Source organism: Mesoplodon bidens (genome assembly GCF_964165515.1).
Source record: "Mesoplodon bidens genome assembly, chromosome: 6".
NCBI lineage: Eukaryota > Metazoa > Chordata > Mammalia > Artiodactyla > Ziphiidae > Mesoplodon > Mesoplodon bidens.
Genome location: NC_138162.1, coordinates 117,286,591 through 117,358,679, shown reverse-complemented (window position 1 = coordinate 117,358,679; position 72,089 = coordinate 117,286,591). Strand labels below are relative to the sequence as shown.

The window sequence follows — 72,089 nt, the reverse complement described above, 5'->3', positions numbered from 1 at the left end:
GGCCTCTCTTGTTGTGGAGCACAGGCTCTAGGTCCGTGGGCTTCAGTAGTTGGGGCACACGGGCTCTAGAGCACAGGCTCAGTAGACGTGGCACACGGGCTTAGTTGCTGCACGGCATGTGGGATCTTCCCAGACCAGGGCTCGAACCCATGTTCCCTGCATTGGCAGGCAGATTCTTAACCACTGCACCACAAGGGAAGCCCCATAGCAGTGGATTTTAATACCCACCTTACATCAATGGACCGACCATCCAACCAGAAAATCAATAAGGAAACCTTGGCCTTAAATGATACATTAGATCACATGAACTTAATACATATATATAGAACATTCCATCCAAAAGCAACAGAATACACAGTCTTCTCAAGCACATATGTAACATTCTTCAGGGTAGATCATATGCTAGGCCACAAAAGAACTCTTAATAAATTTAAGAAGATTGGAATCATATCAAGCAACTTTTTTTGAAATTTATTTATTTTTATTTTTGGCTGTGTTGGGTCTTCAATGCTGTGTACAGGCTTTCACTAGTTGCTGCGAGCAGGAGTTACTCTTCATTGCGGTGTGCGGGCTTCTCATTGTGGTGCCTTCTTTTTGTCGTAGAGCATGGGCTCTAGGCGTGTGGGCTTCAGTACTTGTGGCACATGGGCTTCAGTAGTTGTGGCTCGCAGGCTCAGTAGTTGTGGTGCATGGGCTTAGTTGCTCCACAGCATGTGCCAGACTAGGGCTCAAACCCGTGTCCTCTGCATTGGCAGGCAGATTCTTAACCACTGTGCCACCAGAGAAGCCCTCAAGCAACTTTTCTGACTACAATAGTATGAAACTACACAGCAAGTAAAATAAAACTAGAAAATTCACAAATATGTGGAAATTAAACAACATGCTGCTGAATTCAAAATATACCATGAGACAAATGGAAATACAACATATCAAAATGTATGCAATTCAGCAAAAGCAGTTCTAAGAGGGAAGCTCATAACAATAACTGCCTACAGTAATAAATAAGAAACACCTCAAATAAACAACCTAATTATACCTGAAGGGACGAGAAAAAGACCAAATGTATTCCAAAGTTAGTAAAAGGAAAGAAATAACAAAGATCAGAGCAGAAACAAAAGAAATAGAGACTAAAAAGAAAAAAAAGGAAAAAAAATTAGTGAAACTAAAGAGCTTGTTTTTTGAAAATGTAAAGAAAGATTTTTAAAACTTTAGCTAGACTCACTAAGGAGAAAAGAGAGGACTCGTAAATAAAACCAAAAACAAAAGAGGAGACCTTACAACTGACACCACAGAAACACGAAGGATCATAAGAGATAACTAGGAGCAATTATACACTAACAAATTGGATAACCTAGAAAAAATGGATAAATTGCTAGAAACATACAACCTATCAAGACTGAATCACGAAGAAACAGAAAACCTGAACAGACCAATTACTAGTAAGGAGATTGTGTCAGTAATCAAAAACCTCCCAGCAAACAAAATTCCAGGACCAGGTGGATTCACTGGTAAATTCTATGAAACGTTTAATGAATAATTACTACCAATCCTTCTCAATCTCTTCCAAAAAAACCAAAACCAAAACCAAACAAACAACAACAATAAAAAACCCAGAAGGAGAGGGAACATTTCCAATCTCATTTTCAAGGCCAGCATTACCCACTATCAAAACCAGACAAGGGCACCATAAGAAAATTATAGGCCAATATCACTGATGAACATAGACGCAAAAATTCTCAACAAAATATTAGCACACAATTTCAACAATACATTAAAAGCGTAGTACACCATGATCTTTTTTTTCAGCAATACAAAGATGGTTCAACATGCATAAATCAATCAATGTGACATACCACATTAACAAACTGAAAAGTAAAAATCATATGATCAACTCAGTAGATGCAGCAAAAGCATTTGAAAAAATTCAACATCCATTTATGATTTAAAAATACAAAGTGGGAGGAGACCTTCCAGATGGGAGAGGAGTAAGACGTGGAGATCACCTTTCTCCCCACAAATACATCAGAAATATATCTACACATGGAACAACTCCTACAGAACACCTATTGAACGCTGGCAGAAGACCTTAGACCTCCCAAAAGGCAAGAAACTCCCCATGTACCTGGGTAGGGCAAAAGAAAAAAGAATAAACAGAGACAAAAGAATAGGGATGGGACCTGCACCAGTGGGAGGGAGCCATGAAGGAGGAAAGGCTTCCACACACTAGGAAGGCCCTTCACTGGCAGAGACTGCGGGCGGCAGGGAGGAAGCTTCAGAGCCACGGAGGAGAGCGCAGCCACAGGGGTGCGGAGGGCAAAGCGGAGAGATTCCCGCACAGAGGATCAGTGTCAACCAGCACTCACCAGCCCGAGAGGCTTGTCTGCTCATCCACTGGGGCGGGGCGGGACTAGTAGCTGAGGCTTGGGCTTTGGAGGTCAGATCCCAGGAAGAGGACTGGGGTTGGCTGCGTGAACACAGCCTGAAGGAGCTAGTGCACCAGAGCTAGCTGGGAGGGAGTCCAGGAAAAAGCCTGGAACTGCCTAAGAGGCAAGAGACCATTGTTTCAGGGTGCGTGAGGAGAGGGGATTCAGAGCACCGCCTAAATCAGCTCCAGAGATGGACGTGAGCTGCGGCTATCAGCGCGGACCCCAGAGACGGGCATGAAATGCTAAGGCTGCTACTGCAGCCACCAAGAAGCCTGTGTGCAAGCACATGTCACTGTCCACACCTCCCGTCCCAGGAGCCTGTGCAGCCCGCCACTGCCAGGGTCCCGTGATCCAGGGACAACTTCCCCGGGAGAATGCACGGCACACCTCAGGCTGGTGCAACATCACACCGGCCTCTGCCGCCACAGACTCGCCCTGCATTACATACCCCTCCCTCCCCCAAGGTCTGAGTGAGCCCCCTAATCAGCTGCTCCTTTAATCCCATCCTGTCTGAGCGAGGAACAGATGCCCTCAGGAGACCTACATGCAGAGGCAGGGCCAAACCCAAAGCTGAACCCCAGGAGCCGTGCGAAAAAGAAGACAAATGGAAATCTCTCCCAGCAGCTCAGGAGCAGCAGATTAAATCTCCACAATCAACTTGATATACCCTGCGTCTGTGGAATACCTGAATAGACAATGAACCATCCCAAATTAAGGAGGTGAACTTTGTGAGCAACTGTAGACTTGGGGTTTACTTTCTGCATCTAATTTGTTTTTGGTTTCATGTTTATCTTAGTTTAGTATTTAGAGTTTATTATCATTGGTAGATTTGTTTATTGACTTGGTTGCTCTCTTCGTTTTTTTAAAATATATATATATTTTTTTCCTTTTTCTCTTTTTATGATTATGTATGTGTATGCTTCTTTGTGTGATTTTGTCTCTATAGCTTTGCTTTTACCATTTGTCCTAGGGTTCTGTCTGTCTGTTTTTTTGTTTGTTTTTTTGTTTTAGTATAGTTTTTAGCACTGGTTATCATTGGTGGATTTGTTTCTTGGTTTCATTGCTCTCTATTTTCTTTCTTTCTTTTTTAAAATTTTTAATAATTTTTTTAATTTTAATAACTTTATTATTTTTTCTTTCTTTCTTTCTTTCTTTTTTTTCTTTTTTCTCCCTTTTCTGAGCCATGTGGCTGACAGGGACTTGGTGCTCTGGCTCAGTGTCAGGCCTGTGCCTCTGAGGTGGGAGAGCTGAGTTCAGGACACAGGTCCACCAGAGACCTCCCAGCTCCATGTAATATCAAATGGTGAAAGCTCTCCCAGAGATCTCCATCTCAACGCTAAGACCCAGCTCCAGTCAATGACCAGCAAGCTACAGTGCTGGACACCCTATGCCAAACAACTGGCAAGACAGGAACACAACCACACCCATTAGCAGAGAGGCTGCCTAAAATCATAATAAGGTCACAGACACCCCAAAACACACGGTGGACGCGGTTCTGCCCACCAGAAAGACAAGATCCAGCCTCATCCTCCAGAACACAGGCACCAGTCCCCTCCACCAGGAAGCCTACACAGCCCACTAAACCAACCTTAGCCACAGGGGGCAGACACCAAAAACAACGGGAACTACGAACCTGGAGCCTGTGAAAAGCAGACCCCAAACACAGTGAGTTAAGCAAAATGAGAAGACAGAGAAACACACAGCAGATAAAGGAGCAAAGTAAAAGCCCACCAGACCAAACAAATGAAGAGGAAATAGGCAGTCTACCTGAAAAAGAATTCAGAGTAATGATAGTAAAGATGATCCAAAATCTTGGAAATAGAATGGAGAAAATACAAGTAATTAACAAGGACCTAGAACAACTAAAGAGCAAACAAACAATGATGAACAACACAATAAATGAAATCAAAAATTCTCTAGAAGGAATCAATAGCAGAATAACTGAGGCAGAAGAACGGATGAGTGAACTGGAAGATAAAACAGTGGAAATAACTACTGCAGAGCAGAAAAAAGAAAAAAGAATGAAAAGAACAGAGGACAGTCTCAGAGACCTCTTGGACAACATTAAACGCACCAACATTCAAATTATAGGGGTCCCAGAAGAAGAAGAGAAAAAGAAAGGGACTGAGAAAATACTTGAAGAGATTATAGTTGAAAACTTCCTTAATATGGGAAAGGAAATAGTCAAGTCCAAGAAGCACAGAGAGTCCAATACAGGATAAATCCAAGGAGAAACACACCAAGACCATATTAATAAAACTATCAAAAATTAAATACAAAGAAAAAGTATTAAAAGCAGCAAGGGAAAAACAACAAATAACATACAAGGGAATCCCCATAAGGTTAAAAGCTGATCTTTCAGCAGAAACTCTGCAAGCAAGAAGGGAGTGGCAGGACATATTTAAAGTGATGAAAGGGAAAAACCTACAACCAAGATTACCTGGCAAGGATCTCCCTTCAGATTCAGTGGAGAAATTAAAACCTTTACAGACAAGCAAAAGCTAAGAGAATTCAGCACCACCAAACCAGCCTTACAACAAATGTTAAAGGAACTTCTCTAGGCAGGAAACACAAGACAAGGAAAAGACCTACAATAACAAACCCAAAACAATGAATAAAATGGTAATAGGAACATACATATCGATAATTACCTTAAATGTAAATGGATTAAAGACTCCAACCAATGACATAGACTGGCTGAATGGATACAAAAACAAGACCCATATATATGCTGTCTACAAGAGACCCACTTCAGACCTACAGACACATACAGACTGAAAGTGAGGGGACGGAAAAAGATATTCCATGCAAATGGAAACCAAAAGAAAGCTGGAGTAGCGATTCTCACATCAGACAAAACAGACTTTAAAATAAAGACTATTACAAGAGACAAAGAAGGACACTACATAATGATCAAGGGATCAATCCAAGAAGAAGATATAACAATTGTAAATATTTATTCACCCAACATAGAAGCACCTCAACACATAAGGCAAATGCTAACAGCCATAAAAGGAGAAACCGACAGTAACACAATCACAGTACGGGACTTTAACACCCCACTTTCACCAATGGACAGATCATCCAAAATGAAAATAAATAAGGAAACAGAAGCTTTAAATGATACGTTAAACATGATGGACTTAATTGATAGTTATAGGACATTCCATCCAAAAACAACAGAATACACTTTCTTCTCAAGTGTTCATAGAACATTCTCCAGGATAGATCATATTTTGGGTCATAAATCAAGCCTTGGTAAATTTTAAGAAAACTGAAATCATATAAAGTATCTTTTCCAACCACAACGCTATGAGACTAGATATCAATTACAGGAAAAAATCTGTAAAAAAAACAAACACATGGAGGCTAAACAGTACACCACTAAATAACCAAGAGATCACCGAAGAATTCAAAGAGGAAATCAGAAAATACCTAGAAACAAATGACAATGAAAACACGACAACATAAAACCTATGGGATGCAGCAAAATCAGTTCTAAGAGGGAAGTTTATAGCAATACAATCCTACCTCAAGAAACAAGAAACATCTCAAATAAACAACCTAACCTTACACCTAAGGCAATTAGAGAAAGAAGAACAAGACCCCCCAAAAGTTAGCAGAAGGAAAGAAATCATAAAGATCAGATCAGAAATAAATGAAAAAGAAATGAAGGAAATGATAGCAAAGATTGATAAAACTAACAGCTGGTTCTTTGAGCAGATAAACAAAACTGATAAACCATTAGCCAGACTCATCAAGAAAAAAAGGGAGAAGACTCAAACCATTAGAATTAGAAGTGAAAAAGGAGAAGTAACAACTGACACTGCAGAAATACAAAGGATCATGAAAGATTACTACAAGCAACTATATGCCAATAAAATGGACAACCTGGAAGAAATGGACAAAATCTTAGAAATGCACAACCTTCTGAGACTGAACCAGGAAGAAACAGAAAATATAAACTGACCAATCACAAGCACTGAAATTGAGACTGTGATTAAAAATCTTCCAACAAACAAAAACCGAGGACCAGATGGCTTCACAGGTGAATTCTATCAAACATTTAGAGAAGAGCTAACACCTACCCTTCTCAAACTCTTCCAAAATATAGCAGAGGGAGGAACACTCCCAAACTCATTCTGTGAGGCCACCATCACCCTGATACCAAAACCAAACAATGATGTCACAGAGAAAGAAAACTAAAGGTCAATATCACTGATGAACATAGATGCAAAAATCCTCAACAAAATACTAGCAAACAGAATCCAAGAGCACATTAAAAGGATCATACACCATGATCAAGTGGGGTTTATCCCTGGAATGCAAGGATTCTTCAATATACGCTAATCATTCAATGTGATAAACATTATTAACAAATTGAAGGAGAAAAAACATGATCATCTCAATAGATGCAGAGAAAGCTTTTGACAAAATTCAACACCGATTTATGATAAAAACCCTTCAGAAAGTAGGCACAGAGAGAACCTCAACATAATAAACGCCATATATGACAAACCAACAGCCAACGTCATTCTCAATGGTGAAAAACTGAAACCATTTCCTCTAAGATCAGGAACAAGACACGGTTGTGCACTCTCACCGGTATTATTCAACATAGTTTTGGAAGTTTTAGCCACAGCAATCAGAGAAGAAAAAGAAATAAAAGGAATACAAATTGGAAAAGAAAAAGTAAAGCTGGCACTGTTTGCAGATGACATGATACTATAAATAGAGAATCCTAAAGCTGCTACCAGAAAACTACAAGAGTTAATCAATGAATCTGGTAAAGTAGGATACAAAATTAATGCAGAGAAATCTCTTGCATTCCTACCCACTAATGATGAAAAATCTGAGATAGAAATTATGGAAACACTCCCATTTACCACTGCAACAAAAAGAATAAAATACCTAGGAAGAAGCCTACCTAAGGAGACAAAAGACCTGTGTGCAGAAAACTATGAGACACTGATGAAAGAAATTAAAGATGATACAAACAGATGGAAAGATATACCATGTTCTTGGATTGGAAGAATCAACATTGTGAAAATGACTATACTACCCAAAGCAATCTACAGATTCAATGCAATCCCTTACAAACTACCAATGGCATTTTTCACAGAACTAGAACAAAAAATTTTGCAATTTGTATGGAAACACAAAAGACCCTGCATAGCCAAAGCAATCCTGAGAAAGAAAAACAGAGCTGGAGGAATCAGGCTCCTGGACTTCAGACTATACTACAATGCTACAGTAATCAAGATAGTATGGTACTGGCAAAAAAACAGAAATATAGATCAACGGAACAGGATAGAAAGCCCAGAGATAAACCCACGCACATATGGTCACCTTATTTTTGATAAAGGTGGCAAGAGTATACAATGGAGAAAAGACAGCCTCTTCAATAAGTGGTGCCAGGAAAACTGGACAGCTACATGTAAAAGAATGAAATTAGAACACTCCCTAACACCATACACAAAAATAAACTCAAAATGGATTAAAGACCTAAATGTAAGGCCAGACACTATAAAGCTCTCAGAGGAACTCATAGGCAGAACACTCTATGACATAAATCACAGCAAGATCCTTTTTGACCCACCTCCTAGAGAAATGGAAATAAAAACACAAATAAACAAATGGGACCTAATGAAACTTCAAAGCTTTTGCATAGCAAAGGAAACCATAAACTAGACAAAAAGACAACCCTCAGAATGGGAGAAAATATCTGCAAATGAAGCAATTGACAAAGGATTAATCTCCAAAATTTACAAGCAGCTCAATATCAAAAAAAAAACCCAATCCAAAAATAGGCAGAAGACCTAAATAAACATTTCTGTGAAGAAGATATACAGATTACCAACAAACACATGAAAGGATGCTCAACATCACTAATCATTAGAGAAATGCAAATGAAAACTACAATGAGGTATCACCTCACATGGGTCAGAATGGTCATCATCAAAAAAATCTACAAACAATAAATGCTGGAGAGGGTGTGGAGAAAAGGGAACCCTCTTGCACTGTTGGTGGGAATGTAAATTGATACAGCCAGTATAGAGAACAGTATGGAGGTCCCTTAAAAAACTAAAAATAGAACTACTATACGACCCAGCGATCCCATTACTGGGCGTATAACCTGAGAAAACCATAATTCAAAGAGTCATGTACGACAATGTTCATTGCAGCTCTATTTACAATAGCCAGGACATGGAACCAACCTAAGTGTCCATCGTCAGATGAATGGATAAAGAATATGTGGCACATATATAGAATGAAATATTACCCAGCCATAAAAAGAAACGAAATTGAGTTATTTGTAGTGAGGTGGATGGACCTAGAGTCTGTCATACAGAGTGAAGTAAGTCAGAAAGAGAAAAACAAATACTGTATGCTAACCCATATATATGGAATTAAAAAAAAATGGTTCTGAAAAACCTAGGAGCAGGGATAAAGACGCAGACCTAGAGAATGGAGTTGAGGACACAGGGAGGGGGAAGAGTAAGCTGGGACGAAGTGAGAGAGTGGCATGGACATATATACACTACCAAATGTAAAACAGATAGCTCGTGGGAAGCAGCCACATAGCACAGGGGGATCAGCTCAGTGCTTTGTGACCACCTAGAGGGGTGGGGTAGGGAGGGTGGGAGGGAGACGCAAGAGGTAGGAGATATGGGGATATGTATATGTATAGCTGATTCACTTTGTTATACGGCAGAAACTAACACACCATTGTAAATCAATTATGTTAAAAAATATACAAAGTGGGTACTCAGGAAATGTACCTCAACAAAATATAGGTTACATAGGATAAGCCCACAGCTAACATCATATTCAGTTGTGAAAAGCTGAAAGCATTTCCTCTAAGATTAGGAATAAGACAAAGATACCCACTCTTACCAATTTTATTCAACATAATACTGGAAGTCCTAGCCAGAGCAGTTGGGCAAGAAAAAGAAATGGAAGGCATCCAAAACGGAAAGGAAGAAGGAAAACTCTTACTATTTGCATATAACATGATTTCATACCTACAAAACCCTATGAATTCCATCACAAAACTATTAGAATAAACAAATTCAATAAAGTTTCAAGATACAAAATCAATACACAAAAATAAGTTGTGACTCTGTAACTGGTGACAAACTATCAGAAAGAGAAATTAAGAAAACAGTCCCATTTATGACTGCTTCAAAAAGAATAAGACCTACAAATAAATTTAACCAAGGAGGTGAAAGATCTGTACACTGAAAATTATGATATTGATGAAAGAAATTGAAAACACAAATGCAGATATCATGTGTTCATGAATTAGAAGAAGTAATATTGTTAAAATTTCCATACTACCCAAAGCAACCTATGTATTCAGTGCAATACCTATCAAAATACCAACTGCATTTTTAGAGAACAAATAATCCTATAATTTGTATAGAACCACAAAGGACCACAAATACCTAAAGCAATCTTGAGAAAGAACAGAGCTGGAGGCATCAAGGTCCATGGTTTCAAACTACATTACAAACGTACAGTAATCAAAACAATATGGTGCTGGCACAAAAGCAGTCACATAGATCAATGGAACAGAATCAACACCCCAGAAAGAAACCCACATATATATGGTCAATTAATTTATCAGAAAGGAGCCAAGAACATACAGTGGAGTAAAGACAATCTCTTAAATAAATGGTATTGGGAAAACTGGAAAGCCAAGTAAAATAGATTGAAACTGGCCTACTGTCTTACACTATATACAAAAACTAACTCCAAATGGATTAAACACTTGAATGTAAGACCTGAAATCATAAACCTCCCAGAAGAAAATATATACAGTAGTCTCCTTGACATAGGTCCTGGCGATGAGCATTTGGATTTGACACCAAAAGCAAAGGTAACAAAAGCAAAAACAAACAAGTGGGAAATGCTTCTGTACAGCAAATGAAACCATCAACAAAACAAAAAGGAAAACTACTGAATGGGAGAAAATATTTGCAAATCTTATATCTAATAAGGGATTAATATCCTAAATATATAAAGAACTCAAACAACTCAATAGCAAAAAAAACAAACAAACAAAAATCCAAAACAGGCAGAGTATCTGAATAGACCTTTTTCCAAAGAAGATATTCAGAGAGCCACCAGGTACATGAAAAGGTACTCAGCATCACTAATCATCATGGAAATGCATATCAGAACTGCAATGATATATCACCCTGCACCTAGAATGGTTATTATTTAAAGACTAGAAATAATAAGTGTTGGCAAAAGTGTGGAGAAAAGGGAACTCTTGTGCCCTGTTGGTATAAATGTAAATTGGTGCAGCCACAATGAAAAACAGTATGGAGATTCCTCCAAAAAATAAACACAGAACTATCATACGATCCAACAGTTCCACTTCTGGGTATTTATTCAAAGAAAATGAAAACACTAACTCAAAAAGATATCCTCACCCCAAAGATATCCCATGCCCTTGGATTGAAAGAATTAATATCGTTAAAATGGCCATACTGCCCAAAGCAATCTATAGACTTAATGTGATCCCTATCAAATTACCCATGACATTTTTCACAGAACTAGAAAACATAATCCAAAAACTTATATGGAACTATAAAAGACCCAGAATTGTCAAAGTAATAGTTAGACAAAAACAAAGGCAAAACCCTCCCATACTTCAGACAATACTGCAAAGCTACAGTAATCAAAACAGCATGGTGTTGGCACAAAAACAAACATATGGATCAATGGAACAGAATAGAGAGCCCAGAAATAAACCCACACATCTACAGTCCATTAATCTTCAACAAAGGAGGCAAGAATATACAACAGGGAAAAGACAGTCTCTTCAGCAACTGGTGTTGGGAAAGCTGCACAATTGCATATAAATCAATGAAGTTAAAACACTCCCTCACACCATGCACAAAAATAAACTCAAAATGACTCAAAGACAAACACAAAACATGACACCATAAAACTCCCAAAAGAGATAATAGGCAAAACATTCTCTGACATAAATCGTACCAAGCTTTTCTTAGGTCAGTCTCCCAAGGCAAGAGAAATAAAACTAAACAAATGGGACCTCATCAAACTTACAAGCTTTTGCACAGCAAAGAAAACCATGAACGAAATGAAAAGACAACCTATGGACTGGGAGAAAATATTTGTAAATGATGCAACTGGGACAGGGATTAATCTCCAAAATATACAAACAGCTCATGCAGGTCAATATAAAAAAAAAAGAAACAACCCACTTGAAAAATGGGCAGAAGACCTTAACAGACATTTCTCCAAAGAAGACATACAGATGGCCAAGAGGCATATGAAAAGATGCTCAATATCACTAATTTTTTTTTTTTTTTTTTTTTTTTTTTTTTTTTGCGGTACGTGGGCCTCTCACTGTTGTGGCCTCTCCCGTTGTGGAGCACAGGCTCCGGACGCGCAGGCTCAGCGGCCATGGCTCACGGGCCCAGCCGCTCCGTGGCATATGGGATCTTCCCGGACCACAGCACGAACCGGTGTCCCCTGCATCGGCAGGCAGACTCAACCACTGCACCACCAGGGAAGCCCCATCACTAATTATTAAAGAAATGCAGATCAAAACTACAATGAGGTACCACCTCACACCGGTCAGAATGCCCATCATCAAAAAGTCTACAAATAATAAATGCTGGAGAGGGTGTGGAGGAAAGGGAACCCTCCTACACTGTTGGTGGGAGGATAAGTTAGTGCAGCCACACAGAAAACAGTATGGAAGTTCCTCAGAAAACTAAAAATAGAATTACCATATGATCCAGCAATCCCACTCCTGGGTATATATCTGGACAAAACTATAATTCAAAAAGATACATGCACCCCTATGTTCATAGCAGCACTATTCACAATAGCCAAGACATGGAACCAACCTAAATGTCCATCAACAGATGCATGGATAAAGAAGATGTGGTACATATATACAATGGAATACTACCAGCCATAAAAAAGAATGAAATAATGCCATTTGCAGCAACATGGATGTAACAAGAGATTATCATACTAACTGAAGTCAGAAAGAGAAACACAAGTACTATAAGATATCACTTATATGTGGAATCTAAAATATGGCACAAATGAACTTATCTATGAAACAGAAACAGACTCACAGACATAGAGAACAGACTTGTGGTTGCCGAGTGGCAGGGGGGTTGGGGGAGGGATGGACTCGGAGTTTGGGGGTAGTAGATGCAAAGTAGTATATATAGGATGGACAACAAGGTCCTACTGTAGAGCACAGGGAACTATATCCAATCTCCTGTGATAACCCAAAATGGAGGAGAATATTAAAAAGAATGTATATATGTGTAGAACGGAATCACTTTGCTGGACAGCAGAAATTAACACAATATTGTAAATCAAGTATACTTCAATAAATAAATATATATCTATATATCTCCTAACCCCATGTTTATTGCAGCATTATTTCAATATTCCATGACATGGAAGCAACCTAAGGGTCCATTGATGAATGCATGGATAAAGTGTGGGGTGTGTGTGTGTATATATATATATATATGTACAAACACACACACACACAAATGGAATATTATTCAGCCATAAAAGGAGGAAATGCTGCATTTGTGACAACATGGATGGACTTTGAGGGCATTATGCTAGTTGAAATATGTCAGACAGAGAGATGCAAATACCATATGATGTCACTTATATGTGAACTCTAAAATAAATAAATAAACATGGGAACCACGCTCAGAGAACAGGCTGGTGCTTGGCAGAGGTGAGGGGCGTGGGGCGGGCAAAATGGGTGATGGGGCAAAAAAAAAAAAACTTGTGGTTACAAAATAAATAAGCCCTGGGATGTAGTGTGCAGCATGGTGACTATAGTTCACGATCCTGTACTGCGTATTTCAAAGTTGCTAAGCGAGTAGATCTTAGAAATTCTCTTCAAAAGAAAAAAAATTGTAACTATGTGAGGTGATGGCTGTGAGCTAGACTGATTATGGTACAAGATATGTACCCATATCAAATCACATTTTACATCTGAAACTAACATAATGTTAGTTTATTAGTTAGAGAGAGAGAGAGATGTCAATTATATCTCAATAAAAAAGATACAAGAAATTAAATGTACACATCAATAAACATTATAAATCTTGCAGTAAAGAAATTGTTTAATCCAGTGTGTACCAAAGTTTTTGCCACAGGCTGTGTTTTTCGAGATATCTCATAAAAGCCTCTTTTAATTCAGTTCCCATAAGACAAGTAGCATCGCGGCCGCACACTTGAGGAAGTGCCGCCACGCAGGACAGTTCTCCTCACAGCCCTTCTGATTCTCAGGCGAGGAGGCATCATTTCTTAGCCTTCTTCATTCCGCTGCAAGTACCGTCCACTGATGCTTCGCCAAGAAAGAGTGTTTCTATCACTGAAGGAAAGTCATTGCAGACGTGACAAGTAAAGAATAACAAAGCTGCGATGCCGTGTGGGCACCAGGTGGATACCTGGCGGGTTGCTGGCATCACTGTTGCGTGAGCGGACACCACAGCAGCCTTGCATGTTGGAAGATTCAAATTAGCACTTTGCCGGAAATGCAAACCACTACACGTCATGGACCTTGCAGGTGCCTTTTGAATAGTCTTTTGAAGGTAAATGCTGTAGAATTTTGGAATCATAGGCTAAAGGTGACAATTCAAGCAGCACAATGAAAGCCTGCGTAGAAACAGAGATTTTGGCAACACAACTTTGTGAAAAATAGGAAACTTGGGAGAGGCAGATTTTTTTTTGTTTTTTGTTTTTTTGGCTGCGCTGGGTCTTCACTGGGGTGTTCGGGTTTCTCTAGTTGTGGCGCGGGGAGTTAGTTTCCCTGCTACATGTGGGATCTTAGTTCCCCGCCCAGGAAACGAACCTGCATCGGAAGGTGAATTCTTAACCACTGGACCTCCTGGGAAGTCCCAGGAGAGGCAGACTGAAACCTCGGAACCACAGGAGGGAAGAAGGTAGGAAGTGGATGCTGGCCAGGTGTCAGGACCCTGCTCCATCTGCTGGGCTCCTGCACCCAGGATGAGAGAGAGAGAGAGAGAGAGAGAGAGAGAGAGAGAGAGAGAGAAGCTATACTTAATCATGTTCTCTGGAAGGGGCCTGATGAAGCATAGTTTGGACACTGGTTAAGTGCAGCAGGGTTTCAAAAGGTCCCTCATTACCTTTTTATCCTAAGAATCAAGGTACGCTTGGAGGCAACAAGAAGCCCTAGCACCAGAGAGAAGCCAGACGTGCTGATGGGGACTGACAGCCAGACGGGTCTCGGGGAACAGAACGCTCCATGCCATTCCATGTTCCCACTTGAAAACCACTCTTTAATTTTTCAGGAACTAGAAAAATAGTTATAGGACCCTCACAGGCTCACTTTCAATCTTAGTCTCTCAACCTTCTTTTTTCCCAAAAGACTGGAAGTTCCTCAACCACAAGAGATAGTTTAATGATGAATTTGGACTCTATGTATGTTTTCATAAATTGTAATTATTCAAAAGAAAAAGACACTGAAGAATTTGATAGGAAAAAAGTGTCAGGTGGAGATGATTCTTTTTGTGTTTACAAAATAAAGAACCAGACACGCTGGTGTTTAATGCCCCCGGGCCTCTTGGGCGCCGTCGGACATATGTGCATCCATGTAGTCTGCTTATGACTCATACATGGAGCCTGTCAAACACGAAACCAGGAAAACCCATTATTAACCCATGCTGTTCAGAGCGTCTGACACATCCCGTTTCACCCACAGCATGTGATATTCTGCTTTATTCATACTCAGTGATCTCTCCTCTATGTTAAAACCGTGTCTAGTTAGGGAGTTTCCCTATTTCACTAGAAATAACTCCTTCTTAGACACGAACCCTGCTTCCACTGAATTCCTCCTTCCACTGAATTCCTCCTTTCAATGGCCTGTTCACCCCTTAGAGCATCAGTTCTCCCAGTGAGACCCCCAGACCGTCAGACACTTGAGCTGCGAATCCCTGCACCCGACATCCACCAAGGAGTCAGACTCTGGGCTTTGACAAGCCGTACAGGTGATTCCGATACGTGAAACCTGGAGAATCCGTGTCTTTGGAGGATCAGGAGTCCTAATTCCCTCCCTGCTGCGCTGGTTCTAAGGGCTGTATGTGTCTTCCGTGTTCTCACAGCGTCTCTATAAAGTTAGTAAAGAAACCATCTTCCTGGAGACAGCGATATTGCACAGGTTCTTTGCAGCATCCTGATGAGAACAGCAGACTGCAAGACAGTCTGTTCTCTGCCAGTGAGGCCGTCTTCCAGGGGCCCCGGCACCGGGTCTTCATTTGCTGGCTCGGTGGAGGCCACCCCCCGAGATGTGTGCAGGCTCCCCGGGGTGTGTGCAGGCTCCCTGGGATGTGTGCAGGCTCCCCGGGGTGTGTGCAGGCCCCCCGGGATGTGTGCAGGCCCCCCGGGGTGCTGGGTCTTGTCCCGAGAACCCTCCCAACGTCACCAGCGGTGTCACCCGTCTCCAAGAACGTGCATTCAGGTCACGAAAACAATGCTCCACCACAAAATGTACATAAGTGGTAGGGAAACATGCACTGAAACAGCACGGGTGGATTTCCAACTGAAGATGGGGCCTGGGACACATGCGGTTTTAGCCCCGCTATGTCCCCAGACAGCAGGGCATAGAGGTAGAGGGAACGGAGAGGAGACACGTGTAAGAGCGCTTTGACAGCTCCACAGCAGCGGAAGTTGCTAACAAAGCTGAATTTGGGCGGAATGGGGAAAACTGAAATACAGCCCAACTTCCATGACAGGCCCCCAGAACGACCCCAGAATTTAGACTCTTCGGTACCTCGGGAAGTTGAGGTTGATGGCAGAGCTTAAAACAGCAGGACTGGCTGAAAATATGTTTTGGAAGCCATCGGATCCTCTGACCCCCTCAGACAGGTTGCACAGGAGACTGAGTGGGGAACAAGGGTCACGAAAGCTGTGAGGACAGCATCCAACATGATAAGGACCCCAAATAAGGCAGCCTGGAGAAACAGAGTACACAGAAAAAGAGCTCCTACTATCAATGAGCTCAGAGAAATAGATGGAAACACTGCACCCAGGAAACAAGCACAGGATGCTATGAAGACCATTCACAAAATGAAAAGGAACTCTTGGAAGTTCAAAATAAGTAGCTAAAATTAAAAACTCAAATGTAGTTTGAAGATAAAATTGGGGAACTCTCCCAGAAAGTAGGCAGGAAAAAAAAAAGAGAGATTGAAAGTGTACACCAATGGATGAAAAAAGACTCACAGCATAGAAAGCACGCCAGAATAAACTGTTGTAACACCAGGGGCACAGAGAAGGGCCTGAGAACTTCCAGAGGGAAATACGCACACCGAAAAAAGAAAAAAAAAGAGGTTTTATTTAAAACTTCCAAATAGCAACACTGGAAGACTTAAGACAGTGGAGCAATTCCTTCAAAATTCTGAGGGAAAATGATTTCTAACCTAGCATTCTGTACGCAGCCAATTTAGTAAAGAGAAGTAATGGAAGACATTTTCAAACAATGAAGGTCTCAAAAATTTTATCCCCCACGTACTTTTTCTCAGGAAGTTGCTAGAAGATGTGCTCTACCAGATGAGGTCATAAATCAAGAAAAGGGAGACATGAGGTCCATGAAACAGGGGACCCAATGGACAGGAAGGGAAGCTACAAGGTGATCTTGAGGGCAGATCCCAGGATGACAGCTCTGCGGCGGATCTAGAGAACAACCAGTCAAGGTTGAAACAGATCAGATTTGGAGAGAGTTATGAAGTTGATGAATTTACACAACGTTTCTGCAGACACCAAGAGGACATTTACACAACAGGGAAGGCTCTGGGATTAGTGAGTGCTGAGGAAGCAGGAAACTAAACAAAGAAACAAACAATATTATCAATTCCAGGGAAAACAAAATGTTTCACAGGAAAGGAGAAGTAGTCATCATATAGTATGGAGCTCAGCTGAGAATCATGTTTATGTGATCATTATGATGCAGTTGCTGATCATGACCTCACTCTAGGGGGGATGGGGAGCGTGCTCACAGGCCACAGTGTGGGGTGCAGGTCGGGAAGGGAGGTAAATCCTCTTCTTGCTCAGTGGGGAGCCGATACAGAATGCCTAATTCTGAAAATACAATAGATACGCTCACTAGAAATAAGGAGGCTACTACTTCATGGATCAGAGACTAAAGTGTTTCCCTCTGAGGGACAGGAAATGACTCCAAATGATGTATAAGCGATACAGATAAAAATGAGATTTAGGGGCTTCCCTGGTGGCGCAGTGGTTGAGAGTCCGCCTGCCGATGCAGGGGACACAGGTTCGTGCCCTGGTCTGGGAAGATCCCACGTGCCGCGGAGTGGCTGGGCCCGTGAGCCATGGCCGCTGAGCCTGTGCGTCCGGAGCCTGTGCTCCACAACGGGAGAGGCCACAACAGTGAGAGGCCCACATACCGCAAAAAAAAAAAAAAATGAGATTTAAATACTGAAGTATACAGGTGCTATTTCTGAAGCTTTGGACAGTAGATACTCTTTCCAGAAGAGCAGGACGTATTTACAGTGTGAGGGTCTCTCTCTGCTGGCTCTCAGGTTGTGTTTCTCACTCACGAGATGGATACACCGTGTTCCCAGGTGTGGAAAACGGAACGCAGAGCGTGGCCACTGTGGACGCCAGCGCTCAGAGGACCCGCGGGGATGTGCCCCAGCCCCACTACAGGTCAAAGGTCAGAAGCAGGCTTGGAACTGACATCGCGTGTGTGTGTGTGGCTGCTTGAGGCAGACCATGAGCCACAGCCAAGGCACAAAAGCTGCGGAACAGCAATGGCCACAGGATTAACCTGGGCTCAGCACAACAGAGCCCCAGGGAAAGGGACGAGTAAACCGGGTCAGACTCTGGGGAACTGTGGGCAAGTTGCTGGCTGGCGTGCCCATCCCCTACTGGCCTAAAGGGACAAATATTTACTTCTCAATGACCCCTTAAGCAAGGGCAGTAGAGTGATGGGAAGAATCCACACAGCAGCACTGATTTCAGAACAAGCTCTCACACTCAGAGATGCAGATCAGGGTTAATATCTCGTGAGTAAACCAGAAATCATGCGGCTCATAACCCATATGTGTCAGATCAACATGAACAGATAAAGCTGAAAACAGGACTTGAAAAGGAAGCCTCAGAAAGTACCTCAATAAAAGTGAAAATACTGGAGTACAAAATACAAAGCTTGCAGCCCTGGGAGGACTCCACATACGACGCCCCACAAGGAGCCCCAGAAGTCCTATAAGGAGTGGAAGTAACATTTACTAAGCACCTACTACGTGCCAGTCGTTATACTGGTACTTGGATGCTATTTAATTTAACCCTTACAACAACTCTAGGAATTGCTACTCTCTTTTACGGACGAGGAAACAGGCTCCAAGGAGGGATGGAGCTCATCCAAGTCACAGTCAGTTAGTTGCAAAGTTGGGCTTGAAACCAGGACTTTCTGCCCCCAAAGGCCATGTCTTCTTTCCAATAAGCTTTACTGTGAACGATGTGAAATCCTCTGCTGGGACCAGGGTTTGAGCATTTATGAAAAGGCACTAAAAATACTGACATGATTAGCTTTCAGTGGACAAAAAGTTAGTATAAGAGGTCACTCAAATTCCAGTAAGATACACACAAACAAGGTTCCCACACACTCGTGGCAAGTGAAAAGGGTATTAATTTCAAGTATATCCACAAACAGTTAGATGAATCTGTTAGCCAGCTGAAGTAACTTAAAGATAAGGCACAGATTTCTGTCACTCTCAGGAAGGAACCAAGGGCCCCTCCAGGATATATTCTGAAACCACATCAGCCCCGTTCACCCCAAAGCTTTCAGAGGAAGAAACGAAAACTAAACATTTCTGTTCAGTCTAAACTAAAAATGATTCTATTTACTGTTGAAGACAACTTAGGGGCTTCTAATTAAAAGGCTACGTAATGACTTTGGTTGTTTTGGCAAATGTTATGGAGATGACACATATGACGTGTCACTTACAGGACTGTTAGTTACACAGACGTCCTGCCCCCTTGGCACAGGGAAGGAATTCTGTCCTCCAGACGGTGTGCCCAGGATGGAGTCTCAGCAAGTTCACAAATCTACCACCACCTCCCTTTCCCTTTGATCCACTCTACTGAGATATAACTCATATATTTAAAGGGTGTAATTGGATTAACTTTGAAGAAATATACATCACGATGAAGATACAAAACCTTCCCACCACCGTAAAAGGTTCCCAGGGCCCCCTGTGGTCCACCCACCGTCTGCTCACAGGCCAGGCAACTACTCAAATGCCGCCCGCTGTTTAGATTGTTTGCACTTTCGTGGTTTTCTGTCACTAGAACTCCTCAGCATGGACTCTTTTGAGTGGCTTCTTCCACTCGCTTATTTCACAATCCACCGTGCACGGCAGAGGCTGGCTCTTTGCACTGCTGAGTAGTATTCCACTGTAGGGCATCCTATCCTTTATCCATGCTCTTATTAATGATCACATGGGTGCTCACTGTTTTGGCTATTATCAATAAAGCTGCTGTGAACAAGCATCTACAAAGCTTTGTGGGGACGTATATTTTAAATTATATTGAGAAAATACCTAGGAGTGGAATGGCTGAGTTGTCTGGTAGGTGTGCGTTTAATTTTTTAAGCTACTACTAAACAGTTTTTCAAAGAGTTTTAACGGTTTACATGCCCACTGGCAGTACAGGGGAGTCCTGGCCACTCCGTATCCTCAGCAACAATCTGCCTCATCAGTCTTTCTCACTTGGGCCATTCCAATGGGCATACAGTGGTGTCTCACTGCGGTTTTAATTTAATTCCCCTGTCACTAAATCTGAGCATCTCTTCATGTACTTACAGTCATTCATATTCTTTTTTGAAGTGTCTAGTCAATTCTTTCAGCCATTTTTTAAATTTGGTTGTCTTATTATTTTGGTTGTAACAACTTGTTATATTTTCTGGATACAAGTCCTTTATCATATATAGTATTGCAAATAGTTTCTCATAGTCTATGACTTGCCTTTTCATTTTCCTCACGGTGTCTTCCAAAGAGCAAAAATTCTTGATTTTGATAAAACCCAATTTACCAGGGGGTTTTTTGTCTATGATTTTTGCCTCCTGTGTCCCACCTAAGTCATTTCTATCTCAAAGTCACAAAGTCTTTTTCCTCTATGTTCTTCTAGAAGTTTTATAATTTTTGTTTTTACATTTACATCTTATGCATTTCAACTTAACTTTGGTGTGAAGTCAGGGTCACAGTTGGTTTCTCTAGATGACTGACTACACACACTTTCCTTTTTTCATTGAATTTCCTTGGCCCCTTTGACAAAAAACTATCACCCCCTCCTGGGTTCCCACTTTGGTTGCATTAATCTGTATGTCTGTCCTTCACCAATACCATATACCACACTGCCTAATAGCATTACATTTAGTCTTGATAGTAGGTTGTAATTTCTCTAATTTTGCTCACCTTATAGGAAATTGCTTTGACTAATCTAGGTTGTTCATATTTCCTTATAAATTTTAGAATCGGCTTATCAATTTCTATGTTTAAAAAAAAGCTGCTCTAGGGCTTCCCTGGTGGTGCAGTTGTTGAGAGTCCGCCTGCCGATGCAGGGGACACGGGTTCATGCCCCGGTCCGGGAAGATCCCACATGCCGCGGAGCGGCTGGGCCTGTGAGCCATGGCCGCTGAGCCTGCCGCAACGGGAGAGGCCACAACAGTGAGAGGCCCGCGTATCACAAAAAAAAAAAAAAAAAGAACTGACTTGGGTTAATAGTAGGGTTAGACGTGTGTGCTCAACTTTACAGGTTACCTACCCATTTTCCAAACTGTCTACCAATTTATACTCCCAACAGCAATGTCACATTTAACAGACCCTGTTGGTCTGCATCCTTCACAGCCTTGCAACCGAAATTGTGGTCCAGAGACCATCAGCATCAACTTAGAAATTTGTTAAAAAGCAGCATCTCAGGGCCCACTCCAAATCTGCTAAATCAGAAGCTGCAGTTTTAAAAGATCTTTAAGGGATTTATGTTAAAGTTTGAGAACCCCTGCTCTGTATCACTTGGAATTATCAAACTTGTTCATTTTCGCCACTTGAATGTCAAATGAAATCTCACTATGGTCTTGATTTGCATTCCCCTAATTAGTTTCAACATATGTTCAACACCTGTTGGCTATATTTCCTTTTCTGTAACATTCCTGTTTTGTATCTTTTGCCCATTTTCCTATTGGGTTATTATTGATTTGTTGTTCATTACATATTTTTTTAATTTAATTTATTTTATCTTTGGCTTCACTGGGTCTTTGTTGCCATGCGTAGGCTTTTCTCCTGTTTCAGTGAACGGGGGCTACTCTTTGTTGTGGTGCTCGGGCTTCTCATTGTGGTGGCTTCTATTGTTGCGGAGCATGGGCTCTAGGCGTGCAGGCTCAGCAGCTGTGGCTCATGAGCTTAGTTACTCTGGGGCATGTGGGATCTTCCCAGACCAGGGCTCGAACCCATGTCCCCTGCATTGGCAGGCGGATTCTTAACCACTGCATCACCAGGGAAGCCCTGAGTACATATTTTTGATACTCAACTGTTTATTACATGCATAAAACCTTCCGTCAGTTTATAATCAGCCTTTTTGATAATTTTAAGGTGTTTTCTGATGAACACAAGGTCTTAATTTTAACGTAATTCGTTTAACCAATCGTTTCTTTCCATGTTTAAGAACGTTTGCCACACACCGGCGTCTGAAAACTATCCACTTGTATACACCTGACCCTTGAACAGCACAGGTCTGAGCTCCGCGGCTCCACTTGTACGCAGATGCTTGTCAGTAGTAAATGCTAAAGTTACCACAGAGCCCGTGGTCGGAGGAGCTGGGGATACAGTTATACGCAGATTAACACCCGCGTTGTTCAGGGGTCAGCTGTATTTTCTACCGAGCATTTTGACACTTAGGCTTTTTTCCTTGCCGAACTGATCTCTGTAACGTGAAGTAAAGCCCCAAATTAATTTCTTCCCCCACAGGCTTCTGCCTTCTGTCCCCACCAATCCGCAAATTCATTCTTGTTCACGTAACCAAAGATCCCCGCGTCACTAGAGCCCCTTTTTACTCGCGACTCACCGAGTCCAGCAGAGCCGACACTCAGGACGCCTTCCTTCCGAAAAACCTTCAACCGGCGGCGGCGGCGGCGGCGGCGGCGGCGGCGGCGGCGGCGGCGGCGGCGGCGGCGGCGGCGGCGGCGGCGGCGGCGGCGGCGGCGGCGGCGGCGGCGTGAGGACCGGCGTCTCTTGTTCCCCACCCACCGCCCAACCAGCGCGTCTCAGGCTCTTTCCCGGGCCCACCTGGCTCCCCCGGGCACCCCTCCCTCCCTCCCTCCCTGAGGACTGCACGCGGCACCCGTCAGGTGCTACACGGCTCTGCAATTGCCAGCGTCAGCTCCTCCCTCCGCAATCTCACCTGGGCGCGCTCTTCACTCCTTAATTGCCGGTTCACGCGGAGACGAATCACCGTGCGCCCTTTGCCCCCACGCCCCCCAGCCCCGGGAGGTCCTCACGCATGCGTACTTGACGTCTCCTCTTAGGTATCGGCAAGACGCCTCAACTCAGCCTGGTTAAAATCGAACTCGGCATCTTTCCTCCCCCCCAGAGTAGCACTGCTCCCTCTGAACGAAGGCTTCACTTTTAGTTCAACTATCCCGCCCCAGAGAAGCCCCTCCTGACCTTCCAGGGCAGCTCAAACCCCCAGCAAGAGCAAGAGGGTTCAATGGCAACCAGGGCTCCCCGCTCTCCCCGTGCTCACCTCAGCTGTAATCCGACGTCTGGTGATGGTTTAAGGTCCGCTTGCCCACGGCCCACACCAATTAGCCTGTGGGCTCCCGGGAATCAGGGTTCGTTTCCACTATACCTCCCACGACTAGCAGTGTCTGGTGTGCAGTAGGAATGAATGAATAAATACTTATTTAATGAAGTAATGAACACTGTGCACCACTGAAAACTTTTCCTAAAAGCACCTCCACATTTTCCTCACCCCGCCCTACCCATAGCAAAATTCTCAGGGACAGGGCTCCTGACTTGTGTTTAAATTTGGGGGGAAAATATTCTCCAGGTGATACCGATAGCACCATTTGGATTATTAGTCCAAGGGCTCCAAATTAAACTGGTGGTAATTCCTCCAAGTCAGTCATGTTGCCTAAGAGAAAACGGTTGATTGGTTTAGCATTTCAAATTCAGTTATAAATTGAAAGTAAGCATCAAAGTCAGAGATAAATGGCCAAAAAAGGAGTCACAGAACATTCCAGGATGTGTACTGAGGGAACAGATGTATTGATATTTCAATGACCCACCCCTCCCTCCACTATAACACAATGTAATTAATGACTGTTGATCTTGAATCAAAACATATAAAAGGATTTATCAGTGTAGTTCTGGGATGTACCAAATGTTCTCAGAGCTGAGCGGGTAAGGTGGAGGAATCAGAAGATGTACAAGACACTTAGTAGGTATTCAACCAATATTTACGGAGTTATTTAACTAAAATGAAAAGAATGAAAACACCGTATGGTTTCTACCCTCAGAAGCTTGCAATGTAATTGAAAGATAAAATTAATATAAAAGAAACTTAAAAATTATTAAATACTTTGTAGTATGTTTGTCAAGTTAAGTCAGTGGTAGGCCCTTTCAACTTACACATACTTCCATCTAAAAAGCTTGGGAAAATGTTTCAGCAATGTAAGGCATAACTCTTCAATGTCCAGAGTAATCTTCTCCCTTTATTCCAGATAACAGAAGCATACACATTAAATCATCTTCTTCACATAAATTATTGCCCCGAAATTTACAACATAACTCTCTCTTAGAAAGCAGTTTAAATCCCTCTTATAAACTGAACATGGGGGCTTCCCTGGTGGTGCAGTGGTTGGGAATCCGCCTGCCAATGCAGGGGACACGGGTTCGAGCCCTGGTCTAGGTAGATCCCACATGCCACGGAGGAACTAAGCCCGTGCGCCACAACTACTGAGCCTGTGCTGTAGAGCCCGCGAGCCACAACTACTGAGCCCTCATGCCACAACTACTGAAGCCCAGGCACCTAGAGCCCGTGCTCTGCAACGAGAAGCCACTGCAATGAGAAGCCCGTGCACCACAACGAGTAGCCCCTGCTCGCCGCAACTAGAGAAAGCCCGTGAATAACAACAAAGACCCAACGCAGCCAAAAATAAATGAAATAAATTTATTAAAAAAAACTGAATATGAAAAAAATATGAAAAGCACAAATTTAAAAACGTCCCATGCAAACATGTTAACACTGGCTTTAGCCATAAACCATTTCCTAACAAGTACCCAACACAGACTGGATTGCAGGCTCCTAAGAGCCATATAAGAGCTGCAGCTGAGTTATCTTGTTAAGAATTCACTGAAGTTCTTGAATCTCTGAATATGAGCAACAGCTGGCAACCCATTTCAGCACCAGGAAGAGAGCACGAAACACGTCCCGCCCAGGCGGTGGGAGCCGATGGAGACGTCACCTGCGGGGTGGGGGCAGCTGGCTGCACCTGTCTAAGGCCTCGCTCCACCTTCCAGAAGTTCGATGTGGGCGGGAGCAGGTGGACGCTTCAAAAGGGGTCATGACTTGACGTGTGAATATACACACTTGAAGGTTAAAGCCATCCGTAAGCCACACCTCAGCGCCATTCGTTCCAGCGACACCTGCTTCCTTGCCGACCACCAGCCGAGGCGGCCCCACGGGGTCTGGAGCACTGGAGTCTGAGGAGGGCTCTGGCCCGCGGCCGCCCGGCAAGGCCTGCAGGCAGGCGGCACTGGAGAAGCGCGTGCTCCGTGCGCAGGACGCCGGACACCGCCCCGACCGCTGCTTCCCTGCGCGCGCCGGGCACTGTGCACGCCTGAGCGCGGTCTGTGCACCGCCGTGTCTGCGGTGAGCAGACCGTCCGGTTACAATAGTAACTTACACTTAGCTGGCTTGCTCACGTCCTAAACAGACTTCTCGAAGTAAAGAAGGCTATTTTGAAGATCAGTGCAAAAGAATTTTTAAGGAATCAGGAATCTTGATTTGGAACACAGACTTGACTTTGTTATTTTACTTTTATTACTCTGCATTTATTTAATATATCCTATTAATACGTTTGCACCGACTTTCAATATAAATTAAATGTTTACATAAAATCATTTCGGCTCCAATAAAACTGTAAAAAGATTGCTGTTTAAGGTGCAATATTTAAAACATTTTAAAAGGACAAATTATAGAAATCAACATGAATCCAGTGACATTTAAAATGCTCACGGTATTCCCCACAAAACAGTTCAATGCAAAGTAGGCGTCGTCATCTGATGTTTTCACTCAGTTTGTGTCTTAATCTCTAATCTCAGGCAAACATCTTCTTTTAAGACTAATGCTTAACCTGTTCCTTGTAAAGACATTTAACTCACTGTTACTGCATATTTACTTATTTATGATTGTTCATAATTATCAGTTTTCTAAAATGTCAGGCAAGAATATTATTATTGCTGTTTTTAAGTAGCCTGCTAAACTGTTTTTGTGGATTTAAAAAAACAAAACAAACAAAAACAAAAAACGAAACACTTCCACTTCCTAAGCTGATGAGATCTACGCAGCTCACAACTGTACCAGGTGTTAAAACAGTAAGGGTTAACCCTCACCATCTTTGAGAACTTCCACAGGATGGGTCAACTGTCCACACCTGCACTTGCATTTTATTGAGCCCAGTGGCTCAAGGAGGAGCAATGCCACTCAGAGAAACCAAACTCCACATTCATTTCAACCTGTAAATCAAATGACTGTCTAAGGGGCAAAAGGGATACAATGTTTAACTCTAGCAGGGCTGCTGAGGTATTGACACCTACCCATGCCCTGTAAATACTCTTACTTTGGCAATGGCCTCCAAGGTTAACTTCTGGAGTATTCAGCCTGATACAACAAAACAACTAATGACAATTAGACCATATAATTTTTCCCACTTTTGCCACAAAATGTATAAATTAAGATAACATCTGTTTATATCACTTGCAAAATGCCTATACAGTCAGCTCTCCACATCCATGACTTCCACATCCATATTCAACCAACCACGGATAGAAAATATTTTTTAAAAAATTCCACAAATTCCAAAAATACACTGCATTTCCACTGTACTTCAATTATTTACACAACCTTGTCACTGTGTTAGGTATTATGCATTATCTAAAGATCATTTAAAGTATACGTAGGTTAGTGGGAAGCAGCCGCATAGCACAGGGAGATCAGCTCGGTGCTTTGTGACCGCCTGGAGGGGTGGGATAGGGAGGGTGGGAGGGAGGGAGACGCAAGAGGGAAGGGATGTGGGAACAGATGTATATGTATGACTGATTCACTTTGTTATAAAGCAGAAACTAAAAAAAAAAAAAAAGTATACATAGGTTATATGCAAATACTATGGAGGCTGCGGTATGTAAGGGACTGGAGCATCTGAAGACTCGGGGGCTCCTAGGGCAGATCCCTGTGGGTACCGAGGGTGACTACACACTAACACTGCTGCAGCCTGGAAGGTACGTGTCATTTAGAAAGCACAGCTGGTCACATACTGTCCTCTACAGACATATTCATATAAAGATGGAAATCAACATTTGTAGCATCAGTAGGTTTGATTAGCGAATGCAGGTATAACACTGTGTGCCCTTGACTCTAATAATAGCCATATCAGTTGGCTACATGGTGAGCTGCAAGCCTCCGTCCACCACCAGGACGTGCCCTGTAATGTATGGAGACTCCAAAAGAAACACAACTGCATGGGCCACATCAAGGGGGTCTCCAAACCTCCCAAGAGGGATGTTTTTCTTTAAATGTTCTTCTTTCAAGTCTTTCGTCATATCTGTATGAACAAATCCTGAAAGAGAAATGTTTGCTCATTTAGTTGAAAAGGGCAGACACTAAGACACTTGCTCAATTTCAAAAAAAATAAATAAATTCGCTGATGAAAATTTGAGATGATTAGTAAACCTTGTTTAGGAAATACAGAGTTTTGCTAGCAATCAGTACCCAAGTACTCATTTTTTATTCAATTTAACCCAATGAACATTTACTGAATGCTAAAATATTTGACCCAACTCGTAGCACAATATGATTGGATAGATATAAACATAAATAAAAATTCCATTCCTTAAGGAACCTGTAACCTAGGGAGGAAACACTCACTTGCACTCCTAATTATAACAAAAGGAACTTGGGTGAATATCCTGATAGAGGTGAACACAAAGAACCACACAAGTGATTAATTTTCACTTGATTAGGGGTGGAGTGGGGTAGTAGAGGGAAGGAAAGCATCACAAACGTGGTCACATGACCTGATTTGGCAGTTCTGACAAAAATCAGTTTCCTGTGCTATATCTAAGATAGCTGATGATTAGAAAGACCAGTATTTCCAATGTTCCTGTAAGAAAAATATCTAATGGAATTATCCAATCCTGATGCAAGCATACACAGAAAATTTTAAACTTTTAAAGTTAACACCGCAGTGCTGTGTGCAGTAAGGCTCGCAGAGAACACGTTCTCAAGCAGCAAGAGCTGTAGTTAAAGCGCCATAACACGTGGAGCACCAGCTCTAAATGGTACATAGCACAGAAGAACTGCGTATCTGTTACGGAAATCTTGTGAGATTAGTCTGATACATATGAATATATATTACCAATAACTTCTATAATCAGTATTCTGTACACTACTCATCATTTAGACTTAAAAAAAGAAGGCAAAGTACAGCTGTGATGAAACCGCGTCACGGGTGCGCTGTGAGCGAAGCTCCACCTACAGGAAGATCCCAGTACTGCACGGGCTGCGGCTACCCAACAAGCAGGGTCGCAGGGCCCCCGGATCCGAAGCCTCTGGAAACACTTCAGGGTCAAAGGTGCCTCAGAAAGTGAATCAGGAAGAGAACGCACTTCACATGCTTACAACGTCGACTGAATAAATCACGAATCTAACATTTACATATCCAGGTCATCTTCTCAAAGAGTTCATGATACAATTATTTACTCTAAGGTTGTTTTGAATTCTAGCAAAATTGGCATAAAATATTTCCCCACTAACTCCCAACTCTCGGCAGAAAATCAATGATGCATTTTAATCTTAAAAAACAAAACAGACCTCAATAAACTACAGTAAAAACGCGCTGCAAGAAAGACCTCGTGACTACCGGTTAGCTCAACTTCTAGGTGGCTCTGCTGACGTCTTCTCAGAGGTGGCATTTCGTGGCAAGCAGGGCACTGGGTGAGGACACCCCCCACTAGCTCCCGTCCCCAGCTCTGCTGTACTCTGCAAGCTGACAGCTGGGCAGCACGCACCATCTAAACTGCAGGCTGCTCCTGTCTCGTCAAACAGGGGCAGTAGACTGAGAATGGCAGACTTCAGCTCTACATAGCTACGACTCCAGGACGAAGGTACGCCTCATCACGGGTCGTCGTATTTCCCCTCAAAGGCCCTCAGTTCTTACACTGCAGCCGCGTGGCTGGAAGAGCTCCTGTTCAGCAAGCACAGGTGGATGCTCATCCGGGTTGTTACTCAGGCTGTGCTGAAGGGAATTGAGGTGCCCAGCTTCTGGGGAATGTAAGGCCACACGGTCTGTGAGAGGCCACCGGAAGTGTTTTTACCGTGGGAAAAAGGCAGATCTGGAACAGGGCGCGAGGTGCGGGAAGGCAGACCACAGACAGGAAGGGAGATTCAGGCAGTGAAATGGGGAGAGGGCAGACAGGCCTCTGCCACGGAGATGCGGCCGTGGGACAGACCTGGTCCTCCAGAGACAGCCACGGGAGCCAGCCACCGCGGCAGACAGACTGACACACGCGTGCTTCTGACAGGAGACAGGCCTCGTCCAGACACCACGGCCTGGACTCACGTCCGTGAGGGGTCAGATCTGTCGAGGAGAGAGTGGAGCCCGCGGGTCCAGCACAGCGTCAGGCTGCTCGGGCCCCCGCCCCGCAGGCCGGCTCTCCCTCCACTGCTCCCACCGAGTGGAGGATCAGGGCGTCATTTCACAGGGGGCGTTCCACGGCCTCTCCCACTGGGAACGGACAGCTGGATAGACAGGCCTCACAGGACAGCTGCCGGCCAGCGCTGGACCCTGCGCTGAAAGACTAAAAGTGCAGTTGGGGGCGGAGGCCAGGCTGAGAGGGAGGGAAGCCGTCCCCAACGCTGGCTTCTCCTGGACCATGATGTCGGATACAGAGAGCAGGAACCTGTCCCAAACGCTAGCACCGTCCTCTCACTGTCAGCAGCTTTTTTTTTTTTTCTTCTTAAATTAATAGACTTTATTTTTTAGAGCAGCTTTAGGTTTACAAAAAAACTGATCAGAAAGTGGAGGGAGTCCCCACATACCTCATAAAACACTGCCTTCCCCCTGCACCCCCCAATTATTAACACCCTGCCTTAGCGCACTGCATCTGGTGAACCAGCACTCATAACGCTATTAAGTGAAGTCATGGTTTACCCTCAGGGGCCGCCCTTTGGGTTGGACGGGTCTATGTTCTGACAAATGCATCTCATCATGTATCCACCACTACAGTCTCACGCAGAGCAGTTTTACTAAAACTAAAACTCTATCTGCAGCTTCTTCAAATTTATATATATCGTCCCCTAATTTATCAGAAATCAAAAAAACCCATGAAGCTAGTCTCTAGCGATCAAGTAGTCCAGGCTCTCCCAGATTCCACTATCATTTATGCTACAGCTCATGAATTACATGGTCCTGAATACCTCCACAACCAGGGCACTGCATATAGTCTCCTAGACTCTCTATCAGATCTCGTAGGAACTGGGCAGAGATATTTGTAGTTTGTAAACACTGCACACACCCGTTTTTGTGCTTGTGTTGTTTCCCAATGTATGATCTCTCCTCGGCCCCTGAGGATGCTCTCCCATAGCATTCTCCCACTTTATTTATAAAGCTCTGGAAATTTCACTTTACTACTCATTTTACTACATATATATTTACAACACCTTTCAAGCTGGGTTATAAAAATTACAGACTCCCAGTTGGTGCCACTGTCCACAGACGACGTCACTGTGGATCACCTATGGGAGTTAGAGGCTTCGGCGGGCTGCAAAGCTGTCACGCCTCAAGCCAGCGAGAGAACTGAGCAACAGGCGCTCGGCTACCTGAGAACGAGGACACCGCTGCTGCGGCTCCACACCCGTGACGACACGCTCAGTGCACTTCTGAAAGACGGGAGCCCTTGAGGAACAGGATACGCTTTCTCAGAAAAGCAGGTGTGTGGTTCTTGTCCAGTGACCGCTTATATTGGGTCAGCTCCCAAGGAAATGTACTTCCTTGACCCATTTCTGGCTACCTATAGAGTATAAATAAACAGCATCTCACTTCCATATGACCTGGTCACTATTTTAGTCTTGAATATTTTGATATACAGCAGAGAGCTTATATTTAAATAAGACGCCAGGACTTTAGCCAGTTTTAGACACCAGTACTACCAACTGTGGGATGTGCACTGCCTAATACGGCTCTCTGCTTAGATGTCCATTCTCTGATATAAGTTCCTAGGACCTAGAAGGAATTAAAATAATCCAAGACACTTTTTTAGGGAGATAAAACAAGGCTGTTGCCAAAATCTAGACCAAGATTTTAACCAGAACAAATTTGTATGTTCTAATATTACGCTTGTAAAAGTGTACAGGGAAGCAATGTAAAAAATCAACACCACACTGAACAGCACACAACAGCACCTAAAGCAATATCTGTTTTAAGTAGCTGCAAGCTTCTGCAAGCATCTGCCAGCAAGACTTTGTCCCAGGAGTAAACATAAAAGCTCTGCAACTAAAAAAAAGGGAGGAGAGGGAGCAAAACACTTAGGGTGCCCTGCAGAAACACATGACTGTTGTACCATCTGTCCAGATGTTAAGGGCACATACCCTTTGAGCCCTGGCAGGTTCAGTCCCAAGATGACACTCATATATATACTCACACATGTGCAAAATAAATCACTTAAAGTACCGTCACTGCATTACTAGTCAGACCAGCAAAAGATCAGAAACAACCGAAGTGCCCAATGAGAGGCACAGGTTAAATGAATTACAGTGCACCCATAAAACAGACATTATTATCTTTTAACTCAGCCATTAAAAATAGCGAAGCAGTCACAAAAGACACTTCGTATGACAGGGACAGAAAGTAGATGAGTGGTTGCTAAAGGCTGGGGAGATTGGAGAGAAATGGGGAGAGAATGCTCACGGCTACAGGGTTTCTTTTGGGATGATGAAAACATGACGTTCTCAAATGTATCACGGTGATGATGGAAGAATTCTGTGACTACACTAAACCCACTGAATTGGACACTTTAAATGGGTGAATGATGAGATATGTGAGTTATATTTCCATAGAGCTGTTATTTTAAAAAGTGAAGCAGTCCTCTATATGGAAGATTGTTCTATGAGTAAAGCAAGGTACAGAACATTGTGAATAGTACGATCAATTTGTGTTTTCTTAAAAATATGTATTGTGAGGAAAAATGTTGCCTGCCATATCAGTAAACAAAGTGGTGGTCCAGTGGTTAGGACTCTGTGCTTCCACTGCAGGGGGCACGGGTTCAATCCCTGGTCTGGGGACTGAGATCCCACAAGCCTCGGCGCCAAAAAAAAAGTAAACAAAGGCTGTTGCAGCCATCAAGCCACTACAGCTGCCCCCAACGGTGAGCCCTGAGGGGACTCAGGATGGGACAGATAGGAAAGCACAGGACGCTGGCCCCAGAGAGCTGAAGTGCAGATCAGAGGAACGATTCCGGTGAGCCCAGGCTTTGCATCTTCCCACACACAGAAAAGCGCTCAACTCCTTAACTGGAGGTGTCTGGTGTTCTTTAATGAACAGTCATCTTTTGATGTTCCGACTACCTGGTGTTTGTTGCAAAAACTCCTCTACATCCTGGCTCCCCCCTTACCTCTTGGGAGCAGCCCCTCGGAGCTGTCTGAGAGGCTGCCTCCCAGGCTTAAGTCCTCAGAAAGTCTGCCAAATAAAACCTAATTCTCAACTTTTAGGTTGTGCTTTTTTTTTCAGTCGACAGTATATATATATATATGCTCTACTGACTTATATATGAAATACAGAGAGAACTAGCTGACTGTGGTTGGTTGCCTCTGAGGAAGGAACTGAATGGCTAGACAAGACTCACTTTTCACTCTATGCCTTTTTGTACTTTTAAATTTTGTACATGCTTGTGTTATCTACTGAAAACACATTTTTAAAAGCAATGTATCGGGCTTCCCTGGTGGCGCAGTGGTTGAGAGTCTGCCTGCCGATGCAGGGGACACGTGTTCGTGCCCCGGTCCGGGAAGATCCCACATGCCGCGGAGCAGCTAGGCCCTTGAGCCATGGCCGCTGGGCCTGCGCGTCTGGAGCCTGTGCTCCGCCACGGGAGAGGCCACAGCAGTGAGAGGCCCGCGTACCGCAAAAAAAAAAAAAAAAAGTACTGTATCCAATATAGTTTCAATTTATCAAATATTCTGTTTCTCGTATTCAATATTTTCCAATCAGTAACATTTATCCATGATGAGAAATTTATAGTTAATGTAATACCAAAGCTTAGCAACTAATTCATCTTTAAAAAGTTAAAAATATTAGGCAGCAAATGATAGCCTAATTTATTATTTTGCTTGTCCCTTGTTTTTCCTATTATGATTTGCTTTCTAACTGTTTTTAACTTAATTGGAAACTCCATTTGCAGGTGACGAGGAAAACTAACATTAAAAATAAACATATCGGGCCTCCCTGGTGGCGCAGTGGTTGAGAGTCCGCCTGCCGATGCAGGGGATACGGGTTCGTGCCCCGGTCTGGGAGGATCCCATATGCCGCGGAGCGGCTGGGCCCGTGAGCCGTGGCCGCTGGGCCTGCGCGTCCGGAGCCTGTGCTCCGCAACGGGAGAGGCCACAACAGTGAGAGGCCCGCATACCACAAAAAAAGAAAAAAAAAAAAAAAAAAAAATAAACATATCAATTCTGATGTTTATCAACTCTGTTAAAGGATCTGAAGAATCTAGTTGAAATTACTATCTAAAATAAAGTTAATAAATAATCCATAGACTCGATTTAATGCTACCATTTCAACTTGTACTTTGCTTCTAATGAATGAAGCATATTCACACCATGCTCACAGCGCAGCCACTATAATACATTACACTACGGCCAAGACAATAAAGGCCACCCTATTCAGCGTCCACATTTCTTAGCAACAGGTTTTTTCTCTCCTTCAGTGTAAACTGCACTAGAAAGTAAGATCTTTAGGGAAGGCTATACACACACACATCCCTAACATTCATAAAATTTCCCTTTATATACAAGCTGCATTTGCACTAGTTAGCCTGTTGCCTTGACAACTAATTAACTCTGACAAAACTAAGCATTCCTCCTCCAGCGTTTCCACAGCATCACAGGGGGACCTGCCTGGCATTCACCACATGGCCCTGTAACTATCTGTCTATACACCTGTCTTTCCCACTGTGCTTCTTTCCTTGTGGCAGAAATAGCTTATTCGTGTTTGTGATTTTGGAGCGTTGCCAGCCCTCACATACAGGAGACACTCAGGAAGTCGGCTGAATGAATGATTAGAATCAGGATTAGGAACACTTGCACTACCCTGAAACCATCCAGCTTTGGGATCATCGTGACCTAGAGTTAACTCTTCATCACCCACACTACTGCACTCCCTAAAAAAAGAGGGAAGCACATACATGCTGCCCCAAACCATAAATCATCTACCCTGTACATGGTTAAACTCGGCTAACACGGAAATCAATCGGGCTGCACAAAGCACACACACACAGAAAGCAGTGCCAAGACCACAATGCAGCTTTGAGATTTTCTTTTTTTTCCCCCCAAAAATGAATGTATCTAAATCGAGTCATTTATCAAATGTTCATGGATATGGAATGCTTGAACTCAGCTGGTCTCTGACTAAACAATGAATTGGGATGAAGAAACGCTGTAGAGCAAGAGGCCTGCCAGGACATTCCAACAATTCCCTGGTCCCTGCTGGTTCGGCACTGGTGCCAAACGCAACACCAGCTCCAGGGCCCACAGAGCAGAGCAGCCAGGGAACTTCAGCCTCCTCCTTACGAGCCCCCAGCAGGCCAGCCCCAGTGCCCACAGCAAGCTGGGACAGAGGTCCCACGGCGACCGGCAGAGACACAGGAGAACACTCACTGTCCTCAACAATCCACTAACCAAACCTTCCATCACACCAGCTAATGAGTGATGATGTAGATTTGAGTTTTAGCACCTTTTTATTAGTCTCTTAACTAATCCAGGAGATTTTTATCAACTAGTCATTTGTCAAAAGGCAAATAATGTAAAGGTAAAAGTTATAAAATTGGAAGATTCCAGATATTTTAGACAGAACATAATAGCAAAAGAACAAAAAGACCTAAATCTTGTAATGATATAAAACAAATCTAAGGGGCCATAATTTTCAAGCCTTATTAGCTGGCAATCAACAGATAACGCTTTTGTAACAGTTCCACCAAAAACCAGCTGTGGGACCTTGGGCAACTCACACTGTCTCTTGGGGCCCAGTCTTCTAAACAGGTAAGATGACTAGAATAAATCATCACTAAGATCCTGTCCACCTAACATTATCCCATAATCAGTGCAAAATTTAAAAATAAAGATCTTATATAAAATATAAGGTACAAGAAATTTTTTTCTAGGCACCAGTTCATTACTTGATTTTTTTCACAATCATTTTAGAACTACTCATTTTAGAACTATTTCTAATCATTTTAGAAGTATTCAGGTTCTAAACTACTCTTATCTATGAGTATCAATTCACAGGCTAATTAACGGCTTCCTTCTCCATAAAGCAAAAACCATAATCAATAGTTATTTTAATAAGTTTTAGATAAACACACAAACGAGTGTCTGACAAATACGTAATCGTGTGTGTGTGTGTGTGTGTGTGCTCTGGCATGCATCTGGGCTGGGCAAAGTGCACACTTTCTCACGCTGCCACGCTCTCGTGTCCCCCGTGCTCTGTGAGCCACCCCAGCTGTCTACACCTCCGGGGAGCAGCTTGGGACTGGCTCCACTGCCACACAGCTCACACGAGAACCAACAGCCCGATATCAACCCACTCAATTCGTGGACTTGTCAACTCTTTCGGAAAAAAAAAAAAAAGACTAAACGTCAGCCTTGGACAGGTCTTTTCTACTTTTTTGTTTATTCTGTTATCTGCAAATTTGTACCAACATATAGATGGTTCTACTCTCCAGAGACGTGATTTCTGAGGTCACCGCTGGGACCGGAGGCTGTGTTTGGATACTGAACTGCACTACTTTCTTAAAACCAGAGTCTACTTGGTTACCCAGGTCTGCTTGTAAACTGTGGAACCCCAGATATTTGAGGCAGCTTCCATAATTTTCATTTTGTGTATCTAACTGGACCAGTACTAACTTTATATGTGCTGAACTGGTTTATACACCTTGGGACGCTACCTGGTACGTTTCTGACTCATCTTAGAAGCACCGTACTTTGTACTCACACTCTCAATGGTTCTGGCCTATTCCGACAGGACAGTGACAGGACAGTCCCGGAGACTCTGCCTTTCACGTTTGGGAGCACCTGATACGTTTTCACATACATACTCTAAAGTGCTTGCACCTGCCCCCACCATCCTGTGGACTCCACGCACCCACAGTGCTGTCTTCTGGCGCCTGCATGCTCGCTGGCTGTTTCAGTTACTCCCGGGAGCCTCAAAACGTGTGGACATCAGAAAGGGAGACGTGTGTCTAAAACTGGAGCTTTGGGGCAATGTAACTTTTTTGAATTGCGCTGCAGCAGATTTTCCTCCTAATCCTGTGCCTGTTCTGGTCCAGGCGGAGGCTGGTTCTGCAGCTCTGCCTTGAAGGAGTGCGTCCACAGTCACTCCACCCCCTCTCCCTTCTGCCCTGAAGGTCACCCGGCACACAGTGGAAATCCAAGTTTAAAATGGGACTTCAGTCGTTTGTAGAATGCTTTGTGTTCATGGGTGCAGATGGCTACCAAACGGAATAAACTTGGTTACAAACTGGGGAAACTAATTTGAAAAGCAACAAACCAGCTCTAAGTTGTACATTCGGATTTGTTTTAAAAGTCTTAGCACAAGTTGGAGAACTTCTTTAGCCTTTAGCAACCTAAACTATAATTCCCATCTTTCTGTTTCAATATTTTCCAATTACCTGTAACAGACCAACCAGGCTAAGTTGGCTTTGCGTCCTATTTAATCCATCCATATTTTCAACTCGTGTGGAGGGCCTCAAGTCAGCACAGTGAAAGGAACAGGTGCGCTTTATAAAACGCCCCCTCGCCTTCTTCAGGAGGCTCTGACTGCCGCGGTCCCGAGCCCACATCACATCTGCTTTGTCTTCCAGGTGACCTGCGCCCTGCTGGCTTGGTCTTCCTACAGGCTTCACAAGAACACCAGTGTTCCTGAGGGATTCTCCACAGGCAGCCAGCTCTACTTCGAGCCCCACCCGCCCTGTGACTTCTACTCCTGAAGATTCCTCAAATTCCCACCTCTCTAACCACGTTCATTGTCGGCCACTCCCAAACAGGTCGGATTTTAGCAGCCTGAGCTCCTCTGGGAATATACCTCCCGCACACGGGCTAGAACCTGTGGGGGCCGACGTGCGTGCCCTCACTTCTGTTACCACGTGCCACCACTGCCCCCCGCCGCACCACCACACAGCAGGCCTCAGAGCGCCTCCTTCGCTCACCAAAGAGGCAACCACAGCTAAAATCACTGTCACAACCTACTACTTCCCAGAGTGACTTTTCAAAAGATGTTTCTTCCTTCTAAGTCTGCGTAAAATATCTTTTCTTCTTCAAAATTTTCTTTGTGTTGAAATTCTAACGTGAATACGGGGTAGCTCTCTGGGGCACAGTGACACCCAGTGAAAGGCGTCTTCTCCATTTTGGAGACAAACATATGTGACCTCTGATCATTCTTTCTCTGTACAAACACTGGCTTTCTGCAGTACAGGCAGACCTCGTTTTATTGCACTTTGCAGACACTGCGTTTTTTACAAGTTGAAGGTTTTGGGCAGCCCTGGATCAAGCAAGTCTATTGGCGCCATTTTTCCAATAGCATTTGCTCACTTCACGTCTCTGTGTCATATTTTGGTAATTCTCACAATATTTCAAACTTTTTCATTATTACTGTATTTGCTGTGGTATCTGTAATCAGTGATCTTTGATGTTAGCACTACAACTTGACTTGAAGGCTCAGGTGATGGTTAGCATTTTTTAGCAATAAAGTATTTTTCAATTAAGGTATGAACACTGTTTTTATAGATATAGTGTTACTGCGCACTTAATAGACTGTAGCATAGTGTAAACACAGCTTATATATGCACTGGGAAACCAAAAGGTTTGTTGACTCGCTTCATTGTGACATGCACTCTACTGCGGTGCCTGGAACAGAACCAGCAGTGTCTCTGAGGTCACCAGTACGTCAGTTGTTGTAGGGGATTACTGCATGAAATGTGCAAATGACATCATCTACACAGCCTTGTTGGATTACCTCCTCTGGTTCACACTGTTATTAAAAGCACATTGTATTATAGAGCTATTCAGATATTTTAGATATAAAGATGTGTTATTTCTTTAATCTAGACGTATGGAATACATTAGGTAATAGATACATTACTTGGAAAGTTCTGCTTTGACAAACTGACAAAGTCTAAATTAACAAATACTGTATCCCAGTGAGCAGCAAATCAATGAAACATCCCAAGAAGAGGAGAAAGACAATTAAAATGGAAACAGTTCTCCAAAGGGACACAACGTGGACCCGTTCACCTGCAGGGTGTATGCTACCAGTACTCTCCACCCCACTTACTTGAAATTCTTACATTCAGCTCTTGAGAGTTCTTAACTTAAATACAACTGACTTTAAATGAGAAGTTTCTCTTGTGGTTTTAGTACAGATGCAGCGTCCTGGCCCCGAGTCCCATCAGACCAAGGTCACGCCCTCCCAGGTGGCACTGCTCCAGGACTGAGTAACAGTGCGGGTCCCCTGCTCCTGTCCCAGCACCTCTGAGAAGTGCCTGATGATGATGACGTACTTACAGACACAAAAACAGTCTACTGTTATTGTAAAAAGCCATAGACGCATATAAATTAAAAGAAAAAAGAAGTTCCCACTCACCTGGCGCAACTACATTCACTCTAATTTTCTTTCTTGCTACTTCTTTAGCAAGAGAGCGTGAGAACGCAACTAGCCCGCCTTTACTGGCGCTGTACACGGACTGGCCAGAACTGCCTTTTACACCTGCAACGCTTCCTGGAAAAAGAAATGAGAGCAAATTCAAACCAATTAATGGGGTTACTATTCTGAATGTTCAGATACTCTATAGTAAACAAGCAAGGTACAAACTATTCTACCCTGTCCTCTGCTAAAATTAGGAATCTTAACCATTGTCATTTGAGTAGTAAGACTTAGGGTCTGAGTCTCCTCAGATACACAGAGAAAACAAGATCCAAAAGAAGCTCACGGGAAGCCCTGAGTGCCGGGCAGGGGTTGAGAACGGATCCATTAAGTGACAGGAACCCATTCTCATCTCTGAGGAGGACAAACGTGATGAAAATTCTACAGTAGTTACAAAGGCTTCCAATACGAAAAGGTTAAAACTAGAAAAAAAGAAGTCAGATAAAGGCTGATTTTATGATTCTACCACACACATAAGGAAGTATTTATTTCCACCTAAAATAAATAGTTTATCTGAGGATAAATCTTACTAAATTTCAACTACTATAAATCTAAATTAGCAAAGTTTCAATTGCACTCTATCTGTAAAATTGCAATTTAGTTACCTTCAGTGATGTATTAACCTGTACTGCCTACTATAAAGATTCTTGGGTGGCTTCATTTATATGAATATGAAAGAATAATTTATAATTCAAGTATCAACTGTATGGAAATAAATTCTTGCAGAAGAGAAATTGGGGAAATAATCTTCTCCACCAGTGACCTGTACTTATGATATAAAAATTAATCAAGAGCCTCAGAAAATTTTTGAGAAAGTAATTTAATTTTAGAAAAAGAGAACATTCCAAATACTTCTCAAATTATAATCAACAAGTCCAATATTAAAATATTTAACCACGTTGGATGTCACATGCCAGTTAATGACAAAGGAAGAGAAATATGAAGCACAGAAAGAGAGAAAAGACACATCAGACACAGGAAACGCAGGTGGAGAGAGAAAGGGGTTTGGGGAGAAAGAAAAACAAGGAGAGACACAAAAAAGAAAGAACAATGCAGGCTTAAGAGGAAAGGCCGAGCATGAGGCTGGAGCAGCTTTATTTCACGCCATATGCTACAGTTCCCCTGTCAGAGTGATAACTTCTGAAATACAATGGACTTTCTCGCAGTTTAAAGTAGTCCCCTCTGTGATAAGAGTCCCCTAGTTTATTTTCAATACTCTATTTTTATTTACTTTCAGCATGAGTCTAAAAATTTGCATGTAAACAAAGGACTGATATGGGCTTTTTATATATATCTAAAAGGGGGATATTTTAGAGTTAAACAAATACACCCCACTTTATCAGGTGAAACATACAGGCCAGTGTACCAGCTTACAAGAACCTAAATCATATCTGGCTGTGTTAGAAGGCAAAGGTCAACTCATTTACTAAGCTTTTATAAGAAAACTGACCTCTCACATTTTTAAGGGTAAATGTCAAAAATGTTCTACTTCTTATTAGCACAGTATTCTTTCCTTTTCTCATTTTCCAAAAAGAAAAACCCTACATTCTGGCTTTAAAAACCCTTATATTCTGGTTTAAACCTTGTATATAAACCCTATATTCTGGCTTGGAAAGACATCTCCTGCATTAGAAAGAACAGGGTCACTGACTTTAACAGGGCAGCATCCCCCTTCTGTGGCCTTCTACAGTATCACCACTTAAAAGGCAGATGGCATGCTGCTATTTTCAAACTGTCAGACTGAAATACAACTTCAAGCCACTTTGCATTTTAAGGTCTATAGGCACATTCTACAGTCTGTCTGCCCCATGGGGCAGGTGAACTGAAGACTAGGAGTTACTTACATCCATCCTAAAAAACTGAAAAGGTTGTTCTCTTAAGAAAACCTCCTCTTAGACCTCTGAACTAGATTTATTAGTGACCCATGCAAGCGCTGTAGAAATCACTTTTTAGCCCCCACTATCAAAAAGTTTTTAATTTCTTGCCCAGTTTGAAAATGCGGTTTCACATAAAAATCAGGATGTTTGGACTTCCCTGGTGGCACAGTGGTTAAGAATCTGCCTGCCAATGCAGGGAACATGGGTTCAAGCCCTGGTCCGGGAAGATCCCACATGCCGCAGAGCAACTAAGCCCATGCGCCACAACTACTGAAGCCCGTGTGCCTAGAGCCTATGAGCCACAACTACTGAGCCCGTGTGCCACAACTACTGAGCCTGCACTCTAGAGCCTGTGAGCCACAACTACTGAGCCCGTGTGCCACAACTACTGAAGCCTGCGCGCCTAGAGCCCGTGAGCCACAACAAGAGAAGCCACCGCAGTGAGAAGCCCGTGCACCACAACCAAGAGTAGCCCCCACTCACCACAACGAAAGCCTGCGCACAGCAACAAAGACCCAACACGGCCATAAATAAATAAATAAATAAATATTTTTAAAAGTTAAAAAAAAAAACAGGATGTCCAACTTCTCTTAAAAAATCCAGGGCTTCCCAGGTGGCGCAGTGGTTGAGAGTCCGCCTGCCGATGCAGGGGACGCGGGTTCGTGCCCCGGTCTGGGAGGATCCCACGTGCCGCGGAGCGGCTGGGCCCGTGGGCCATGGCCGCTGAGCCTGCGCGTCCGGAGCCTGTGCTCCGCAACGGGAGGGGCCGCAACAGTGAGAGGCCCGTGTACCGCAAAAAAAAAAAAAAAAAAAAAAAAAATCCAAATAGCTGGCCAAACTGCACCATGTTTGTGCACAGCAACCACCTGCTGAATCTGAGCCATTCCCCACTGGGCACCTTTTGTCATGTATCACCTGGCTCGTACTGTCACTTTCCCAATACCTGGTGGTGTCACTCATATAACACCTGCTTGACCACTAGAAGGATGTAAATGGGTGATTCCTGTTTTACAGATTAATCAGTTAAACTAATCCTTTTTCTGCAGATAATAAAGATACATTCCGTCCAAGTTTCACAAGTAAATATGTTCCAAGTTAGTTGATAACTTTCTTATGGTACATGAGATAATAATAAATCCACAGAGATCAGACTCACCCACATTCACAATGGACCCTGTCTGCTGTTTGATCATGGTCTTCATGGCAGCTCTACAGGTCAGCATGGAGCCCAAGAGGTTAGTATGAAGCTGAGACAGCATGTCTTCGACATTTGTCCTTACTAAGAGATTATCCCTACCAAAACCACAAAAACCATGTAATTTAAAATTGGGATAAAACAAAGCAAATTAAAAAGTCAAGAAATATGTAACATTTTCCCTGAATGCAGAATACAAGAAGTGCTTTATATTTGAGCTAGAACACCTAGAGAGCACATTTTAAACTTGGTTTGAGGCACTGAAATAACAACTGATAAGTCAGAAAGGATCCCTTGGAGGACAGGCCCTGGCCCCACTCAGGTAGAGGGGCACATACCCCTAAATGCTCAAAGTAGGGCCACGTGGCCAAAATAGCTTGATTAAGTAACTGCCACACTACGCCTTGCTTAGAAAGTAAATTTTTATATTATTCTAAATATTCTGTCCTAAATTCATTTTTAAAAAAAAAAAGAAAGAAAAAAAAAAAAGAATACCCACTCTGATCCCATTAATATTAACTGAGAAAACATATATGGTGGCAGAGGTCAGGACCATGGTTACCTATAAGGAAGTACTAATTGGGAAGAAACTGAGAGAGCCTGCTGGGGTTCTGGAAAAGTTCTGCAGCTCAGTATGGGTGGTGATTACAATGTTAAAACTGAACTGCACCCTTACTATAATCTCAATATAAAAGAATGAAAAGAGTGCGTGGACTGACAGATCAAGTGTCAAAATACAGTTTTTCTTCCAATGAGAAGTAAAACAAGTTAATTAATGTTAACTCATATTATTCAAAGACATAGAAGGAAGAAAAGACATATAGAAATGTACTTAACTTTGTGACCAACCTGTTAATTCCAGCTGCATTTACTAAGAAATTAACTCGACCTAAGTTCTTCTCTATCTCTTCAAATGTATTTTGAACATCATGTTCTTTGGCAACATCACAGCTCAATGCCAGATGATCTCCTATACAACAAAATTAGATCAGAATTGCTAATAAAGTATAACTTGAACTTAAAAATGATTCAATACACATTTGTCAAGCATCTACTACGAGCTAGATCTGTTCTATCCAGAACATGAGATAAAACATGATTATGTCCCCGATTCCTGATTTCGTGGAGTTCAGTCTAATAAACTGGATGGGGGCAGGTGGGTAACAAGAAATAAAGTACTTTGTATGATTCATCTAACAATATTTATAGCTTTGACACTGACCCCATGCTATGCAATTCAGCAGTTTTCTGTTTTATATTCCTTTTTTTGAAACTTAACGTCTAATTCAGTTAGGTTTTTGATGAATTGGTTTCCTGGCCCTGAAATAAACTCTAAGATTTTTTTGTTTAAGTATGTCACATATATTATAATGACTATTGTTCAAGCCTGACCATTAGGAGAGATAAGACACAGCTAAAACTTTTTTACTAAAAACAACTCTTACCTGTTTTTTAAACATATCTTTTTTTTGAAGTGTTTAAATACCAAAAAAATTACCCTTCAAAGAAAGCATTTTTTATTTAATAATACACCTTTTTAACACTCTTAACTGTAAATTTTTTAAAAAAACTAAACAATTGTTTATCTTCTGGCTAACCTTGCCTAATACATTAACATTAAAGTTATCTCCTTAAACATTCGAAGACAGTAGGTCATCCGGGAAGTGATACTTTCTGGGTGAAAACCAGTCACTCATGGACCACGTAATTCAAGGAAATGCAAGCCCCCAGAGCATCTGCCTCTCTCTCGGCTCTTACCTGAAGACACGCTGGACCCACAACCCCTGAAACCCAACAGCAGGTTTCATACTGTCCAGCCAACACTGATGGCGTGGGGTAGCCCAGAAGGACCCCCACGTTCTCGCCCCTTTGAATCTGAGCAAGAAGCATGGCTGAGATGCTCCCTGGTCCATAACGTACCCGCGGCCCACGTAATCACTTCGGTGAAGCCGTCGGTGACGTTCCTGTAAAGGTGCCCCGCCCCGGCCCTGACGGTGAAGCCGGTGCCCCTGCTCCCCGCCCGCCTACTACCTCAACAACAGCTGCGAGCTCGGACCCTCACAGCACCCTGTCTTCCTACCCTCCAGAAACTGAAATTCGCAGAGAAACTGACGATCCATTCGTAATAAACGGGGGGAAATGGAGTTTAAGTGCAATAACAAGGAATCTGGCGGAACAAATCTCATTCTCCCTTGGTGATGGTCACCAAAGCACCGTAGTGACGTCAGTGCCTTGGACACAGGAAAGCAAACAGGGTACAGCCAGGACTGGAAGGGCCGCAAACGTCCTGGGCCGGCACTGCCTGCGCATGCGCACACGTACCGACGCGCAAGAACACGCAGGCGCGCCGGGAAGCCTCGCCAGACCGCGCCGCACCTGCGGCACGCACCCGTCCCGCGCCCCACACGGTGAGCCCGACCGGCCCGGGGAGAAGGGCATCCACGACGGCTTCTCGGACCCGCACCGGCCGCGGCCCACACTCGCCGCGGGGAGGCGGGGCGCCCCCGGTCGGTACCCACCGCCCAGGTCCCCGGCCACGGCTCTGGCCCCCTGCAGATTCCGGGCGACGATGGCCAGTCGGTAGCCTCTCTGGGCCATCAAGCGGGCCACCGCCCTGCCGATACCCCGGGAGCCTCCGAACACGGCGCACACCCTGTCCATCTGGGACGGGGAACTGCAGACCCGGAGGAGGAGGGTACAAGGGCCGGCCCGTCCCACCGGCCTCGCGCCTTCACACCACAGCGGCTCCCACAAACCGAAGCGCCGCCCCAGGCCTCCCGCCGCCGGACTGGAGCCCGGGAGGGCGGAGGCGCCCAGAGCGCCGCGTCAGCACGTCACGTCGGCGCGCCGACGTCAGTGCGCAGAGGCTACGGGCGCCACGCCCTCCGCGGACGCGAGCGTGGGCGGGAGAGACCGGGGCGAGAGAGACGGGGCGCGAGAGCCAGCTGGAAGGGGCCGCGCGGCATGCTGGGACTTGTAGTCTCGGTGCCGGCGGAAGGGCACGGTAGCGGTGCCGTGGGTGGGATGGAGGCTGCCCTGCAGTCGGTGGGCCCTGGGCTCCGGCTTTGCCAACACCCTGGACGCTGGATGTTCCGTCGTAAGATCAGAACCGTGCCGGGTTGGGACACGGGGATCACAGCGTTAGGACCTGGGATGGACTCTCCAGGTTGTGTTTGGCTGAGACCTGAGGTCCTCCCGTGAAGGAGTGGACACCGGAGTCAGCGTCAGAGCAGACCTTGGTCTTCCTGTTGTCCAGCTTGGCTCACGTGCCCCACGCAGGGTGAGGCCTAACAAACCAAACCGTGGGCGCGTCTGGAGCAGAGAAATGTTTCGTATAGGGCTGTAAGAGGGAAGAACAAGCCTGACTCCATAGTGGGTCTGTTTCTTCCACTGTAACCTTTGTATTCTGTTGCTTTTACTTTAAGAATGTTGCCTGCAGCCTGAAATATACTGGAGAGCCAGTGCTCAAGGCTCTGACCTTTAAGGGGACAGCACTTTTCCATTCATACAGAGATAAAAAGTTGCAGAACAAAGAATAACGTTGGTGTAGTTGGAGGTTTACAGGAGTATCGTGACCTGACGTTTGTGGAGAAGCTGCAAGAACAAGGGATTCCTACACAAAATGTGCAACAACCAGCCACACCCCCTCCCTCACCTGGCCTTTAAAAATGCTTTGGCGGTTTTGGGGGCACAAGGCACCCATCTCCTTGCATGGCCCTGCAATAAACCTTTCTCTGCTCCAGAGTCTGACGTGTCGGTATTGTTGGCCTCACTGTGTGTCTGGCACATGAACTTGGTTCAGTAACAGCTTCAGGGAAGGAGTTTTTATGGGCACCATTTGCTAGGAGGTCTGCGGAGTGTGTACCCCTCTTCTGATTGGTTGGTGGTGAGGTAACAGGGTGGTGTTCCAGCAATCTCAACCATCAGCCTCTGGTTCCGAACAGTCTGGGTCCCCGTGCTTGTGCTCGACCTGAAGTCACCATCCTCCACCGGGTGGGACCTTAGTTCCTGCAGAGAAGAGCTCAGAGACACGTATGAGGCTGTTATGCAGGTCCCCTGAGGAGAAACCAGGACTCTGCCACATCTTGCGCTGTTGTTTCTTCCTGCACCCCTCCGCTAATAAGTAACTGTTTGAACCTGCCCTTCGGAACTCAGGAAAGGTCTAGGAAGGGGAAAGCCTTTTTCCTACGAACGAGAAATAGGTGACATGGAAAAGCTTTTATACCCGGGAGGGTCCCACACGGTCCTGCTCAGTTTCAATCCCCCCCGCCTTCTTTGATTCTCCTGCATCTTCAGGGGAACAAGTGTTAGACAAGAAAAGGAATAACATTTTGGACAGAGGGGTTAATCATAAACGCAGTTTTAGGGGGACTCGGTTTCACCCGCCTGAAGGAGTGGGACACGAGGGTCAGACTCAGCCCAGACCCCGCCCTCCCTCCCCCGCCCCACCCGGACACACTGTTCTCAAAGGGAGCTGTTGCTGAGGCAGGTGCCCAGTCAAGAACATACAGGAGGAGCTCAAGAAAGGCTAACTGAGGGCTTCCCTGGTGGCGCAGTGGTTGAGAGTCCGCCTGCCGATGCAGGGGACACGGGTTCGTGCCCCGGTCCGGGAAGATCCCACGTGCCGCGGAGCGGCTGGGCCCGTGAGCCATGGCCGCTGAGCCTGCGCGTCCGGAGCCTGTGCTCCGCCACGGGAGAGGCCACAGTGGTGAGAGGCCCGCGTACCGCAAAAAAACAAAAAAAAAGGCTAACTGAACGGTCTTGCCTCAGCATCCTCGGCTGCTGCAAACAAACAAAAACACTTACTGCAATTCTGAAGAGGATGTGCTCAGTGCTCTCCGGGTTAATCAGCTGAAAGTTGAGCATTTGTTACAATTTTACTTGATACAATCTTTATATTAAATGTTTCAGAAAAGTAAACCGTGGTCCCTACTACTAAAAAGGAGACCATCTGGGGGCAAGAGGACAACTACACATGGAACGCGAAGGAGCAGCACACAGTCATGAAGCGCAAGGTTATCTTAACAGGAGAGCTCAGAGGAGAGGGAGGTCAGTGAAGGACGCAGCGATGCGCGGAGAGGCTGGATCTGAGCGCTGGATGCAGACGGCACGGCGGCAGGGGAGGAGCCACAACAAAACAGAAACCCTAAGCGAACGGAGCCTCATGTTTGTCCTACCTAGCTCCTGGGGGGATGTGAAGTGGCTTGCAAAATATACAGTAAAACCTCATATCCATTAGGATGGCTACTATTAAAAACATGACTAATAATACCAAGCACGGGCGAGGAGGTAGAGACACTGAAACTCTTGTGCACTGTCAATGGGAACGTAAGCTGGTACAGCTGCTCTGGAAAACAGTATGGTGGTTCCTCAGAAAAAGTAAAGACAGTCTTACCATACAATCCAGCAATCCCACTTCTGGGTAGTTCCACTTCTCAAAAGAATTGAAAGCAGGGTCTTGAAGCAATGTTTGTAAACCCATGTGCATAACAGCATTATTCATAATAGCTAAAACGCAGAAGCAACCTAAGTGACCACTGATGGATGGTGGACAAGCAAAATGGAGTACACGCATGCACACTGGAACGTTAGTCACCCTTAGAAAGGAATTCTGCAATATGCTACAACATGGATGAACCTGGAGGACGTTACACTAAATGAAATAAGGCAGTCACAAAACAACAAATGCTGTGTGATTCCACCTATGCGAGGTACTCAGGGCAGTCAGAATGATACAGACAGAAAGTAGGATGGAAATTGCCAGAGGCTGGGGAGAAGGAGGAAAGGAGAGTTGGTGTTTAACAGGTGTAATGTTTTTGCAAGATGAAAAGAGTTCAGGAGAGGCATGACGGTGATGGAGGTTACCATATGGGTGTTACTTAATACTATTGAGCTGTACACTTAAAAATGTTAAGAAAGTAAATTCTATGTGTATTTTACCACAGTTTTTAAAATTGGGGAAGAAAACAACCACAGCCATACAAATATTAACATTGACAACAAGAACACTGAATGCAGTTTAAAGTTTCTTAATGGGGTTGTCTTTTGTCCCTAACGTATATAACAATCCTGTCAAAATACTGTGATTTAAGAGCACTTTAAATATTTCTTCTCTGAGGAGTTATAGCACAAACTTGATACTGGGTTGTTTTCAATTTTTAGAAATTATTTTATGATTTTTTATTTAATTTTGTCTTTTAATTATATAAAACATTTGCATGGTTCTTAAGTGTAAACCACAAAGCAGGTACATTCAGAGAAGCACAGCTTTCATCTTTGACTCTCTTTCCTGTTCTCTTCCTACCCCTATAAAAGGTTAAATTTTTATTTATCCTTCCATTCTTTCTTTTTGAAAATATTAGAAAATGCATGTCTCTTTCCTGTTTTACCCTATTTCTTATACAAAGGTCAGACACTACAACAGTTGTTCCACACCTTGCTCTTTTCAGGATAATAATATATCTTGGAGATCATGCCATGTTTCTTTTCACACTTGCACAGTCCTCCATATAGGGATTGTGACTGGCAGAATCCTAAAGCCGACCCTCCCCTTCCCACCCCAGCTATTCAATCCAACACGAGCCTAGGAACCACTGGGAAGAGAATTTGAAGACGTAATTAAATCCCAATTCAATAACCTTAAAATATGTAGATGATCTGGGTGAGCCTAGTCTAATCAGGTGATGCTCTTAAAGCAGACCATTTTCTCTGGCTGGTGGCAGAGGAGAAGTCAAAGACACTGAAGCCTGCTCAACAACAAAAACCAAGCAATCCAATCGAAAAATGGGCAGAAGACCTTAACAGGCAGTTCTCCAGAGAAGATGTACAGATGGCCAGTAGGCACATGAAAAGATGCTCAACATCACTAATTAGAGAGATGCAAATCAAAACTACAATGAGGTATCACCTCACACCAGTCAGAATGGCCATCATTAAAAAGTCTACAAATAGCAAATGCTGGAAAGGGTGTGGAGGAAAGGGAACCCTCCTACACTGTTGGTGGGAATGTAAGTTGGTGCAGCCACTACGGAGAACATTATGGAGGTTCCTCAGAAAACTAAAAATAGAATTACCATATGATCCAGCAACCCCACTCCTGGGAATATACCCAGACAAAACTATAACTCAGAAAGATACATGCACCCCTATGTTCACAGCAGCACTATTCACAATAGCCAAAAGATGGAAACAGCCTAAATACCCATTAACAGATGAATGGATAAAGAAGATGTGGTACACAACAGAATACTACTCAGCCATAAAAAAGAATGAAATAATGCCATTTGTAGCAACGTGGATGCAACTAGAGATTATCATTTAAGTAAGTCAGAAAGAGAAAGAAAAATACCATATGATATCACTTATATGTGGAATCTAAAATATGGATTCTAATAAACTTGCACTGCTTACATATTTACACATAAAGTTACTGTATATATAAAAAATATTTTCAAGGACTCATGGGCTTGGTAATATTCAAAAGACATTATTGCTACATTTCAATATTTACCAAAGAAAGCCACAAAGTAATTTCAAACATTAAGCCACTGCAAAGACCTATCTACAAAACAGACTCATAGACATAGAGAACAGACTTGTGGTTGCCAAGGGGGAGAGGGAGGGAGAGAGAGGGAGAGGGATGGACTGGGAGTTTGGGGTTAGCAGATGCAAACTATTACATTTAGAATGGATAAACAACAAGGTCTTACTGTACAGCACAGGGAACTATATTCAATATCCTGTGATAAACCATATGGAAAAGAATATAAAAAAAGAATGTCTATAATGTAATGTGTATAACTGAGTCACTTTGCTGTACAGCAGAGATAGGCACAACATTATAAATCAACTAGACTGCGATAAAAAAATTTTTTTTTGAAAAAAAAAAAAGACAAAGATACTGAAGCCTGAGGAGGATTCAGGGCCTGAGACATGTTCCTGCCAGCCTCCAGGAAGGAAGCAAACAGCTAGGCTGTGAACTGCTCATTGGAGGCTGAGAGCAAGCCCCAGCTAAAAACCATCAAGAAAATAAGGACTCCAGTTCCACAGGGACAAGGAGATGTGTTCTGCTAACCAACAGTGAGATAGGAAGAGGACCCAAGCCTCGGGTGAGAATTCGGCACCAGCCATACCTGGACCCCAAGTATGTGAGGTGTGGCACCAGGACTGCTGACCCACAGGAGCTGTCAGATTAACAAATGTGTGTTCCCTTTAAAAAAAAAAAAGGTAAATTTTAAAAGGCAAAGGAGACCACCTTCACCCCTCAAGGCAAGGAAAATAACATGGGGTCAGTGGAAAGATTATAAAAATCAAGCCATGCTGTAAGAATCTCTGCAGTACTAAAGAAGAGATGCATATGTGATTCTGAGTTTCCTAGTGGTCAAAGCAAATAAGGACACACGATTAATTACAAGTTGTAATTTCTATAAGAAGTGAATACATTGGTTGTACAGCAAAGAGGTCTGAGTGATGGTTCCTCCTCGTGGGTCTCATAAAAGGCACCCTGAGCATTACAGTGGGCTTTGCTTGCCATGAAAAAACTATACTGTAAGGTCATTTTATAGCATCTATTCTTATTAGAGGACAGACTTTATTAAAAGTGAGTGCAGGGCCTCCCTGGTGGCGCAGTGGTTGAGAATCCGCCTGCCGATGCAGGGGATACGGGTTCGTGCCCCGGTCTGGGAGGATCCCATATGCCGCGGAGCGGCTGGGCCCGTGAGCCATGGCCGCTGGGCCTGCGCATCCGGAGCCTGTGCTCCGCAACGGGAGAGGCCACAACAGTGAGAGGCCCGCATACCACAAAAAGAAAAAAAAAAAAAAAAAAAAAAAAAAAAAAAAGTGAGTGCAATAGGAACGTAAACAATATAAGCAAACATCCAGACACAAGAATGGGTCTTTGGGTGCTTGAAACATTGAGGAGATAAGCCTGATTACAGGAAAGTTGGGATAGTGCTGGGTTACAGAGGCTTTAAAACCAGATACCGGCATTAAACAGGGAGGCGCTTTAACCCTAGAAGTCACAAGATAAAAGCTGAATTTAAGAACATGGTGTATATCAGGGTGGGTTAGACCAAATCTGTCTAAGCCTCTGTGTGACGACACACTCATATGCAACCTTGGAAAACCTGTTTTAGACAAATTACCGGTATATGGGTCAGTCTAAATGCCAATCATCAGTACATTCCTGGCATCCAGCATCATGGGGCAAAGCAGAGAGTTTCAATCCTTGTGACAGGTTCTGTCAATTTCAATAGGAAAAGGGTTATACTTTTTTCTGCATGTTGTTTTAGCAAAACCCCTAGTTTTTAGATGTATTGCATCTACCACAAAGATTATGAACCTAGGGGACAAGATGACATTCAAATTCTCAGAGCTTTCCGATGTTCCTGTGTATACACACCAATTGTTAGGAGGAGCTGCTCTTTTGCCACTTCCTTCGGTTTAAACCCCAAGGCAATTTCCCCCCTCTTGGTGCAATGCCACTACCATCCCAGCTGAGGACACTCATCACAACAAATCAGCCATCAGGCAGGAGGGCTGCAGCAGGGGAGGGTCTCCCGGATCCCTTGAGAGCAGAATGAGGGTCTGTAAATTAATCTGGGTCTCCTTCCCCAGCAGGACAGTGAAGCAAGCCATGAGGATGCGCCACCTCTGGTCTTTCCTTCTCACGCCACATGTCACTTTTGTGATAACATGTTGACTGTATTTTACACTTTAAACCAACCTAAGAATATATTTTCTCTTGACTCCAATAACTGGAGTCACATGAGAAAATTCCTTATGTATAAAGACCATTGTACACAGTTTTAAATGTACATACTTTGTATTCTTTTTTCTTATTACAAACGGAATACCATTTAATTGCAAGAAGAATTTTAGAAAAACTATTTTTAAGGTAAATAAAAACTAATTGAAAGTGTTGTATACTTTAAATGGATGAATTATATGATATGTGAATTATATCTCAATAAAACTGTTATTAAAAAATTAATTGAGGGCTTCCCTGGTGGCGCAGTGGTTGGGAGTCCGCCTGCCGATGCAGGGGACACGGGTTCGTGCCCCGGTCTGGGAAGATCCCACATGCCGCGGAGCGGCTGGGCCCGTGAGCCATGGCCGCTGAGCCGGCGCGTCCGGAGCCTGTGCTCCGCAACGGGAGAGGCCACAAAAGTGAGAGGCCCACGTAATGCAAAAAAAAAAAAAAAAAAAAAAAAAAAATTAATTGAAAGCCCACTGCCCTTGTACATGAAGTTTAAAACGGCAGCTAACTGTAAGTGTGTTTCTTTCATGGGTATTCTTATAAGCCAAGATTTACAACACCCGAGATTCCTAATCTACAGAAATTAATAAGAAATTCATAATTATGGTTTGATATTTGGGGGAAAATCTCTACATAACACGCTGTACTAAGCATCTCCAACTTAGCAGGCCCACGACTCCTCCCAGCCGTCTAGGCCGTGGGGACCCGTAGCGCCCAGATGGCGCGTGGACAGCCCAGCTCCTCAGTACAGCCCGTGCTCTTACTCCCAAGAGGGAGATTAGAAAGCTGCCTTAGATACAACTTTAGTGATGAAAAAGCAGCATCGGTTTTCTCTTGACATTCTTCTAGTCATCTAAGTTGTAAGGAACGTCCTTTTCACGATTTACAGAAGATTATTTCATCTTGAGTGGGGAAACTGTGTCCGTGAGCACTCTTATTCTGTTGAGTTGGCATCCATGCCACAGAGAAGGGCATTCGTGCCCAAGGATGCCTCCTGAACCTACCCCGCCGAGGGCTCAACTGCTTAAGGCGAAAACCTGGAGTTTATTCCTACCCTCCGGCACCCAGCCCACCTCCAAGCAGAGTCCTGCTGCTGCTCCAGCCTGCACCCTCTCCAGAAGCGGAGCCGGCCCGCGTCCGGGCCCTGGGCCTGAATGACTGGCACAGCTGGGCGACGGCCCCCCAGGACCGCGCCCTCCCATGTGCCCTCCCCTCCACAGAGGGCTCCCCCGGAAGTCACGTCCGCCCCTCTGTCCCCACCACGAAGGCTCTGTGGCAGCTCCCCACCGTGCGCACGACAAGGCCGCGCCCTCCCGATCTGGCCCCACTCCCGCCTGCTCACCCTCGCCCACCGCACTCCTCCCATCACCGCTCTTCCCGTCACTGCTCCTACGGAACAGGGCTTTGCAATTCCCCGAGTGACATGTCCCTTCCCACCTCCGTGCTGCTCCAAACGTGAGGCAGGAGGGAAGGGGGCAGGGCACCACCTCTCAGAGAAGGACATGGCCCTTGAGGATAGGACGTAAACTGGTTAGGACCATCTAGGCTCAAGATGGAGGAAGGTTCCACTTCCCGTGGGCCTTGAGCCTCTGTATACGCTCATTGTACCACATCAGCTAAGTGACACACCCACCAGTGCTGCAGTTCCGAGGCCGACCAGAAAAGCCAAAAAGTGGGCCGTGGCCCAATTCCTGGAAATCCCCACCCTTTCCCCAAAATAGTTAGAATAATCCTCCCGCTCGTTAGCCTATGAAATTACCCAGCCTAAAAAACTAATCACCCCATATTTTGGGGCCTCTCGCCTTCTGAAACGGTCCACACTCTGTCTATGGAATGTGTACCTCTCTAAAAACATCCACCTCTTACCTATCGCTTTCTCTCTCACTGAATTCTTTCTGCAATGAGACATAAAGGATCTGAGCTTCATTAAGTCCTGAGACCAGGTGTGTGATCTCAGTTAAAAGCCAGTGGGTTCAAGTCCCACTCTGGGTTGTGTGGCTTCAAATGCTGTCTGCCCCACCTCCAGGGCTCTCACTTCTTCTGCTGGTGACATCAGATTTATCACTCAAGACACGGCCCAAGCATCTCTTCCAGGGAAGCCCTTCCTGATCCAGCAGGACACGCTGACACCCTCCTTCCTCCCTCTCCTTAACTTGTGTGTGTGTCTTTAAGTCTGTGTTTCGTGGAAGGATCCTGACCTCTGAATTCAGGAAATTTTAGGAAGACACTGAATAGACTTCCGGAGATCTGTGAACACCGCAAGTCACATACAAAATCTTGCATCCATTTCAAATAAGTAGCTTCCGGGAAGAGGGACCACTTCTTTCACCAGGTTCTCAAGGGGAACTTTACCTTCACGGGTTAAGAACTCTCTGCACTAAATTGTGAGCTCTTTGAATGCAGACACGATCACATTACGTTTCGTTTCCCTGTTTGTAGCTTAGTTCCTAGGGCTTGTGAACACTAAATGCATTAGCTAGTGGTTGAATAAATGAGGGAATAAAAGAACTCATTTAAAAATAATTTATTGCTATGGGTAAGACCCAGTGTTGGCTGTAGCTATGATTAAAATAGACCTGGTTGCTGCTTTCATTGGGAAAATAATCTGGCAAGGGAGACAGGCATGAAACAATTAATCATGCAATTGCTATTTCATTGCAACAGTGGGAAGGCCTGTAAGGCAGAAGGACAGGGCGCTAGCAGAGGGCTTTGATCCAGCCTGCTAGTGGGGGTCTGAGGTCAGAGGAGGCTCCTCTGAGGTCTTAATGCTCATAAAGTAAAAGAATAACAACTAAGAAATATTACCAAGAGTGATAACTACAGTTACTATCCATCAGTATGTTGCAAGGTTAGCTAGGAGACAGCATTATTTACACATAAAGAATACAAATCCTGACTTAAGAGATCCCTTTGATTGATGAAGGAGATTTGCTAGTGAAAGCAAGTGTTCCTCCTTGATGAGGTCACTTAGCTTGGACATTTCACCAGCAAGTACCAGGGGAGAGTGTAACCCTGAAATTTTATGAAACTCCTTCTTAAAAAAAATCTGCCCCCAGTTTTCTAATAGTGTAAGGCCAGCTCTGGATACTTAAGATCAAGCCCCTAGGGCAGCATGTCTGCCAGGCTCAGTGTCCCAGAAGTGGTTCTGAGTCTGGCCTCAGTCCTCTGACCACCCCCCGCTCCACTGCCCCCAGCATCCCATTTCTACCTCTGCCCTCTGGCTGGAGGGTCAGCTCACCTGCTGCATCTCCCAGACTCACGGGAGCTTCCCCATCCCAGCCCCCCATCCAACAGGTCTGTGTCAGAGGCCCTGGCCGGTCAGGCCCCTCCTTGGTGCCCTGACTCACTGGGACTCTGCACGGTCCCACCCCTCCAGGTTCTCCTGGGGAAGCCAGACTCCACGCTGTGTGTCAGCATCTGAGATGGGCCTGAACCCATGGCTCCTGCATCTCCAGGTCCTGCCGTGTGGCTGCAGGTCTTGTTGGAATGATCACAGCCTGTTGTTCCTCATCCACAGCTGCAGAGACCCATCCCCCGAGTTATGCCGAGCAGAAAACTGGGGCTCCTCAGACACACACAAAACGTCTAACTAAAATAGGCCTCAGTGCTGGGGCCTGAACGGTACCCCCTCCACAAGGTTCATCTGTTGATGCCCTCACCCACAATGGGACTGTATTTGGAATAGGGCCTTTCAGGAGGTAATTAGGTGCTGCCTTAGTCTGTCTGGATGGCTTATGAACAACCGACATTTATTTCTCACAGTTCTGGACGCTGAAAGTCAGAGATCAAGGTGCAGGCATTTTCAGTGTCTGCTGGGAACCATCTTCTGGTTCACGGCCATCCGTCTGTCACCATGTCCTCACTGGCAGTGGGGCAGGGACCTCTCTGCAGTCTCTGTTGTAAGGGCACTGACCATGTAACAGGGAAGAACCAAATCAGACTCCATGTTGGATCTGTTTCTTTTACTTTACCTTTGCTTTCTGCTGCTTTTGTTCACTAAAAGGATGCTGTCTATACATAATGGGCTGCCTCAGGGGACCCTGCCCCTCTGCCTGAATCTTAACCCAAAGTGCCTTTGTTCAGGGAAACATCCAGACCCTGTTCCACCTGTGGATGACTACAAGAAAGAAGAAATTAACACATCACCTCCCCGAGGCTGGCCATTCCAGGTGATATTTGCAAAACTTATGGCCTTTTACTTTACTTCCTCATCTCCCCCTCTCTGTGCTATAAAAGAAACTGGCATCCAAACCCTGAGAAGACGGTTATTTTGAGACTTTAGTCTGCCATCTGCTCAGTCTGCCACCTTCCCGAATAAAGTGGTATTCATTGCCTCAACACCTAGTCTCCGATTTATTTGTTGTGAGGTGAGCACAGCAAGCATGGACTTGGTAACAAATTTGGCGAGCCAGCCAGGAAACTTGCTGCTTGTGGCTAGCTGGCCCCAGTGAGGGAACACTGGGGCAAGGCCCTAGCAGCTGCCAGGACCATTTGTCCTGAGGATCTTCCCTTCAAAATTCCCTGAAGCAGCACCGGCTACCCCAGCGCTTGGCAGTTGAAGCAAGGAACCGACCAACTTTTGCAAGTCCTCGGACTCGATTTTGTAGGGTAAGTCTACCCAATTTGGTAACTGGTTCGTTTGTTTTGGTCTTGGTCTTGTTTTGGTTTTGTGTATCCTTTTGTGTTGTGAGTTGACGGACTCGACTTTGTAGGGTAAGTCACTCTGGCGTGCATACCGGGAACATATTCCCCTCTCAATTTGGGCTTTTTCTTTACAGGATAAGCCAGTTTGTTTGATTGGGGTACACTGTTGCAACAGGTACCAGGTACAATTCCTCCAGGGGGGAATTGTTGTTGGACTCTGATTTGGAGCCAGTTCGTTGGGATCTAGTTCATTGGTTTTGTAGGGTAAGTCTACCCAATTTGGGAACCGGCTTGTTGGTTTTCATCTTCGTTTTGTGTGCAACAATGCTAGAGTTTGTTTGCGCCTTTTGTGTTTTGGTGTTATCCAACTTATAAAAATGGGAAATACTCCATCTATCCCGAAGGAGAGCCCTTTGGGGCATATATTAGATAAATGGGTGAAACATAGCCATGAGCCTATGACTAAGAAAGACATGATGTACTACTGTAATAGGGTGTGAACCCAATATTTAAGATCATAAGAGCAATGGCCCCTGAATGTCTCACTCAATTATTATATGATCTGACAGAAGTGTTTTGCAAAAGAGCAGGCTGCACTGGCAGTTGTTCCAACTGCCCCCCCCCCAACATGCCGCCATCATATTCACTGCCTCCTGTTTCCCCTACCCACGGGGATCAAATAGAAGTTTCTATGTTAACCTCCAGAGCACAGGAGCCTGATTTAGTATCACCATCTAAGACCTGACAGGACACCCAATTTGGACCGAGAGCCACTTCTGCAGCAGGGCAATTTTCCTTGTGCCAACATCCTGTAAGAGGCCAGAGGACTCCCTTGGACTTGAGGCATCCGATTCTGATTTCCCCACAGGGGCCCCAGGTAACTTTGACAGTGGGGAACAAGTTGACCACCTTCCCTATTGGTCTTAAGAGGCTTTTGTAAATAGTAAACAAAGGGGAAAAAAGTCATGCTAGGAAAAACTTGCCTGTAACTCTGAGATGCAAATGTCCTACCTGGTCTTCTCAAGAACCCTCATCTCTTCCATCTTTTTAAAATGCAATCTTTAAAAAGGGGGTAAGGTAATTTAGAAATTGACTTGTCAAGGATAAATAAAAAACCTAAGTGTCTTTTCCATAAAAATTCAGCCATCTAGACAAGTGAGCTTGATTTGTTCCATCTGCCAGAAACCTAATCTTAATTCAACCTCTTTTTGTGAACCGATGGGCTTTACACTGCTGTACCTGACTCAGTGCTGAAATTTTGAAATGAAAACTATGATGTCTCTGTTTGTCTCCTTGTATGAGTCTTTGTATTTGTATAATATCGCTGAGGTTGATTTGTGGATGACCTCTATTTAATTGGCTTAAAGAAAAGTAAGCACTTACAAACCAAACAATTCTAAATACAAGAAAAATTAAGCTAAATGAGTTTCAGGTTCACATGAACTCAGAAATATTCAGTATTACTGTTTGTTAATCCAATTAATATAGACATGTCATTAGAGTCATCATCAGCATTAAATATAATACTTTTATTGTGCCTAAGTTTTATATAAGCTAAATAAAATCTTGTTATGTCTCTTGCAAATTTGTCAGCAAGGAAAGTAACCTGATGTGAAGAAACTTTTAAGGAAAGAAAATGCAAATGAAATAAAAGCTTTAGGTGAACTTTTAAAAATAATTATCTTTTAGGAATGTCTATCTAAAATTAATCTCTCCAGATATTCAACAACTTGAAAGTTAGAATAGTGCTAAAATAAGTTAAGTGATGGAAGGTTTATGGAAAGTGAACCCCAAGAAAAGAGTTTTGTACATGGTCAGGATTCACTAAGTTTAAAATAAGTTTAATTGAGTAAATAAATTTTAAAAGTAAGTTGGTGCAAAACTTGAATTTGGCTTTTCTCTCTGTTAAGACGACAAGGTTTCTTAAGATTTTGAACTGCCTTTGATAACAAATGTTAAGTTTCTTTACCTTTTAAGTGATCTGGTTCTGAATTTACCTTTGAAATCTTTTATTGTTACTTCGGCTAAGTGAATAACTGTTGTTTCACAGTGACCTGTGATCCTATCTGACTGTTTTAGACCCTTTTGATGTTTTTTTGACATAACTTCCCAAATCAAATTATAATGAAGTTCCTTTGACCTCTAGCTAACTCTGGGATGCTTCAAAGGGCCCCTGAAACACCCTAAAGAGAGATATTAACTAATTAGGTTCACTTGGTATGTTAAATTACATGGGAAGTGTTGTCAAATAAGTAATAAATCTTCTTAGGTTATATTTTATGGCAAATGATACATGTATTCTAGAGATTATATGGAGTTCCTAAAATTTGGTATGTCCTGGTAAAATATTATCACTCATAATTCTAGTTATTATCTGAAAGTGTTGCATGTCACAACAGTAACCAAATTACTTTGTCAACTGCATGGTAATCAGATTTAAATGTGCCTTCTTAAGTCTTTTGTCATTATAGACAGTTATGGTTTCACTCTGATGCCTTGGCAAAAATGCTTCCTCTCCAAGGAGATTTATAGAAAGGACCTTTGGATAAATACAAGTTTCTGGCTTTCAGACCATAATGCTGAACTGGGGAAGAAATTGAAGAATTCTAATGGGAAACCTGATGGCTTCATAAAGCTGTTAACAAGAAGGATTAGTTACATAGGACTGAGTAAAGTGGTGAACATGGTTATAATTTTTATGGTTTCTATCTGAAAAATGAGTGGTTTAAATCTGTGTTTTCCAGGTGTAAGAAAAACCTTCCCCTTAAACTAATTATGACTTACAATAATTTGGTAAATTATACCTTTGTAAGCCAAATTGTTTGTACTTTGTATCTCCCTGCTGCACTATGTCTTTGTCAATGTTACTAGCTGCATTACTTATATCCTGTCTGTTTTATAAGACTGGTGTCTCTTACAGTACCCAGTATGTAACCAGGCTTCCAACAAAAGATCACATTTATAACATAAGATAATTGTAATAGTGTGTTTCTAGCTATGGGAAGAAGCAACAAGGGAAAATGTCTCCTGGATCATAATTAGATAGAGGATCCAGAGAATCTTTAATTATCAGTAGGGCCTGATCCAAAATCTAGCACCTGGAGTGACATATCAAGAATTTTCGCCTGACCTGGGATGAGCCTCCCAGCACTGTGGGACAAAATTTGATCCTGAAATGTCTTCCAAATATTGGTCAAAACCCCGACCAAGAGAAGAGGATATGAGAAATGGAATATTTCCTGCCACATCAGTCATGAGCGATTTCAGCCCTCCAACGGGAGCCTGTGAGCCCTGAGCAAACTCAGGATATGAGAATATAGGATACAGGCCCCGGATAGGTGAGGTGCATATCAAGAGAGTGGTTCCAGTGAGCCCCGACTCCTGCATCTTCCCATACAGAGAAAAACGCTAAATTCCTTAACCTGAGATGCTACCTCCAGGCTTGAAGTTGAAGCCCTCAAAATTCCCACTGAATAGATCATAACTCAACTTCTAGGTTGTGAGTTTTTTGTTGTTTTTTTAAGGCTACAGGTGTAAAGGAGATACTTTCCAGAGAGGAACAGAAGAGACAACGTTTGGAACACTGGCACCGATGGCGGACACTCCCAGAAAGATCCATCTGACAAAGCAATTAGAATGGTTGTCACCCCTTTTCCCACAAGATTATGGAATGGACATTGACAGTGGGGAATTGTAACAGGGAAGAGCCAAATATGACTCCATGTTGGATCTGCTTCTTTTACTTTAACCTCTGCGTTCCACTGCTTTTGTTCACTGAAAGGATACTGTCTATACATAATGGCCTGCCTCAGGGGACCCTGCCCTCTGCCTGAATCTTAACCCAAAGTGCCTTTGTCCAGGGAAGCATCCTGACCCTGCCCACCTGGGATGGCTGCAAGAAAGAAGAAATTAACACATCCCCTCCCCGAGGCCGGCCATTCCAGGTGATATTTGCAAAATATATGGCCTTTTTACTTTACTTCCCCATCTCCCCATCTCCCCCTCTCTGTGCTATAAAAGAAACTGGCATCCAAACCCTGAGAAGATGGTTATTTTGAGACTTTAGTCTGCCATCTTCAAGGTCTGCCAGCATTCCCAATTAAGTCGTATTTGTGCCTCAACACCTCGTCTCCGATTTATTGGCCTGTTGTGAGGTGAGCAGAGTGAGCTTGGACTCGGTAACAACCCCATTCCCCAGGGCTCTACCCTCTAGACCTGATCACCTCCAAAGTCACCCCCCGTCCCCCGCTGTCATACCATCATACTGGGGGTTAGGATGTCAACATATGAATCTGGGGGGAGACAAACACCCAGTGTATAGCAAGGGTGGGGCCCTAATCCTACAGGACTGGTGTCGTTGTAAAAAGAGGAAGAGACACCAGTCATCTCTCTCTCTCTTCTCCTCTGTCCCTCTGTGTGCACCCAGGGGAAAGGTCATGTGAGGACACAGAGAAGGCCGCCATCCACAAGCCAGGACTAGCTCTCACCAGAAACCAACCTGACGGCACCCGGGTCTTGGATCTCTAGGCTCCAGAACTGCTAGATTTTGTTCCGGCCACCCCCCGTAGGCTAACACAATAGGACTACCACTTTCTTCTTCCTACAACCGAGCCACAAAGTGACATCTTTGCTGGATAACACCACGCAGCCCGCTGAACACGTGAGTTGAGTTGGGAAGAGAAATGTCACCATGAGATCGAAAGCATAAAGACCATGGACCTCACTCTCGTCACTCACCATCAGTCACAGACATCCAGACCCCTAAGACCTCTCCCGTCTGCTGGCCAAAGCTCACTTTCAGGGAGGACTTTGAAATCCCTTCCCTCTAAGTGTCATAAATAATGTAATAGCACGGGGCACGAAGTTGCTTAGAGACATGAGAATTTAACCGAGAGCCCAGTGTTAAGCTAAAGGAATGACAATCTAACCGTGAAGTAATATCTGGCATCCACCTGTCCAACAACATAGCTCTGTTGTGAGCTCAGGGCTACCCTCGGCAGCAGCACAAAGCTCTGGGATGAGAGGACGGAGAAGCAGCCACCTCAACCGTGGGAACCCCAGGTGATGAGAGATGGTACATAGTAGGTGTACCTGATGAAGGCACTAATGTAACTGTGGACCAGGTGCTGTGGGAGCACAGGGCTTCCGACTTGGGCCAGGGAGTGAAGGTGTGCGTGTGTGTGCATGTGCGTGTACTTCTATATGTAGGCACACATACACACAAAAAACAGATAACATTATTACAGGTACTATTATAGACATATGTACATTATCCTATTTATGTATTGTGTATACATGTGTGTATGTATACACATATACATGTAAAATAGATGTTATAGACATGCATTATAGGCATACGTACATATGTATATGTGTACATGTGTATATGTGTGTGTACATCTATTATATGTACAAATGCACACACATACCCACACATAAAATAGATAACTTTTTTTTTTTTTTGACCAGGATAAACAGCTTTATTTGGACTGAGAGCTGGAGAGTGAGAGGAGGACCTGAGATAGCATACTGAGCTCAGGAGTAGAGATCAGTTTCCAAAAAGGCAGTCAGAGCTCATCAGCCAAATGGACTCCACTTCCCAGCAGCCTTGCAGTGAGTGCAAAAAATAGATAACATTTTATTATAGGTATTATATCATAGGCACGTGTACATTATGTTTATGTATTGTGTATATGTGTGTGTGTATATCTATTACATACACATAAAATAGATATTATAGGCATGTATTATAGGCATGTGTACATATGAATATGTGTACACGTGTATATGTGAGTGTGTGTACATCTATTACATGTACAAATGCACACACATACCCACACATAAAATAGATAACATTTTATTATAGGTATTATATTACAAACATGTGTACCTTATCATATTTATGTATTGTATATATGTGAGTGTGTATATTACATACACATAAAATAGATATTATTATAGGCATGTGTACATCACATGTATGAATATGTGTACACATGGGTATATGTGTGTACATCTATTATATGTACAAATGCACACACAAACCCACACATAAAGTAGATAACATTTTATTATAGGTATTATTATATTATAGGCATGTGTACACCACTATATGTATGTATATGTGTACATATATGTGTGTATGTTTGTGAGTGTGTATGTGTGTAAAAGCCATTACTAAAAAAACAGCTAATGCTCACTGGATACTTAAATACCACATGCCAAGTCCACTGTTCACTTGTGTTTAATCCTCACAACCAACTATGCTGTAGAATAATACTATTAGCCCCCTGTTCGTGAACAAGGAACCCAAGGCCCCAAGAGGTTCAAGTGTCCGGATCGCACAGCAGCGAGCGGCAGAGCTGGGGTTTCTCCCCAGGAGCCCGAACATGGACCACGTGCACGTGGGAGCCCAGTGATGGGTTCAGGGGCCATCACTGCCACACGCACCCAGCAGGGCTGGGCCCGGGGCCTGTGTGAGGGGGCGGGCTGGGCTGGGCAGGCACCCCCCGCAGCTCAGACAAACTCCCACCCTCCCCGGGGAGTGCCAAGCAAGAGCTCTGTGATCAGTGCCAAACGGACATCGTCTAGTCTCCTGGACAGACTACTGTGCTTTTCTCTTCGCAAAGTAGCTGAGCTCAATGCCCCATGAAATCTATGGATGTTTTGTTCCAGGTAACTAGTAATGGGCCTGGCGCAGCATGTAACATACAGCATGCAGGGAAACGGAATAGGAGGTGATGACGTCTGAGGAAAGACACATGAATTTTGTAAAGAGTGAAACAGCTGCCAATTCTTACATGGAATAAGAATCTGTCCCCTCTGGGAAGTAGCGCTCAGGATTTGCTTGAGTTAGGAATTTAAGGAGCAAATATTTATGGGTCCCTACACAACTGATGAGCTGGAAAAAAAAAAAATGTGCCAAAATTCACCTTCTAATTTTAAAAAGTGACATATCAATTTATTTGGCTATGTTATTAGGCTAACCCCTAGACCACAGTACTTTAAAATAAACAAATGCAAAGTGGCTGATCCTTAACCAACACTCTGGAAATATCCTTTCCCCCTTTTGCTGAATAGAGAGAGAATAAATCATTGGAAAAGAATTTGCATAGAAGGTGACAAATTAAAATATGAATACTTTCAGTCAAAGTGAAGACTTAGTCTGCTATTTCAGGCAAGACTCGATACATAAATATGAGATGGGCAACACAGCATCACATTTAACTAGAATTAGACGGTCCTAGCTGTACCAGAAACTGTTATCTTGAGTTATTAAACTCTGCAGGTAAAAGTGTCTTTAGAGAAATGGGGAAAATAACATTTATGAGAGGTGATTCACAAGCAGAAGATGAGTCGACCCACCTCATCATTATCAATAATTAGTAGGACCTTCTTCCAGTGGGAATTCCAGCACATGCACTGTGAACCACGGCTCTGTAATCACTGTTTGTGGTCTCGCCTTAGCTCATTCTTCTAGTTTCTCCATTTAAAAAGCATTCTTTCCCTCCGTTTGTTTATTTTTTTCTTCCAATATCTATCAGTTCCTTCCTGTATCTCAGACAAAATGTATCGACCACCTTCCTGGATCTCAGACAAAATGTATCGACCACCTTCCTGGATCTCAGACAAAATGTATCGACCACCTTCCTGGATCTCAGACAAAATGGATCGACCACCTTCCTGAATCTCAGACAAAATGGATCGACCACCTTCCTGGATCTCAGACAAAATGGATCGACCACCTTCCTGGATCTCAGACAAAATGGATCGACCACCTTCCTGGATCTCAGACAAAATGGATCGACCACCTTCCTGGATCTCAGACAAAATGGATCGACCACCTTCCTGGATCTCAGACAAAATGGATCGACCACCTTCCTGGTTTCTAACTTCTACCCCTTTCATTCCTTTCAAATCAATGGATAAAAGAGTATTTGTTTCCTGAGGACTCAACTCAGGCACATTTCTTTATTTGTAAAGGATTAATCTCAGATATGTTTCTAAAGTTCCGGTCCTCAGAATGACACTGAAATACATGGTGAAGTGTATTTTTCTATTAACAGGTAGCATATCCTCCCTATGTAGAATTCTTGGAGCTGTTTTGAAGCTATGGATAAAGTGGCGGATCAAACAAAAATGACATGTGCTTAACACCCTGAGCACTGGCTGTGAATTCCCCAAAGGGTCAGCTCATCCTCGTCTTGTCTGTAAAGGAGAAATGTCAACACAAACCAGCCTTACAGCAGTGGTATAAACAGCACCTCAAAAACATGGGATTTCTGTGGGAAGCACCACAAAATAGCAATATATTAGTTTCATTACATAATCTAAGAATAACCTTAGTAGCAGAAAACACATACTGCCTATTATGCATATCTAATATTTTAAATAATATATCACAAACACGGGTCCACATCAAGGAGGGAAGGCTAACTCCAAAACTACGTGTGATCAGCTATTTTCAAGTTTTCTATTGACATTTGATTGGTACTTCTTTGTTAATTTGGGGGAATCGCCTAGGCATTTGTGAGGACCCAAACCAGAGTGCAAAAATAATAACTGAAGGAAAAATTTTTAATTGAGAAAAGTCTATTTTCTGAGCATGAAGCCAAGACCTCGGTTTCCGGGGCAGCACTAGTGCTGGTGAGGTGGGGTGACCACATGGACGTGGGGGTCAGCCAAACTAGCAACAGGGTCACAGAGGAGGGGGGCTGTGGGCCAGACGCCACAGTCCCCGCTGGACGGTGGAGAGCAGCAAGGATGAGACGGCAGACAGCCAAGGGGAGGGGGAAGGTGCTTAGCTCAGCAACTGCAATTGGTTAGAAACTATCATGTTACACACACACACCGCAAGTTTCACACTAAGGTATAAATCACATGTCGTCAAAATGGCAGACCAAAAGGAGATCACCACCTCCTAGCACCCTCTATGTCTGGTGCACTGGGGCGCTATGTCTGTCTGCTCAGCACACCTTCCCTTTTCCTTCTGGCAAGAGCACCTCCCATTTCCTATAGAGAATGGCATTCCCACTCTCCTTATGGTCCTGGCCAGGCTGCCAGTGAAGCGCCAACTCTCCAGCCTTGTAAAGTCAGGTGACCTAATCCGCAAAAATACGCATGTGTCTCCTGTGAATTTCACTCCTGAGAAGAGCCAGGAGAGGTGGAGATGAATCCACTCACCCAGGGGAACAGCTGCGCCCAGTTAACAGTCAGGACCCCCTGCTGCCAGGACGCCCAGAGCCCCCATGTGACACTTGGCTATTAACCTCTTCCTCGATCATGCGGGGGACCCAGTATTATTCTAACGCTTTTCTCCCTTCAGCTTGGGAGCGCTGGTGTGGGTTGCTTGTGACCCGAGCACTATGACACTGCCAGGCAGGGTGCTAGGTGCTTTATATGGGAATGTCTTTAATTTTGTGCTCGTAACATCCTTGAGAGGAAGATTCCATGATCCCACGTTACGCACAAGAGGCCGTGGAGGTTAGAGTCGCCTACTCACCGACACACCGCCAACAAGGGACGAAGCGTGATGAGGACCTCATCGGATGCCAGGAGCCAGGCTCCTCCAGCTCACAGACAAGCAGGGATATTAAAAAGTTCCCCTTGTTAGGGAGGCAGGATGAACAGCTGAAGTGTAGGTTTTTTAGGGCAGTGAAACTATTCTGTATGATAGTGTAATGATGGATACATGACACACATTTGTCAAAACCCATAAAATTGTACAACACAAATAGTGAATCTTAATGTAAACTAATAATGTATCAGTATTGGTTCATTAATTATGACAAATACACCACACTAAGGCATGATGTTAATAACAGAGCAGACTGTGGAGGGCAGAGGTATGTGGAACTCTCTGAACTACCTTCTCAAGTCTTTAAAACTCTGCTAAAAAATAAAGTCAATTGATTCTCTTTTAATAAAACAAAATTCCCTTCATTGCCCCATAAGCTCAACATCTCAGATGCTTTCTGCTTTGAAGGATCTTTACTAGATAGCAGCAGATACAACAAATTAAAGTTCTATATATTGTTTTAATGTATATATTATTTCCCTATTTAAAATATCTCATCACATAAAATCCGGATCTTTTATTCTCTGTTCGGTTATGTTGCAAATTCTTTTGTATTCCTGATTAAGAACAATTTAATTGCATACAGTCACCTAATGGTTGTTAAGTGTCATGGTGACTCTGAGAACACGCTTAGTGAGCATGGTATTAAGCGAAGCTAACATAACAATCAGTAAAGAGGTATCGTATGTGTAAGGAACTGTACCAGGTGTCATGGGAGAAACAAAGTATACAAAGGGAAGCTTTTTTTCTACTTAAGTATATTTGATTTACAATGTTGTGTTAGTTTCAGGTGTAAGCACAGTGATTCAGTTAGATACTGTTTTCAGATTATATTCCACTATAGGTTACTACAAGATATTGAATATAGTTCCCTGTGCTATACAGTAAGATCTTGTGGGTTATCTATTACATATATAGTAGTGTGTATGGGTTAATCCCCAATTCCTAATTTATCTCTCCTCCGTCCTTCCCCTTTGGTAACCGTAAGTTTGTTTTCTATGTCTGTTGAGTCTCTTTCTGTTTTGTAAATAAGTTCATTTGTATGATTTTTTTACATTCCACATAAAAGTGATATTAAATGTCTTTCTCTGTCTGACCTACTTCACTTTGATAATCTCTAGGTCCACCCTTATTGCTGCAAATGGCAATATTTCATTCTTTTTATGGCTGAGTAGGATTCCATTGTATATAGGTACCACCTTAAGAAGAGAAGTTTCCTCCCAAGGCTTTTACTGTCTAATTGGAAAGATGAAGAGTAAAATAAAGGCTAGAGGTGGAACAAAAATGAGGAAGTGTGTGTGACTCGCTGTGAAATGGTTGTTTTAACAGAGGTGACCATGACATCCCATGAAGGACCTGAAGGTCTCTCAGATCCAGGGAAACAGGAACGAGGAACTCGGCTTGTTCTGTCGGAGAGCAAACCGTGTGATGCCCAGCAGCCCCCGAAGTAATATAAGGTGCCCGTGGGGCACGGCTGACACATGGCGTGTCCTATTTCCAGGGGACAACTTCCAGAGGTTGGTTTTCCAGATTCACAGGACACAGCTTCTGAGTGGTCACCTTCTCCTGCTCCTCCCAGTTGAACCAGAGACAAGTCACATCACTGCACTGACTTTGTTAAGGAGGTCACTGCCTCATGTTAGGAACCTCCAGGGAGGGTTTGGTGCCGTCCTCTCAGGCTGATTGTTTGAGATTTATGTCTTGAAGTGCCAAACTGCATGTTTAATCTGTCATCCAAGCAGAGTGTCAGATCCAGAAATGACAAGATTTAACACACAGTATTTCATGCCCAAGACTAACAGCAAAAGCTGCAGTGTGTCTCCCCACACTCAAAGTAAACACGACGTGCTAACAGGTGGTTTTTCCTCCCTCACCAACTAATTACTGGTGTCTTCTTACTAAAAACAAATTATTTTACTTCACTTAAGGAGACTATGATTAACTGTACAGAATTACACTTGTCTTTAATTGAACAGATTTTCTTCCTTCCTCTGTGTTAGTGGGATGTTGTATGTTATTATACAGCTTGGGAAAACCCAGACAAGGAAGCCTTCACTTTCAGGACTGAAGCTGGGTTGGTAACAGCTCCTGCAGAACTATGCCTGGTGGGTGGCAAAGTTTCATTCCGTCCTTAAAGTTACCTATGGCAAACGGACCCACAGCACTTTACATCCTGTCTCAGTCCATTCTGGGCATCTTATAAACAACAGACATTTATGTCTCACAGCTCTGGAGGCTGGATATCCAAGATCAAGGGGCCAGCCTGGCAGGGTGGGGGCCTCGTTGAGATTCATAGCTAGCACCTTTCCTCTGTGTCTTCACATGGAAGAAGGCGTGAGGGGCTCTGTGGGGTCTCCTTTATAAGGGCACTAATCCTATTCAGGAGGGCTCCACCCTTATGACCTAAGCACCTCCCAAACCCCACCCCCCACCCGAACACCATCACATCGGGCAGGATTTTCAATATATGAATTTGGGGGCATACAAACATTCAGACCACAGAAAATTCTAATTCTAATTTACTGGAAGCACACTGATACCTCCCTAATTTCACCTAAGAGGACACTAGCTTTAGAAAATTTCCCAGAACATGGTGGGCTAAGGCTTTCTAAAGACATGTCCCTAAGACAAGGGTTCTCACCACAATGCCATTGCATCACAGCTGGCTCCTCTCCTGTGTGCAGCCAGAGGGAAAAATAAATTCTGTCTCGCTTAAACCACTGTTACCTTGGGGCCTTTGTTACAGCAACTGGCATTTTCACCTTAACTAAATAAGGCAAATCCCAACTAGTGGCACAGGTACTAAGTCAAGAAGGCAGAGGTTAAGACAGGAGGAGCTTTCTTTGTCCTACTGGAATTTAAGGAAGGTTCCAACTGGTTCTCCACCCTTCAATGGAAAATGCCCCTTTTTTGTTCTAATACTACCCCCAGGGGAACAGCCTTGAGCAGTTACGGAGCAGTGAGTCAGTCACCCAGAGAGTTAGACCAGGCGAGTTTACCCAGGTGATCGGACAGGGGACGGCGCACGGGGGTCCCTTCCCAGGTCATCAGTCCCTTCCTGGGTGATCAGACGGGGGACGGCGCAAGGGGGTCCCTTCCCAGGTGATCAGATGGGAGGACGGTGCACAGGGGTCCCTTCCCGGGTGATCAGATGGGGGGACGGTGCATGGGGCTCCTTTCCCAGGTAATCAGGTGGGAGGACGGTGCACGGGCGTCCTCTCCCAGGTGATCGGACAGGAGGGGCACACAGGGGTCCTTTCCAGGCGTAAGCTGAGATTCCCGTCTGGCAGGTGAGTTCTCTCCGCAGCTTCTATTCACATTAGAGGATTACCACAGGGAGGGCAGTCAGCATGTACTTTTGTGTGAGTGTCAAGACTGAGAAAGACTCATCAGTGGGAAGGGTGGCCAATGGCCGGCCTGCTGCCCAGCTCGTGGATGAGGCGGTACCCAGTGGGGAGCGCAGGTTAGCCGGCCATGTGAGGACACGGGTCCCTGAGGGGCTCCAGGGGACGCTTGCCATGTCCTCCCATATGGGAAAGGACCGCAGCCCAGCACTGGGAGGGCTCGTTCCTCGAGGGTGACAGTGAGGAGACCGTGACCGAGGCCTGGGGGAACAGGGCTCCGTGGACACCATCAAGCCTTCCAGACCCACCAGATCACTGCGGGGCCACGTGTCAGAGCTGTGCAGACACACCCAGACCAACCACCCCCAGTAACGCCCAGAAACCCCTGAGGATATGGTGATCCCAGCAGGTGAGGCCTGATGCTGCCCACAGGGGATGTGGACTATCCCCCTGCATGGACAGGAGGGCTGCCTGGCTCAGCTGTTCTCCAAGACCCCTCTCCCTCCACCACTCCAGCCAGGAGGGAGCTGGCCACATCCAGGGACATGTGACCAAAACAGAAGATGCTGCTGGGAAAATATGTTCCTCTCCTGTACTGCTGGTAGAAATAGAAAATGGTCCAGCCACCCAGGAAGACCGTTCAGCAGTTTCTTATAAAACTAAACATGCACTTTCCATACAATCCAAGAGCTCAACAGCCATATGCTTGGGCATTTATCCCAGAGAAATGAACACTCATATTCAGAAATACATACACAAAAACCTACGTTCATAGAGGGTTAATTTGTGATCACAAAAACCTGCAAACGACCCAAATGTCTTTCAAAGAATGAGTGGTTAAATGGACTCTGGAACCATCCATACGAAGAACACCACACAGCTTGGATGGACCCAAGGGCACTGCGCTGAGTGAAAAGGCCAATCTCACACACACACACACACACACACACACACACACACACACGCCCCTGTAGAAACTGGTGAAAACCGAGTAAGGCTCCCAGACTGTTACCAGTTGACTGGTTTGATACTGGGTTGCGGAGACCTAAGATGTCACTGTCTGGGGAAGACGGGAGAGGAGATCATGGAACCATGTGTGTTGTTTCACAACTTTCTGTGAGCCTATGATTATTTCAACACAAAAGCTTTTTAAAATATCAGTCCTAGACACATGCACCCCAATGTTCATTGCAGCACTATTTACAATAGCCAGGTCATGGAAGCAACCTAAAAGCTCATCGACAGATGAATGGATAAAGAAGATGTGGCACATATATACACTGAAATATTACTCAGCCATAAAAAGGAACGAAACTGGGTCATTTGTAGAGATGTGGATGGATCTAGAGACTGTCATACATAGTGAAGTAAGTCAGAAAGAGAAAAACAAATATCGTATATTAACGCATGTATGTGGAAACTAGAAAAATGGTACAGATGAACTGGTTTGCAAGGCAGAAATAGAGACACAGATGTAGAGAACAAACGTATGGACACCAAGTGGGGAAAGCAGGGGGAGGGTGGTGGAAGTGGGATGAATTGGGAGATTGGGATTGACATGTATACACTAATATGTATATAATACATAACTAATAAGAACCTGCTGTATAAAGAAATAAATAAATAACATTCAAAACACAAAACAAAACAAAAATCAGTCCTAGTAATCAGCAGAAAAGAAAACTGACTACGCAGATATCTTTCCTGAATGGAATCTACAATCATTTTCCTTCAAATTTCTCATACAGTTTAAGCTGGATAGAAACTCTGCCTTATTAAAGTTGTGAATGAAAAAATATCATCTGCCATATCAGTAAACAAAGGATGTTGCAGCCATCAAGCCATCACATTACAGCCGCCCCGAAGGTGAGCCCTGAGGGAACTCAGGATGGAGACAGAATGCCAGCCATCAAGGCCTCAGCCACGGCAGCTACTCCCCACCTCCCTCTACCCGCCTTCCCGATGGTGCACCCCGAGGGGACTCAGGATGAGGAAGCACAGAACGCTGGCCCCAGAGAGCTGAGGTGCAGATCAAAGGAATGATTCCAGTGAGCCCAGGCTTTGCATCTTCCCATACACAAAAAAGCGCTAAACTCCTTAACTGGAGGTGTCTGGTTTTCTTTAATTAACAGTAATCTTTTGATGTTCTGACCACCTGGACTTTGTTGCAAAACCTCCTGTACATCCTGGCTCCTCTGTTACCTCTTGGGAGCAGACCCTCGGAGCTGTCTGAGAGGCTGTGCCCTGGGCTTAGGTCCTCAGTTTTGTCCGCCAAATAAAACATAATCCTCAACTTTTCGGTTGTGCATTTTTTTCCGTCAACGAAGTCAACGTGGCATAACTATAGGAAGACAGAGTTTGGGGCACGGAAGAAGAAAGCAGGGAACAATACCTATCCTTCAGACTTAGAGGAGGGCGATAATGAAACAATGCAAATATTTTCAATATTTTCAGATCCTTAGTTAAAAAACTGACCTTGAGGGTCTTATTCAAGTAGAGCAATGGGTCAAAAAATAAGATAAACAGGGACTTCCCTGCCGTTCCCTTGGTTAAGATTCTACGCTTCCACTGCAGGGAGCGCAGGTTCAATCCCTGGTCAGGGAAATAAGATCCCGCATGCTGCGTGTTGCGGCCAAAAAAAAAAAAAAAAAAAAAGTAAACATAAATATAGTGCAGACTTGAATTTTTAAGTCAGTATCGATGTTCTGAGAAATTCTTGACCCAATTACCCTTTATGGGCCAAAGAAAGACTCTGTCACCTAACACACAATTTACTGTTTTTTTCCTATCTCTCTTGGGAAAATAAGATGAAATGACCAAACTGTGACTACTAGGCAAGTTACACAAAAGCTTCATGCACTTCCCCTGGAAAGAGAAATTGTACGTATTCGCAACAAGCAGAAGAAACGATTGCACAATTCTGACACAGACTCTTCCCGGGGGCCACCCTGGTTGCAGCTGACACGGCAGTGAGTGACAGTCCCATGTGCCAGCTACCGTGAAGGCTGTCACCACCCTCATTCCT

The 72,089-nt window shown here is 44.0% G+C and overlaps 1 protein-coding gene across 3 annotated transcripts; it reads right to left on the bottom strand.

The window, feature by feature from the left end:
• Positions 1 to 23,138: 23,138 nt before the first annotated feature.
• On the bottom strand, positions 23,139 to 47,701 carry CBR4 (carbonyl reductase 4). Of its 3 annotated transcripts, XM_081237235.1 has the most exons (6): positions 46,549 to 46,572; positions 44,262 to 45,927; positions 42,592 to 42,712; positions 41,704 to 41,840; positions 38,611 to 38,745; positions 23,814 to 27,324 (listed from the first exon to the last, which is right to left on the bottom strand). In XM_081237235.1, exons 2-6 carry the CDS (start codon positions 44,401 to 44,403, stop codon positions 27,146 to 27,148), a joined length of 714 nt encoding a protein of 237 aa, XP_081093361.1. In that variant the 5' UTR covers positions 44,404 to 45,927; positions 46,549 to 46,572; the 3' UTR covers positions 23,814 to 27,145. The 3 variants fall into 3 exon arrangements, with proteins under 3 accessions (XP_081093363.1, XP_081093361.1, XP_081093362.1); XM_081237237.1 differs by lacking the exon at positions 23,814 to 27,324 and adding an exon at positions 23,139 to 23,352 and having other exon boundaries at positions 44,262 to 47,701; XM_081237236.1 differs by lacking the exon at positions 23,814 to 27,324 and adding an exon at positions 27,331 to 30,775 and having other exon boundaries at positions 44,262 to 47,701.
• Between the last annotated feature and the right edge of the window lie 24,388 nt (positions 47,702 to 72,089).

Coding starts and splice junctions, on each gene's coding strand:
- CBR4 (XM_081237235.1), bottom strand. CDS start 44,403: ATGGACAGGGTGTGCGCCGTGTTCGGAGGCTCCCGGGGTATCGGCAGG. Junction 38,746..41,703: donor AGGGTCCATTGTGAATGTGG/GTGAGTCTGATC, acceptor TTCTTTTTCCAG/GAAGCGTTGCAGGTGTAAAA. Junction 27,325..38,610: donor AGTGAATGTAGTTGCGCCAG/GTGAGTGGGAAC, acceptor TTTCTCTTTCAG/GATTTGTTCATACAGATATG.